At 37.7% G+C, this 72,089-nt stretch overlaps 1 protein-coding gene, 1 non-coding gene and 1 pseudogene across 3 annotated transcripts; all 3 read left to right on the forward strand.

Moving 5' to 3' along the window:
• The first annotated feature begins 8,847 nt into the window (after positions 1-8,847).
• Positions 8,848-8,929, forward strand: TRNAS-CGA (transfer RNA serine (anticodon CGA)). The gene has a single exon. It is a non-coding gene; the product is annotated as a tRNA-Ser (tRNA).
• Positions 8,930-26,933: 18,004 nt separating this feature from the next.
• LOC111801469 (Di-glucose binding protein with Leucine-rich repeat domain-containing protein) lies at positions 26,934-41,030 on the forward strand. 2 transcript variants are annotated; one of them, XM_023685483.2, is made up of 9 exons: positions 26,938-27,278; positions 27,370-28,419; positions 28,583-28,733; positions 28,806-28,877; positions 29,084-29,152; positions 29,601-29,669; positions 29,852-29,929; positions 38,157-38,365; positions 40,467-41,030. In XM_023685483.2, exons 1-9 carry the CDS (start codon positions 27,209-27,211, stop codon positions 40,571-40,573), a joined length of 1,875 nt encoding a protein of 624 aa, XP_023541251.2. In that variant the 5' UTR covers positions 26,938-27,208; the 3' UTR covers positions 40,574-41,030. The 2 variants fall into 2 exon arrangements, with proteins under 2 accessions (XP_023541258.2, XP_023541251.2); XM_023685490.2 differs by lacking the exons at positions 38,157-38,365; positions 40,467-41,030 and adding an exon at positions 33,764-33,789 and having other exon boundaries at positions 26,934-27,278.
• A 5,968-nt stretch (positions 41,031-46,998) lies between these two features.
• LOC111801486 (AP2/ERF and B3 domain-containing transcription factor RAV1 pseudogene) lies at positions 46,999-48,101 on the forward strand (annotated as a pseudogene).
• Positions 48,102-72,089: the final 23,988 nt, after the last annotated feature.

Raw genomic sequence — 72,089 nt, forward strand, 5'->3', positions numbered from 1 at the left:
CCTTAAGTCTAAAAAAATAAATACAACTATTTTATGCATGTGTCATGGTCTGGACTTGCAATGTCGTCATCATTCAAGGGTGTCTTGCCTTTACCTATAGAAGTAACACGTGACTTATTATTTTAAGGAATACTCAATAAGTTATTTCACTATTGGGGTTAGATACAAGCACATACAATCATGAGTGAGACCTATCGTATTAGTCTATATTTCCTTAGGCGGCTATCCTAAACGGGTTAATTAGATGTATATTTACTGTTTTACACATGGTTCACATGTTGGGGTATGGACCCACTAGTGAGTTCGCACACCTCCTAAACCCCTTCCCATGGTCAAACGAGCATTCTCTAGAGCTATTGATGTCGGATACCCATTAGGTATAGCGATCGTCATAGCATTACGATAAACATAATAATCGGTTTACCTCATAATGTATGCGCCAGTACCATCATAATAAGGGGATATTCCTTGATGCATGAACACACAATGATGAATGAGGACCCAACATTTTCATTCATTATCATGTAAAACGACCTTTTGTTTTTCTTCATATCATATCATTTTTCAACATAGCCTTTAAGGCATATATCGAGGTTGAATCTCGTATCAATCATATCATACATGGTCTTAGATAATATGATGCACATAACGTATCCTTCGACATATCATATCATATTATGCACGTATCCTATCATTAAACACGTCACAACATGTTTTGTATTGTCAAACGTGTTACACCATAACATATATCATATCATCAACACATCACATCATAACACATGTCATAACATTAACATAACATATTAGTGACATTTTATAGTCATATCCGATAAGGATCACGGTGTTCCAAATGTTCCAACAGGACCTATTATACAATCCAAGGCCAAGAAGATTTAACAAACATTTGTTTTTCATCTACAAAATTGGATAGACTCGGTTCAACCATTATTTTATTTCATGTGTTATAAGCTAATTCTTTGAGGAAGGAACATTTGGAGATTCATGAGTGAAAATTTGCACGATAAGCATGGAAAGAAGTTGCTATAAATAGCACTCCGTTGATAATTTGTTAAAGAAATTTATTTATTATTTTAATTTCACACTTTGTTGTAGAGGGCAAAAAGCTGGGAGCTTACTTGTCAAAGTGATCATTTTTTTTTTTTTTTTTTTTTTTTTTTTTTTTTTTTTTTTTTTTTTGAGATTTAAAGGCGGTATGAGTAAATCATGCCAACTTAGTGGGCATTTGAAGAGTTAGGAGTTTTTTTTTTGTGGAGAGACTATGAGTACACATATTACTATGTAAAAGGAGATTTTTTTGTCAATGAAATCGAGGAGGGGAGACTTTCACCCTTAGAATTTGAGCACTTTCCCATTTATAAGTTTCAAGCTATTCTACCAACCATTATTGTGGTAGATTGCATTTGAGCCATTCAATCAAGGTTTGAAGTTTAATTGTGGACTGACTCAATTTAGAATAAGGTTTCAAATCTTATTTCTAAATCTTTGATCGGTATTCTAATTCTAGCCTTATCTCATGGATCCGAATTTTGTACAAGGAGTGTTAATTTCATTTAAGGGTTCTTGCTTCAGCAAAAACTTGATATTTGGCTGAGGATTAGGGCTGCCTTATATTTCATAACATATCTTAGTCATATCATTTCATAAACATATCGTAATCATATTATAATCATATCATTTTATAAACATATCATAGTCATATCGTTTCATACTCATATCTGAGAATGTTTGCTTAATCCATCGCACCTAAATGATGTGAAAGTTATCTTATTTATGATCAAATAAATTAGAAAGATATGGAAAAAGTAATAAACTGAAATAACAATAAATGGATAGATACCTATGGTAATAAGGCAAGATATTTGCCTTATAATAAAATATCAAATATGATATATATGGTAAACTATAATTTATTACTAAATATCCTTAACACCCCACCGCAAGCTGAACGTTAGATTTGAACGAACATGAAGCTTGGATCTGAAAAATTCAAAAAGAGGTTGAGAAACACTTTTTGTGAAGATGTCAACAACCTGGTTCGGAGGAGGCGTAGAGAAACACTTTCTTGGCCATCGAAAACTGCAGAGGGATCGTCGCTCAACGACGATGTTGCCTTGGCTTCGGCGAGAATATGTCTAACCCATGAAGAGGGATCATCGCTTACCGATGATGCTGCCTTGGCTTTGGTGAGAATATGTCAACCCAAGAAGTAGAAGGGGAAACCTAGAGCAAGGGACAAAGACAATGTTGAAGCCGGAAGAGTCGCCACAGTGGGCGAAGGGACCAATTTTGGCTAGAAGGGCGACGACGACTTGGTTGGCAAAGACGCCAGTGCGGTGCGTAGATTCCAAAGGTAAATCTCTGCAGAAGGTTGATAGGTTTAGGTTAGGGTTTCTGTGAAGATGAAGGAAGATTGGGAAGAAAATGAAAGAGACTATGTTGGTTGAGGGAAAATCGATTGTGTTGGAAAGGTGATGTTGTATGTACAAAATATGGCGAAGGGTGATTGGAGGTCAAAAGGGTGGAGCCAAAGAGTAATCAATCGGCTCCGCTTGTGGCAGCCATGACGACTGCTCCTGCAGCGTCAAAGCTAGCTGTGGTGGTGGAGAAAAACAGTGGAAGATTCAAAAGCCATTGAAAAGAGAGGATCAGGGTTGTCAAACCGAGAAGGCTCTGATACCATGAGAATGTTTGCTTAATCCACCACACCTAAATGATGTGAAAGTTATCTTATATATAATCAAATAAATTACAAGGATATGGAAAAAGTAATAAACTGAAATAACAATAAATGGAAAGATACTTATGATAATAAGGCAAATATCTAGTATCGACAATAAGGTAAACTATAATTTATTACTAAATATCCTTAACAATATCATAGTCATATCATTTTATAAATATATCATAGTCATATCGTTTCATAAACATATCACACATATCAAGCATATGACATGTGCAGAACCATGGGACACACGTCATTATACAAAACACCAATTTCTAACCATACCAATAATAAGGTCACTTACTTGGTTAGCGTTAGCCAAAGTTCTATCTAGCTCCAAATTTTATTGCTTTTTTTTTTTCTTTTAATGGCTACAGATCTCTAACCTCATTTCTTGGAACTCATATAAAATTTTTGACATTTAATTTCTAACCCAAAACTAAATAATTGGAAAGAAATTAGAAAAGCTTACTATGATTTCTTAAAAACAAATTTAGGATAACAGAAAAGGAAGATGTAAGATATAACTTATTGATATAACTTATTGTACATCTCTTATTCAAGTAAATCTTGGACATATATCAATAAATCTAAAAGCCATTTTTGTTTTTCTCTCCAAGTACGTGTAACTTTTGTATGGGTAAATCTAAAGAGGGATTTGTTGGAGGGTGGGATTGAGGGAGATTAAAGTTTAATATCCATTAGTATATCAAAAAATTTCCATTTATCTGTGTTGTACTTATACGAACTTTCTTGATTATTTTCATAAATAGATGAATCTTTATTATCTTCATAATTAATGGATTTATATGATCAAAGATCATACATATATTTTTTTAGAATATTATCGTTTTTATTTGGTAATGAGTAGCGGGTTTCAAAATCATTTTGTTTTTTGTAATCAATTAATCTGTTTTGTTCATATGAATAACATTGCTTAAAATCTTTATTTTTTACTGGTTGTTACATCACATAGCTCTAAAAAGAACTTTTCTCCTCAATAGTATTTTAATCTTTGAATAACTCAGGTCCTTGACTATCTAGAGAGGTTATAAAGCTTACATCAAATCAGTAAGTATTTGCGAAGCATGGATATGTGACATATGTTATATACTGCAAAGAGTGACTGTAGTAGAGGTGATCCATATGTCACTAGTTCGATCCAATCTAACATCTTGAAAGGTCAGTTGAAGCATGGACTTAGCTTGTGTTTCATCCGAAACTTAGTATGTCGTTCATTGAGGCCACCCTCATGTTGGGTTTTATGTCCTAAAACTCATAGTTTGTAAACAAAAACATATTCTATTTTCAATAAAGTTATTATTGTTATTTATTCAGTAAAGATCGTTATTGAATAAAGTGAATTTTACGATCATTAATCTAAATCCAATAAACTAAGAACACTCTGGTTATAGTATGATTACTTGAACTATATGTAGAGACATAAGAGTGGATCAAGTTCAAGTATATAGTCAAAATGATCTATAGTATAAGGATAAGGCTGAGTACCTTATTCTCGGGACACTATGGATGCGGCCCACTTTTGTATATGATATAAACAATGTGATCACTAAATTGTACATGTGGAGACATGTGAGTGGGGGCGTCCTATGCAATGAGTATTGCATAAGATCGGACCATGAAGAAAACCACTCTCACTTTATAATGTTGTTTACTGTTGAGACTGATTTTCTTTTCATTCGATAACCTAGGTAACTCGGTTTTAATCCTGAGCTAACCATGAACTCCTATTTATTCAGAATTATCCTTAGATTTGCACGGGTGAGAGTGGCTCTAGTTCGCCGACTCAATAGGCCTCCCATTTCAGGGGTAAGACTGGGTAAATGGCTGGGGTCGTGGGGTGCAAGATGGAATTCACTCCTACCCACTTTTAGGGATAGAAGAGAGGTAGTTCCCTTAAGCACTGACTCTAGGTCTGGAACAAGGGGCCCCACCCTCTCATTGGCCTAAGAGGGATTCGGTTTACTGGTTGGACCACAAACCAATTGTTCATTATAGGATCAGTGAGACATAAGGAACAAGAAGTAACTTCAGGGGTAAAACGGTAAATTGATCCAGCTCTAGTTACGAACAACCTGTGAAGGATCGACTTATGGTTATATCAAATGGACATAAATATATCTATAGTGAAGGGAGTGCAACTACTAGGCTATAGTGGAGTGTCCTATTAGTTAACGAATGTTGGTTAACCCGGTTAATGAGTTTAACCGGTTAATCTTGGATCGTTGGAGCCCATGATCTATAGGTCCATTAGGTCCCTCTACTAGCTCATATCGGACTAAACCATAGAATAGTGTGACGAGTCAATTCGAAGTGTTCGAATTCAAATTAGGGAATATGCGTTACATATATACGATATATTTAACCACATTTTTGTTTTATTTACGAATTAAACAAAAATAGAGAATCTGAGATATTTAAATAAAATTTAAATATCTTAATCAATTATGTGTATTGTGATTGACCTTTGAATTAATATTAAATATTAATTAAATAGTTTAATTAATTATTTAATGTTACTTTAATTTGAAATTAATTATTCAAATTAATTGTTGAATTAAAATGAACGAAAGTCAAAATGTTGACTTGAAAAATCTATGTTAGTGGAATTTTGAGGTGCCAAAATTTGGTTTAACCAAACTTGCATGTATGCCAAATAAACCCCACAAATTTGAGTGAAATTTTGAGTGTCAAAATTCGGTTAACTCAAACATGCATGCTGCCACATAATCCCAAACATTTGAGTGGAATTTTAAGTGTCAAAATTTGGTGATCTCAAATTTGGATGAACATGCAAACATGACTCTTTAAATAGAGTGATCATGGTACATGGAAGGTCTTCTTCTTCTTGGTGAAAAACCGGATTCCAAGTTTAGTCACTCACCAACACTCTTCGTATGGTACATGGAAAAACCGGATTCCAAGTTTAGTAACTAGCATGGTACATGGAAGGTATTCTTCACAAACACTCTTCGTATATACAAAATCCCTCCCATGTTTAGTCACTCACCGGATTCCACAATCCCGTTCTAAGGCTAGAGGATAGTGGAGAAGACACTAGTGGTGGTTCAAAATCGGTTCGTGAGGAAAAAAGAGTTTGAACTATAAAAGGTTAGTATTCAAACTCATTAAGTTTTAATAGTTATGAACATGCTAGTTATTTATATAATTGATGTTCTAAAAGTGCCTAAGATCCAAATTGCTTCTGCATGTGTTATATTAACACCATCACCTCAAACATACCTTGATCAGTTCCTTATATTCAATAAATAGTCGTATGGCAGATCATTTCTCTTATCAAAGCTAATACACAATAAAAAAAATTGCTTAGGTGTCCAAACTGATGCTAGAAAACATTAAATACTTAATTCAATCTTAATTCTCAACTTTTCCACTTCCCTAAGGTGACTTGTTTCCTTCTTTTAACATTTTTTTTATAAGGTCGACCTCTTTTGGTACCTAGTTTTGTAGGGAGGACCTTGGTCTAGAGTTTGGAGTTGTTATCCTTCAACACTCCTCCTAAGAGACCTTTCGGGTCCTATAGTCAGTAAAAAACTCCTAATCTATGTCCGAGTTTTCATGCATTTCCTGCAACATGGTTTAACACTTGCATCCAAGACTTCATGTATTCCGTGCGATACAATCTGTATACCTATGTCCAAGGTTTCATGCGTTCCTTGCGACATAGTTTGAGTACCTACGTCCAAGGCTGCATGTGTTCCCTGCGATGTAGTTTGTGTCATAGGACCATGTTTTACTACTCATCAGGAGGTCTTTAAGATATCTCGGGTTATAGTTCTAAGAGTTATTTGTTATGACTTGAAGCACAACTAATAGAAAATTCTTAACAAGTACGCCATAGTCCATGGTCATATTCATTTCTTCGCAAGCATAAATCTTTTATAAGTATCTTGTCACCTTGTATTCATAAAAACCTTGATTTCTTACAAAGTGTCTTGAGAGATAGTTTCGTACTTTTCCTCTTGGTTCACATTCCAAAGTTGTCCTAATCCCCTTAAAATCTTGCATTCGTACCGTTGATATCATAAATGTATAATTATTTACCACCCCAAATCTTGGTTTAAATCCTCAAAATATTCCAATAGTTTTGTAACTTTGTATAATTATTTTAAACCATGACATAAGGCTCCTCATTAAATTTCATATCATTTAGAGGTCACTTTGGTCATAAGCCAACGATACATAATTATAGAGGTATTTTAGTCATTTTATAGCTACCCTTGATTTAGCCCTTTTACTAGTTGTTACACAATCGATTCCTTAAAGATATGACACTTCTACTTATTACTTGCTACTTGTGACTACGTATACTTGTGTATATTCTTGAGCATCAAATGGATTTTTTCTTTACTGCTACATAACTAAACACCAAGTACACACCACTTTTTATATGTGGTATCACTTTCATACGCACCCTACACTAAATGTTTTAATGCAAGTAGGAACTCTGAAAGAGATTGAAGGTAGAGAACACGAATATATCATATATAATAATTTTTTTGTTTCATTTAATACTTATACGAGTCACACACATAATGAAGTCTCACAAGTATGAAACATCAATCTTCGTACATTATGCAACATCATAAACACTTCTTCCATAAACATTTTCATCGTTCACGTGACTAGCATAAATATATCAGGTAGAGATATTTCTACCAATCACCTAAAGAATGAGGTTAGGATCGCACAATAATGCACACACAAGATCTAAATGAATACAAAAAATAGGAGAGAGAAAATGTAATGAATATTGGCTAAAGGTTTATATTAATGGTTTCACGTATGTACAAGAGAGAATACAAAAAGTACTTTCCGTGAGTATATATATGGTTTAGTTTGCCGTATATAGCTTTAACAACCGATATAACCACCTACTATATATAACTATCTATCATATATATCTCTATCAACTTTTTACTATAAATAGTCATTTACTATGTACACAATTATCCATATGCAACTTTATTATTATGTATAACAATCTATACATAAGCAGTAGACTCCATAACTCAACAATTCTCCATCGGAGACAGATCCAATCAACCAATAATTTCATTCTCAAACGACATCAGCATCTAATTTCATTCTTAAACGACATCAACATCTTCACTGTACCATACCAATTGAGGCTTTGCACAACCTCAAATTTCCATCATGAACTCATTTTGTTAACATATCTGCTAGATTCTTTGCACCCTCTATCTTCTTCAAACACATATCATCTTCTTCAACTAACCTGCGAGTGAAACGATATCATCTTATAATGTTTTTTGTCTTTAAATGATAGACGTGATTCCTCACCAATTGTATGGCACTCTGACTATCTGTATAAAGACTCTTCTCATGTTGCTTCTTGCCTAATTATTCTAGATAGTTTGTCATCCATATCATCTCCTTGTCAGCTTCAGCTATTGCCACGTACTCAACCTCAGTAGATGAAAGAGCAATGCATTTATGATGCCTATACATCCAACTCACTACTATTTCATCTATAGTCTAGATATATCCAAATGTGCTCTTGCTAGAGTCTGCATCTCCACTCAAATCAGCATCCACGGAACCTTGCAGAATTATTTTGTCATTGCCTTAGCAAAGTGAAATGTACCTCTCAGATGTCTCAGAAGCCACTTCACAACTTCCAAATGTTCTTTCCCTAGATTTGTCATGTACTTGCTAACAACTTCCATTGCATGTGTTATATCAAGTCTACTGCAGACAATAACATGCATCAAACTCCCAACTGCAATAAGCGTACGAAACGGATACCATGTGCTCACGTTCCTCAATGGTCTCGGGAGATTGCCCCTTTGAAAATTTAATGTGATTTGCCAAAGGGGGATTGTAGTCCTGAGTTTAGCAATATTCATCTTGAATTTGGACAACACATTCTCAATGTACTACTCTTGGGATAAATTTAATGTGCGAGCATATCTATCTAAAAAATTCCTCATCCCAAGAATCTGCTTCGTTGCACTCATCTTTCATCTTAAGTATTGAAGACATGCTTGCCTTCTATTTTGTATTTTCTTTTTCTGTTAATCAAAAAAATTAAACATAAAGTCAATATGTCCGAGTGGTTAAGGAGACAGACTCGAAATCTGTTGGGCTTTGCCTGCGCAGGTTCAAATCCTGCTGTTGACGATTTTATGATGAAAATGGTCTTCTTGTCGGCTAAAACTATGTTGTACAATTTTGTACTAAGTTGCTACAGCACAAAAGAGCCTCGAAAAGAGCTAGCTCGACCAGCAGGGCCAAAGAATGGTTTATCTCCCTCTTAATGGATCCAACAATCAGAAATTTTGCATACTAAGTTTGGCTATAGCACAAAAGAGCTAGCTCGACCAGCAGGGCCAAAAAGTGGTTTATCTCCCTCGTAATGGATCCAACAATCCGTTTCTCATCCACATATAGGAGTATAAATACATAAGAATCAGTGTATTTCTTGAGGTAACAACACTTATCATTTTCACTCTTGTGGAAACAATTCTTGCACATGAAGGAGTCATACTTTTTATATCATTGTCTCGATACTTGAGCAGTCCCAAAAGGTAGTTTATCTTCCTCATACTGGATCTAGCAATCGGTTTATCATCTACATATAGGAGTAGAAACACATAAGAATTAGTGTATTTCTTGAGGTAACAACACTGATCATTTTCACTCTTGTGGAAACAATTCTTGCACATGAAGGAGTCATACTTTTTATATCATTGTCTCGATACTTGAGCAGTCCCAAAAGGTAGTTTATCTTCCTCATACTGGATCTAGCAATCGGTTTATCATCTACATATAGGAGTAGAAACACATAAGAATTAGTGTAGTTTTTGAGGTAACAACACTAATACTTTTCGCTCCTGTGGAAACCACTCTTGCACATGAAGGAGTCAAACTTCTTATACCATTATCTTGATACTTGTTTTAATCCATACAAGTTTTTCTTGATCTTACACACCATGTGTTCCTTGCATAAAGCTGCAAACCCTTCTGGTTGTTACATATAGATCTCCTCATCTAGATTTCGATGTAAAAACATCCATTTGCTCAAGGTATAAATTCTCTAATACAACAATACTCAATAAAATTCGAATAGTAGTTAATTTCACAATAGGAGAGAAGATTTCAGCATAATCATGTCTTTCCATTGTGATTATCTTTTAACTACTAATTGAGCCTTGATTATGAACATCCGTTTGTTTAATAGAGCTCTCTTTCCTGTAGGTAACTTAGCCAGAACCCACATATTATTCTTTTAAAGTGAGCTCATCTCATCATCCTTGGCTTGCTCTCACTTGGTTGAATCTTCCACCTGTAGGGCCTCATCAAAGGACTCTTGTTCTCCTTCGTTAGTCAGCAACAAATAATGTAATGAAGGTGAATATCTATCTAGTGCTCTGATAGTTTTGGATGATCTCCTCAACACTTGCTCAGATGTAACTTGCTCCACGTCTAATTCTTCAACTACAGTCTCAAGAGTCTCTTGAAGTTCTGCTATAACATCACTAGGTAAGTTTTCTTGCAACTCAAGCTCAACATCCACTTGCTTTGTAGTCAAAAGTTTATCTTTTCTTTGTCCTTGTACAGGACATTTTCATCAATGGTCATGTCACAATGGCTTAGATTTTTCTATTCTTCTCATCCTAAAACCTGTACCGGAACATGTCAGAGCCATAGCCTATGAAGTAGTACTTCATAGCCTTAACATCAAGCTTGTCTCAATTCTCTAGATCAACGTGAACATATGCAGTACAGCCAAAAGTTCTCACGTGAGAGTACTTAAGTTCGTTTCCTATCCATACTTCTTTTGGCAATTTGAACTCCAAGGGTACTGATGACAGTCTATTGATCAAAAAGGTTGCTGTAGTCCAGAATGAATTTACATGTTTCTTGCTTGCTCATTCAATGTTCTGTTCATTCTTTCTACAACACCATTTTATCTTGCCTTACCGGGAATTGTCTTTATTAATCTAATTCTCTCAACGGCACAAAATTTTTTAAACTCTGACTTGTCGTACTCTTCTCCATTGTTAGACCTGAGACATTTGATCTTCAAGTTGGTCTATTTTTCAACTTTAGCTTTCCACTTCTTGAAGGTGGTAAACACATTTGACTTATGTTTCAAGAAATAAACTCATACTTTCCGACTGAAATCATCGATGAAGGTAACGTAGAACTTTGATCCACAAGTGATGAAACTAGAGATAGTCTCCAAACGTCTTTAAGGACCATTTTCAATCGCACATTCTTTGGTTCTCAGGTAGCCTTCATGAAGCTAACTTGTTTCTGTTTGCCCATAACGCAGCTCTCGCAAAGGCTTATATCAACAGATTTTAGGCCTTTTAATACTTCTTTCATAGCCACTATCTTCATTTCTTTGATGCTCATATGTCCAAGTCTATTGTGCCATAAAGTTGAATTGGAGACACTCTCAGCAGCCATGTTTATACACCCTTCACAACTATGTTGAATAACATGTGCTATCCAACTAACCAATAGAGATCAGGTTCTTCTTGAGACTAGGAATATATTGGAAAATCTTTAAATTATACTGATTTCCTATGGGAGTTTGTATGCTGGCATCCCCCTTCCCTTCAATTTTCAAGGTTTTGTTTTCGGCAAGATAGACTTTTCCAAAATTTCCTGATTTAAAATTTCATAACAATTCCTTACTTGGAGACGAGTGAAATGATGCACCTGAATCTAAGATCCAGGTTTCAGCCGGGCTGTCCGCACTAAGAAATAGAGCATTCTTAATGTTTTCTATTGAATTTAAAAAATCATCATCATCCCCAGATTTGTAATTTTGCTTCCTTTCTGGTTTTTCGTACATATTCGACAACAGCTTCAATAAATTTAATGTTGACTTCTCCTTGATGATGTTGAATGCCACATTTTTAGACAACGTCAATGAAATCAATGCTAAAACCTATCAATCTTTGAGCTTTCACTACTCCTTGGTCATGATATCCCGTTTCACCGTCGACAAGGGTTCGTGAAGATCTTTCTAGTATAGAAAATCTTCAATCTGCATCTTCAAATAAAAATCGAATTCATCAAACTTTTCAATTCCAATCTTTGAACTTTCCATCTTCATGAATCGTGGTGAATTTTGCCTAGCTTTGATACTAGTTGTTAGGATCGCACAACAACGCACACACTCGATCTAGATGAACACAAAGAATATGAGAGATAAAATGCAAGGAAAAATATTGGCTAAATGTTTATATGGATCACTTGTACAGTAAAGCGAGAATATAGAGAATGCAGAAAATAAGTTTTCAAAATACTGAGGGTATATATATGGTTCAGTTTACTATATATATATATATAGGGTTACCAGATATAATAATTTATATAACTATCCACTATATATGTCTACCCAATTTTTACTATAAATAGTCGTTTACTATACATGTTCATTATCCATATATAGTTTTACTAAGCAATATGCTCCATAACCCACACATGGAACATAGAATCTAAATATCACATTGGTCATTTGAGTTCTTAAGGCGGCTAAGTGGCTTAACACGAACTTTCAACTCTAGGGGATTCTGTTCTAACTTCTTGAGTCTTTCTTAGTCTGAGAGAACTAGGGTCTAGACCCTCTGATAGTTGCTCATGATCCTACGGGGCTCAGTCTAATAGAGGCGTCCTGAACTTGGTCATCGTCTAGTTGATCTAGCTCTAACAGCTTAATCTTATCTCTATGTAGATAAACTTGCTCTATAGGGAGGACACACACTCAATCACCTGGAGTCAAACCTACTTTTTCATGCAAACTCAATGGGGTGATAGTATCCATCAATCACCCAGAGCACTGATCACATTATATCATCCCCATTTCTAACATAACGGAAACCATATAAAACAACATACGCCTCAAAATCTCAATCTATGAGTATTTTCATAATTATCTACATCACGTATAGCTTACTCGACCAAATTACCCTACTTGAGTTCTATCATGCACATTCTCATCCTAGATTGACAGATAGCATAAAAGTTAGCACGCATTTTGTAATCTCATTCTAGGGGAATTTGAGTAAGTTTTCTTAACTTACATAACCTTATGGTCCAAATTTCTTCTCTAGAGACGTAAACATGAATATTCTAACTACCTAAGACAAGACATGTTCACATGCTAAGCACTTGACACAATCGCACTTTTGAAGGCAGCGGACTAGCGATTGTGCGTCACTCACTTTCTAACGACAAGTGAGCTAAGCCAATTTGTTCTTGCATCGCCTACGGCCAAGCGACGTATGATCGAGCCTCTAGCCTCAGTTTTAAAAGAAGGTTTTAGAAAACGAGGAGAGAGAGAAATTTTAGAAAGAGAGATTTTTGAAAGAGACATTATATAAGCAAGCAAGAGAGAGATAACAACGGCTTAACATATACATCCTAGCGATTACTATAAGTATTACTTAAAAAAGTTTGAGTAGCTACATACATAGATGACGCATGCCTTCCATAGCTAGTAGTTTTTTTTTGCATGTTAGGAACTTCAAAATTTCTAAAATTTGTCTGGTAGATCATAATTCAAGTCATATTAAGGTTAGTACTTAAATTAGAGTGAAAAATATTGGAATACAGGTCAAACGAGGTTACCCTAGCGCGTTCGAGGTTACCCTAGTGCGTAGTCCACGTGCGCGTACAGACGCACCTTAGGGGGAAATAGTTGTGCTTTCACTGTACTACATGTCGCTCAATGACTGGCGCTTCAATGTCAGGTCAAGCTACTTTACAAATCATGCGCGCCAACCAACCGTCGACACATGCCCTGTTGGAATTTATGCCCTAAAGCCTCGTAATTAAGTATTTAATCTTTATTATTTTATTTACAATTTAATATTATCCACTCTATGAAAATAAAAAGTTATTAATGTAACCTTAAATAGTATTTGGTTGACATTAGGAGGATAATGTTCAAGTGATAACCTAAAGAGTTTATAGTATATGGATAAGGTTGGGTGCCTTATCCAGGTAACACTAGTGATAAAGCCCACTTTGTAATCGTTACAAATAATTTGATCCAAATCGTTCATGTGGAGACATGTAAATAGGGGTATCCTATACAATGAGTTTTTATAAGACTGGACTAAAAAATATTTAATCTCTTATTATAAATCCATTAATTGAGAAGATTAATATTTCACGTGATAATCATGTGGCTTAATCTTAATTCTAAGTGGGTTATGAACTCGTGCCTGTGAGGGCTTGTTCTTCGATTTGCATGAGTGAAAATGGCTCTTATAACCGATTCAATATGTCTACCATTTTGGGAACTTGACCAATTAGGGAGTTGAGAACGTAATATCATGAGATAGAATTCACTTCTTTCCATGTAAGGAAAGTAGATGAGTTGTTAGCTTAAGTACTGATTTCGGGACGAACAATGGGTCCCACCCTCTCATTCACGTGAGAGCGACTTGGTTTATGATTGGATCATAAAAAAAATTGTTCATTGGAAAATCAGTGGTATTTAAGGTGAAAGATGTAATTATAGGGGTAAAACGAACTTTTGACCGAGCTGTAATTATGAACGACTCGTGAAATATGGACTTGATTGTAATGATTATATCAATGACATAACTTATTCTACCGTGTATAAGATTGCAACTCTAAGTCTATAGTGGAGTGACCTAGTTAAGGAATGGAAATCTATAGTAGGGTGACATATAGTTAAGGAATAGAAATTGATTAGTTAAAAAGTTTAATTAATTAAATAGGTAGGTTCCTAATTAATTTAATTGAATAGAAAATTTTAAGTGTTCACATTAATATTTAATATATTAGATATATTAAATATAAAAGAAAAAATATATTTAATTTGAAATAATTAAATTAATATTTAATATATTAAATTTATTAAATAAATAGAAAAAAATATATTTTAATTTGAAGTATTCATTAAATAGGTTAAGTATGAATGAAGAAAAAATATTAATTTAAATAATTAAAATTAATATTTAATATACTAGATATATTAAAAGAAAATAATATATATATGGTATTTGATATAATTAAATATTAAATTTATTCATGTAAATTGATACATTAAATAAAAATATATTTAAAATTCAAATGAGATTCAAATTAGTTAAATATATATTGTATTAGCCTAGTGTTCGAATCATAACATAGAAGATTGTGTAGAATATGAAGAAGGTTGGAATACGGTGACGGCTTAAGGTAGAGTTCTTACCCTTCTATTTATTGTTTGTTTTAATTCTTAAAAAAATCAAAACAAACAGCAACTAATGCTTCCGTAATATGGATGAAGAGTTCATTCCTTTCACGTCCACTACTTGGCCAAACGTGCAACATCCCCCACTGTTTGACATGTGTCTCACCGTTCACCTAATGTGCTCGCTTCCTCTCTATACGACACACATCCCTTTGCGGTTCGTCATCCTTGCATTTTCTGCATTTTTTTTTTTCCTCAAGATTTTTGTAAACTTTTCTAATTTATTTAAATTTTGTATACCTTCTAGTTAACTCACATTCAACTTCATTGTGAAAGTTGTAATCCAACTTTCCAACAAAATTATTTTCATTCCATTTTATTAACTAGGGAGAGAATCAATCATATTCAAAGTAAACTTGAAACACATAAATATATTGTTCTTGACATTTGTCGGAACTCCATTTAATTCAACTTTAGTTTTTAGGATTTTTTTCTAAAGCATTTGTTTCTTCAACCTCATTATCCTCTTTCATTTCAGCTTCTAAAACTCTCAATAAAATATCAGATAGTTGAACTTAAAAGAAAAAATTGAAAAATTTATTGTGGAATTTGAGTGCTATAAATTCTCGAACTCCTTAAGAACTTTCCTTCCAAAAAAATTGTTTATTCTTGGAAGAGCTCAAGGTAGGACTTCCTCATGTTCTTCCCGCGTTCCTAGCTCTCCTCATCATCTCGATGGGTTCTTCACAAAATCTTGACCAAGAGAAACCACCTTATTATGCAATTGTTTCTTGCTAGTATCCTAATAGGCTTATCTTTATAAGTCACCTTTCAAGGAGGGAGTGCCTCATGTTCCACAATTTATATAGGATCTAAGGTTGTAATACATAATTTAGGAACCCACTTTATAAAGTAAATATGACAACAGTACGAAGATGTCAAATGCATATTATGTTCATACTTTATGTTTTATGTTTATAGTAAAGAAGTTCATGTAAAATCCATCTGAAGGGTTTTATTTTGAGCTCAAAGTATAATTTTTATGATCCATTTACATTCAATCATAAAGGGAATATGGAAAAGTTCAATTCAATACATGTTATGTTCAAATTTGGAAAGTAGCCCTAAAAGGGTATTTTTGGGCAAGTAGCCCAAAAAGGGTAAATTTGGGAATTCAACCCACATGAGTTTCAAATTTGTAAAGCAAGTTTCCCTTAAAGTTGCAGTTTGCAGTTATAGCCCTTAAGTTGAAATTTTGCAAAAATGTCCCCAAAGAAAATTTTGCAAAATTAAACCTAACGGGAATTAAATTAGAAAATTAACCCACAAAACTTAAGAGAAATTTAGAAATGTAACCCACTTGGCCACTTGCATTAATTAATTAATTAAATAAAAAAAAATGTAATTTATGGAAAATTGGCCAAGTGTCAAAAACTTCTATTCGGTCTCTTTTGATTCAAATGAAGAAGAAGCTAGGCCAACTTTTATTTATTTATTTATTTTATTCTCCAAAAACTATTAAAAATAAATTTTAATTAATTTTAAAAAATACGAGGGATAAATATTAATTAAATGTTTGAAAATAAATATATAAATATTTTACCATCTAACATTTTACTTATATTATAAATAAAAATTTAAATAAATGACGGGAATAACACAATCTAACCAATTGAATTAGATATAAAAAATCGTACCCAAATCAACTTAAAAATCTCTAACCCATTTGAATAAAATTCAAATAATTTCAAGAAATTTATGTGGAAATGGAGAGGTTGAATAGGATCTTACACAGTTATTGAGCAATTGAAAATGAAATGAAAACTTGGGTTCATTTTAAAAATGGTAAAGAGTAGATTTGAAGTTATAAATTTAAAAAACGTATGACCCTTCACAACTCCAATTATGATCAAATTATTACACTGAATAAAGCAACCAAAAACTTAGTGCCTTGGAACTTTCACCTCAGCCCCACAGCCCATAATTACTATATTTTTATAAAACCTATTATGCTTTGTAACCATTTTTCTTCGTTTTTGAAAAATATTAATGGATAAACATGGTCTTTAAAAAAGTGGCACCCAAACCCTTTACGCCTCCATTTTAATGTAAACTTTTTTTTGTATGTATTTAACCATTTGAAGTTATGTAATAAATGTTCTATCTATTTCTCTCTATTTTTACCATTAAAACCTTAATAGGAATTCGAGATTTTATTTATAAAAACCTAAAAGAGGAGTTCGTAAATCAATGAAGGTTATAAAATTTTTGAGAAAGTTCACAGTTACATTTAACTTTGGATCAGTTTCATGTTAGGTGATGTTAAAGATATTTAACGTTGTATTACGGTTTACCATATATCATATTTGACTCTTTATTATTTAACCTTGAATTATGGTTTACCATGTGTATCATAATTAACCCATGATCATAAACTAATGTCGTGTACACTTTTGTAACGATCGCTCTCTGACACATCGAATCACGAGTCGCCATGTGAACTCAAGGGTGGAAGCCTTACAACACTTCTTTAGACGAACCAAAAGACACAAAAATTAAAAGTTTCCTAATATATATTTCAAAATCCAAAATACTTCAAAACAAATAATGAGAATCCGTGGAGTCACATCAAAAGAAGAGAATTACAAAATATCACGAGTTTTTCCAAAAACATCAAAATAATAACCAAAAGGACATGGAAGGAGAGGACTCAATCTAAGGTCCCCTTCTGTAGCCGCAGGCTCCCTACGTTTCCGCCAGCAACACCGGTCTACTTTTCACTTGAAAAAAAAAAAAAATAGAACACGAAATGAGTATAAAAATATTCAATAAGCAACCTACTTGTAGGCTCTGGTCAGACTTAATCCTATTCATGGAATCTGAAGCTATGTGCTCGAAATTGTGGCTAACAAAAAATCTACTGCAGTCTCGAGAGAAGACCCTATGATTATTCCTTGGTATGGATTCTCCATATCCAACTACCTGCTGAGCTCAAATCAGTGGACTCTTTCTAGTGGTGTTTGAAAACATCTACATGTTCTTAAGATCAGTAACTACTTGCCACTATGCCTTGCTAGGTTGGGTCAGTAACTACCTCTTACGCCATTGTCGAGCTCAGATCAGTAAAACTACCTGCTTAGGAATAGTAACTACCTACCACTACATCACTCGGGCTGGATCAGTGAAAAGACCATAGTTCGTCCCACTAGGCACCCCTGACGTGGTACTAGCGTAGTATACTATGGTTATCCACATCCCCTATGGGTGACAACTAAAAAAACGGTAAACCATAATCTATAAAATTCACATTTTGCATTAATTAGCACATAGCAAATGGTCCAACTCACAAATGGGCAATAACGAGCTATCCAAACCCCAAATCAGTGCATAACAAAGTATTAAGGCATACAACATGTTCACCATGCTAATCAAGTAATAACAATCTACCTCAACTGATGGTGTTAATATAACACATGCGGAAGCAATTTGGATCTTAGGCACTCTAAGGACATCAATTATAGTAAATTAGCTAGCATGTTCAAAAGCATTAAAATTCAATGAGTTTGAATACTAACCTTTTGTAGTTCAAATTCTTTTTTCCTCACGAATGATTTCGAACCACCACTAATGTCTTCTCTACTATTCTCCGACCTTAGAACGGGATTGTGGAATCTGGTGAGTGACTAAACTTGAAAAGGATTTAGTATATATAAAGAGAGAGTTTGTGAGAGTTTTTCTCAAGGTTTTTCAAAGAAGAAATTCCATGTACCTCGATCACTCTATTTATAGAGTCATATTTGCATGTTCATCCAAATTTGAGATCACCAAATTTTGACACTCAAAATTCTATTCAAAATTGTGGGATTATGCAGCAAACCTCCAAGTTTAGTTAAACCATATATTGACACTCAATATTCCACTAACTCAAACATGTATTTTTCCATTAGATGAAGTCAACATTTTAACTTTATTTATTTTAATTCAACAATTAATTTCAAATCAAAATAATATTAAATGATTAATTAAACAATTTAATTAATATTTAACATTAAATAAAATGTCAATCCATTCCATTCGGACAGATATTGACTATGAATCACTATTCATAATTAAAATATTTAAATCTTATTCATCTCCCATTCTCTCTTTTTGTTCAATTCATAATTAAAACAAAATAATTAAAATATTTAAATCTTATTTAAATATCTTCAATTCTCTCTTTTTGTTCAATTCATAATTAAAACAAAATGCGGTTAAATATATTGTATATATTTAGCGTGTATTCCCTGATTTGAATTCGAACACTTCGAACTCACTCGTCAAGCTGTTCTAAGGTTTAGTCCGATATGAGCCAGCAGAGGAACCTAATGGACCTACAGATCATGGGCTCCAACGATCCGAAATTAACTGGTTAAACTCATTAACCTTGTTAACCAACATTCGTCAACTACTAGGACACTCCACTATAGCCTAGTAGTTGCACTCCCCTCACTATAGATATATTAGTAAGTCGATCATTCACAGGTTGTTCGTAACTAGAGCTGGGTCAATTTACCGTTTTACCCCTAAAGTTACTTTTTGTTCCTTAAGTCCCACTGATCCTCTAATGAACAATTGGTTTGTGGTCCAACCACCAAATCGAATCCCTCTCGAGCCAATGAGAGGGTGGGGCTCCTTGTTCAAGACTTGAGTCAGTACTTAAGGGAACAACCTCTCTACTATCCCTAAAAGCGGGTAGGAGTTAATTCCATCTTACACCCTAGGTCCCCAGCTATTCATCCAGTCTTACCCCTGAAATGGGAGGCTTATTGAGTCGGCAAACTCGCTCACCCATGAAAATCTAAGGATAATTCCGAATAAATAGGAGTTCATAGTTAGCTTAGGATTAAGATTGAGTTACCTAGGTCATCGAATGAAAAAATCAGTCTCAACAGTAAATGACATTATAAAGTGAGAGTGGTTTTCTTCATGGTCCGATCTTATGCAATACTCATTGCATAGGACGCCCCTACTCACATGTCTCCACATGTACAATTTAGTGATCACATTGTTTATATCATATACAAAAGTGGGCCACATCCATAATATCCCCAGAATAAGGTACTCAGCCTTATCCCGGTACTATAGATCATTTTGACTATATACTTGAACTTGATCCACTCTTATGTCTCTACATATAGTTCAAGTAATCATACTATAGCCAGAGTGTTCTTAGTTTATTGGATTTAGATTAATGATCGTAACATTCACTTTATTCAATAACAATCTTTACTGAATGAACATCAATAATAACTTTATTGAATACAAAATTTGTTTTTGTCTACAAACTATGAGTTTTAGGACATAAAATCCAACATCAACATACTCGGAAGCACATAAATCCAAACACCTATCGAGATTTCACATTCATGCAAACGGAAGCTATATAACTATAACTATAATCAAGGTATAACCTAAATTTATCTAAGTATGGTACTAGATTGTTTGTCCATATTCCAAATCGACTCTTACAAGCATTTCTTTAAAATTTTCTCTATGTGGTTTATTACTTGACAGTAGATTTCCCAAAACTTTATGAGATCTGATCTTCAAGTATCCACTTGACTAAGCTACTTGGAATTTTTTCTATAAATGAGGCATTATGGAATTTGTGAGACAAGTATCCAAATTTGAATAAAGATGAGTCAAATTGTATAAAATGGAAGAAATTTTCGAATTTCGGATTTGTACATGCGGGTTAGGTCAGGTCAGACCATGCCCCACGATTTTCGGCCTCTTCCTTCCACCTTCTCGATTCTTCTTCCCTCTTAGCACCCTACATCTTCTTTTTCACGAAACTCATCAACCTCCCTAGACAACAACCTAGATACGAAAACGCAGTGAAATGTATTAGGGTTTTGGGGGGGAAAAAACAACGGAAATCACACCATTAGAAGCTTACCGTCGGAGTTCTTCCCTTCTCAGCCATTCGAGTCCCAACGTCGTCGCTCACGAGTGCCTCGAGTTTCATCGCTCTTCTCTCAAGTTCCGCCTTCTTCCTCTCTTTCAATCTCACTTTCTCTGTCAAACTCCCTCCCCTACCTTCTGCATTTTTCTGTTTTGAGGTCGTTACCGCTCTTACCACTTTATTGCTCTTTTCATTTCCTCTGTAAATGGTACAACTAGCTTTTCTCTCCTCATTTATGCTCTCTTCCAACTTTAGCTCTATTCATTTCGTTTGTAATTAATTTGATTTTGTAAATGATTTTAAATGGAGAACTTTTACCACAATTTAGGTCTCCTAGTTTTAGCAAATATTCTCATGGTATGAGAGCACCTTCAATTTAGCAACCCCGATCATTTCTTCTCCCTGGCTTTCGAATCTTATTCTCATCTTCTTCCTTTCAACACTCTAATCCATGTTGGGCTACATTGATGGAACTTTGGTTTCACCACCTCGCTTTGAACCAAAAACCTCCTCGACACTCAGCATCAAATATTTGGTGTGGAAAGTAGCCGAACAACGACTAGTCTGTCTCCTACTCTCCTCTCTTACTGAGGAAGTCATTGTTGTCGTCGTTGGTATCTTCACTGCATGTGATGTTTGGCTTGTGTTGGAGACTACATTCAGCCATCATTCGACAACCCATGAACTGAGACTCAAGGATGACTTGCAGCTATGAACGCGACACCAAACCTGTTGCTGAGTATGCCCATACCTTCAAAATAATATGTGACCAACTTCATGCAATTGACAGACCCGTCGAGTATATTGATAAAGTGCACTGGTTCCTTTGTGGACTCGGCACCGAGTTTTTAACTTTTTCTACTGCTCAGATGGCTCTCACACCACTTCCCTATTTTGTAGTTTTAGTCTTTAAAGTTGAAAGTTTTGAGTTTTTCCAACGCTTCCTTTAGTCTTCTAACTCCACTCCTACAACATTCACAACCACTAATCGTGGTTGCACCCATGGAAGTCACCCTGCTTCCTTTGGCAACTAGCGAGATCGTTCTCATTTCCACAGCAACAACTCGTCCAACCGAGGACGAACCAACTCAGTTCAGGGTCGGCAACCACCTCGCTACTAAATATGCTGCATGGAGGGCCATTAAGCTGACCGCTATAACCAACGATACGTTTCAAATAATTTTACTCATGCTCACCTTGCTGAAGCTTTCAACACGTCTAATTCTATGGCTGGAACCGAGAATACTCATTAATTTTTGGATTCTAAGGCTTCGGCCCATATGATTGCCGATTCATCTATTTTGGATTAGGCTAAAAATTACATGGGTAAGGACTCTGTGATCGTAGAAAATTGTGCGTCCCTACCCATTACCCAAATTGGTATTCTTCCTCTCATTCCAAATATTCACTTATAGTCCCTCATCTCACTCAAAATCTTATTTCAATTAGTAAATTAATTATTCTCTCTCTATTGCATTTACTAATAATCTTCTTCCTATCAAACAGGAAGGGTGGTCGCGACCCGTAGAAGGGATGGATGGCCTTATGTGCTGGAGCGCATAAATTCTACTTTTATTTCTATCCTTAAAAATAAATCTTTACGTACTTCATATGATTTATGGCATGCTCGCCTGGGTCATACAAATTATTGTGTTATTTCTTTTTTAAATTAAAAAAGAATATCTTTATTTTACATCTTTATTGCCTTTTCCATATCACTATGTAGTACCTATCAGTTTGTAAAAAAGTCATTGATTTTCTTATTCCCACAATGAACATAGATCGTCTCATGTGTTATTCGGGATCCTTCTCCCATCAAATCCAATTTGAATTTTCTTACTATATATGTTATTTTTATTGATCATTATTCATGATTCACTTGGGTTTACCCTTTAAAATTTAAATATGATTTTTTTTTTCAATTTCAAAAATTTGTGGAAAACAAACATTTTGCTCGTATTAAGGTTTTTCAAAGCGATGGAGGTGCCGAATTTCCTAGCACTTGCTTCGAAGCTCACTTACGAATCCATCATCAACTCTCTTACCCATGTACATTTGCTTAAAATGGTTGTGCTGAGAGAAAACATCGATGTGACTGAGAGTGACTTCACCCTCCTCTTCCACTCCTATCTTTCTCCTCATTTCTAGGTTGACACTTTCTTCACTGCAATTTATATCATCAATCGTTTGCCTACTCCACTTCTTGGAGGTAAGTCACTCTTTGAGTTCCTTTACGACTACTCTCTGCATTATGACAATTTTCATCCTTTTTGTTGTCGTGTTTATCCTTGCTTGCGTGCTTATATGCCGAATAAAATCTCTCCCCGAGCATTTCTTGCATTTTCTTGGGTTATAGTCCCTCACATAAAGTGTTTCGCTGTCTTGATTTACCACTAGGCTATACATCACCCACCACACTCAATTTGATGAAAATCACTTTCTTGTTGTCCCTAGCTCTCAGGCTCAAGCTCTTTCCTATCTTCATATTTCAAATTTCTTGGAACCTCATCTTTAGCATATTGATTCATCCCCCTACTATTTCTTCACCCCACATTCTTCGATTAAGCTCCTCTCTGCGTGATATTTGTTCTGACCTTGTACGTTGATACTTCTCTTGCATGTTCCTTTTTACCACCCTCGACTTCAAATCCACCCTCTATTTAACCTGCTGCTGATTTCTCTTCTTTGGGCTCTCATCCTATGATCACAGGAGCCAAAACTAGTATCTTCAAGACTCGCCATCCAGCAAATCTTTGTGTTTTGGGCTCATCTGAATTTCTGTATGCTCTTCTTGCATCTACTGAGCCAAGAGGATTCAAATCTGTTGCAAAGAATCCTGCTTGGCTTAATGCCATGGATGAAAAAAATTCAAGCTTTACAACAAAATGACACTTGAATTTTGATTCCGTGCCTTGCCAACACCAACGTTGTGGGTCCTAAATGGGCGTTTCACATTAAATATTTTTCTGATAGATCTGTCGAGCATTTTAAGGCTCATTTGTAGCCAAAGATTATATTCGGTTCCTAGTCTCGATTACTAAGACACTTTCAGTCTGGTTGTCAAAACTACTACTGTCCGTGTTGTGTTTTATTTTGTTGTCACAAATAAATGGCCTCTTCGGCAACTTGATGTCAAGAATACTGTCTTCCATGGAACTCTTATTGAACATGTTCATATAGAACAACTTTCTAGGTCCTGGATTTCTCACTCATGTCTGTCTATTACAGAAAGCTCTTTATGGCTTAAAGCAAGCTCCTTGCGCTCGATTTTTGCGTTTCGACTCATTCTTCTCAGAATTGGTTTTTCTTTCAATCGTGCTGACACGTCTCTTTTTTTCTTTCATCAACAATCTAACCTTATCTATTTGCTTCTTTATGTTGATGAAATTATTGTTACTAACAACAACCCATACGTTTTTTACAGCTTTACTCACAAGCTTAATTCTGAGTTTGCTACCAAGGATTTGGGCTCTCTCAGTTACTTTCTTGGTCTTGAAGCTTCACCTACTCCTGATGGTTTCTTTATTAGTCAGTTAAAATATGCTCGAGATACTCTTACTCATGCTCAATTGCTCGATAGCAAACCAGTCCACACCTCCATGGTTGTTGCTCAACACCTAAGTGTTGATGGATCTAGGTTTGGCATATGGAGGCACCAACCTCTCCTTGGGTCGAGATCTGGATTCAACCTATAACTAGTGGTCCTTGGTAATCTTCTATGTCCCCTGTGACATAGTCAAGCGATTATGAAATACCAAAGGAGATCCTAGGTGGTTTTGAGTGGCACCCAGCAGTATTCATGTCATTGTAGGCTTAAGACTTGGGTTGCGCATTCTTGAATGTCATCCATATGGTCCTTGAACCTAGAGTATTATTTTAAGTTCATGAGGTTTTAGGTGTTGACACTAAGGGTTCTTCTAAAACTTAAAGTACAACTAGAGCATGAGTCATGTTACAACATTCTTAAGCCTTAACATTTCATTGTTGGTCTTTTGTCATCATCGTACTTCTTGGACTTGAAAGATTCTCACAAGGGTATTCTTGGATCATGACTAAGGTAATATACTCTATTGTGCTAACCACATACTTATTTTGATTTTTTAGTTCCTTGTATCATGAGCCATGACGTGTAGCCAACATGATAGCTATTCCCATCATGTCCTATAACTACTCCCCGTGAAGACTTAAAGGTCACTTGATCGATGATCAACATGAAAATGACATCCTACAAGAAATGTGGTTGAGACATCCTAAAATTGGATAGGATAAGCATGCAAAATATGGGGTATGGTAAACCTGCAATATCAAGAAGTCTTGTAAAAACATGGTGCATCCCATTTAGGTGAGGGAATCATGGAACATTGCTAAAGTTGGCTTAGGACATCCTACCTAGATGAGAAAAATATGAACATCACTCTAAAGCTGGCACAGGACTTCCTATGCAGATGAGAAAACACATGGATATCATGATACACCTCATGGTGGAAGGCAAAGGGTCACCTTGAGCATGATTAGAGTATTACCTAGCATTCTTGGAGGTCATCATAATTTTAGGGCATGGTGTGTAATGTTCTTGACTTGTTCATGTCCATATGGTAGTAATCTTGACATAATATTATAGACTATCCCTAAAGTAATGCATACTTGTAATACACCCTAACTCCATGGTATGCTTAGAGTTCATGAGGCTAAAGTAAGCATATATGTTTTATTCATGTCAACATATCATTCTCACGAGTATAATATCATAGATGTCATAATATATTTTGTGGGGTTGATGGAATCTTCATGAATTCTTATAAGGGAACATTAGGGGTATTTTTTTTTTCTTTAATCATTAAGTAGGTTCATACCCCAAACATGTTTGGATCCTTTTAAGATGCATGAATTCCTTATAAATTTCATGTCTTTTATGTCCTTAAGTCTTAGTAGACTTAAAAGCATGTGTGGTGCTCTTTTATGGGTTCTTGTCCTTGGAGCATTTTCTTAGTTTCATTGAGTTAATTATGACATAAGTCTCAACATAAGTCTCAATTATGACATAAGTCTTAACATGAATTTTTAAGCACTAATACAAGCACATAAGGCATGAATATGGGAACTTGTCATAATAGCTTGCATAAGTCTTTACAAAGATCCTAACACATCCCGTAAGGTTCTTAAGCAAATCATGAATCCTTATTAGGAATGATCACATCCCGTAAGGTTCTTAAGCAAATCATGAATCCTTATTAGGAACCTTTAGGAGCAGCTTAATCATTTCTTATCCCAACATGTTTTAATGCACTTAAAGACTTGCATAACCATTTAGTAACATTTAGAGTTCATTTGATTCAAACACTTTGAAATTTTGGCTAAACTTTCATGTCCTTAACCCTACTTAAAATCTTAAGTCATTTTGGAGGTTGTTTGGACCATGAAATATCATAAGAAAATTATAGGGGCATTTAGGTCATTTTATCATTAATTCTTGATTTAGTTTGTTCAGGTACTCCAATGACTTTGAAACTTTTAACAACATCTTATATTCTTGAGAGTAGGCCATATATAGGATGTAAGTCATTTGGTCCATAAATTAACACTTCATGTACCGTGGGGGTATTTTGGTCATTTTGCACTTATCATTAGTTTATGTCTCAAACGAACTCATGTGACTACCAATCTTAATTAAAAAATATTTTATTTTAAAAATCAAACCCTTCCCTAAGTTTGTTGGGAGTTGAGGAGTAGAGAAGTAAGTTGAAAATGAAATATTGTTATGATGTATAGATATTTGTGTTTTAATTAACCCAACAGGTAGGGTGTTGACAGAAATGCGTTCTATAATGCACACTTAAATTCCATTATTGCTTTGATATTTAAGTGCAAAGTTTATACGAAACCACAGCAAGACAATGCGTCAACCGTCAACGACCCAAAAAGCCCTGACCCCACACCCCACCACCACTCATCTCAATATAATACAAGAATTTCACTATATTTCCTAAAAAAAAAAAAAAAAAAATCAAGAAGAGAGTGAAGTGAAGGGAGTGATGGTGATAAAAATTGAGAACCGAAGAGGTCCAATTTGGATTGGAATCTGAAAGCGAACCCATCTTCTTCTTCTTTCTTTATTTACATTTCATTTCAGCACTGAGTTGTTCCTCCTTTTCTTCCACCAATTTCGCCTCCATTACCCCAAATCAACCCCCTCTTCTCTCTCCTTTTACTTTCTTCTTTCTTCTTTCCCACTTTCCTCTCCTCCATCTCTGAATTCTCTCAACCTCCCAAGCTCCCACCGCTCAACATGCCTTCCTTTGTCCTCCTCTTCTTCTTCTTCCTCATCCCTTCTTCCATGCCTGCTCCTTATCCCTTCAGTAAGCTCCATTTCACTGCTTTTACTCTCTCTTTCACCTTCTTCTCCAACTTCCACTGACTCTGATTTACTTTCCCCTTTTTTGGTTTCAGGCATTTCTTACCATATTGACTGCGGTGGTCTAATCAACTCCACCGACCCATTTGGCACTACTTGGCTCTCCGACCGATTCTACACCGGCGGCACCACCGGAATAGTCTCTGAGCCCCTCATTTTCCATCACCCACAAGAAAAGAATCTCAGATTCTTCCCTCTTTCCTCCGGCAAGAAGAATTGCTACATTATACCCAATTTGCCCTCTGGTCGATACTACTTCCGCACATTCACCGTCTATGACAATTACGATGGAAGGTCTCACCCTCCTTCCTTTGATGCCTCCATTGAAGGCACTCTCGTCTTCAGTTGGCGTTCTCCTTGGAACGAGAACCTCGCCCGCCATGGCGCCTACTCCGATCTCTTCGCCTTCGTTACCGATGGTGAGGCTGATTTTTGCTTCTACAGCCTTTCTACCGATTCTCCGGTGATTGGGTCTTTTCAGCTCGTTCAGGTCGATCCCTTGTCATATAACTCAACCGCCATTGGAGAGAATTTCATTCTTGTTAACTACGGAAGGATTACTTGCGGTTCTGAGCAATGGGGCCCTGGGTTTAGCAATGATACCGACGTTTTCGGTCGCTCCTGGCAGTCTGATTCGGACTTCATAATCCCCACTCTGAAACAATCGGTTAGAGTTTTGTCGACTACAAATTCCGTAAGTGGGACCGATCAGCAGCCCAATTATTTTCCGATGAAATTGTATCAGAAGGCGGTCACTGGGGGAAGAGGGGTTCTTGAGTATGAATTGGGGGTGGACGCCAAATTGGACTACTTGATTTGGTTGCATTTTGCAGAGATTGATTCGAGTGTGAAGAAGGCCGGGCAGAGAGTGTTCGATGTGTTTATAAATGGCAATAATGCGACGAGGATCGATATCTTTGCAAAAGTGGGAAGTTTTGGAGCTTATTCATGGTCTTATACTGTGAAGAATTTGAGTAGCTTGACTTTGACTGTGAAGCTTGTGGGGGTGGTTGGCTCGCCGCTACTCAGTGGGCTTGAGAATTACGCTTTGGTTCCCAGAGATCTTTCCACCGCGCCGGAGCAAGGTATGTGCGTTTTATATCATCATTGGCTTGAATTTCGGGCTATTGCTCTCTGTTGTAATAAACTTGAATTTGGGCATGATGCATTTCGATTGTAAAGTATGTAGAATGGAACTTGAATATGTTAACAATTTTAGAGGCACCTTTATTTTTTGGATGATTGCAGTGTCTGCAATGAGAGCATTGAAAGAATCACTCCGTGTGCCGGGCAGAATGGGTTGGAATGGCGATCCTTGTGCTCCTACAAACTGGGATGCCTGGGAGGGAATAACATGTCGACCCAACAAGAACGCGACTGCCCTTGTTATATTTCAAATGTAAGCATCATAAAATATCTCTTCCTTTATTAGCAAGAGAGATTTACCTGTTTAAATCATTTGCCATTTCAGTGATCTTGGAAGTCAAGGTTTGAAAGGGTATATCAGTGACAAAATTATTCTTTTGACAAACTTAGTAAGCCTGTAAGTATCGTCTTAAAATTCTACTTTCCTATAATTGTCGTCTAAATGCTGTCAGTTGTGACATCTACTAGCTCGTTCTCATCTCACTTGCTCTTTACTGTCAAATCTGAAGAATCAGTTCTTGCATATTAAAATTTGACCTTCTCATGGTTCTTCAGAATCATAATAGTTTTTGTTTTGCTTTGTTCTTTTCGTCAAATGTACAGAAATCTTAGTTCTAACTCATTGGGGGGCACGATACCACCTGGGCTCGGTGAAAATTCTCTTACCCGGCTGTAAGTATGATTGTTTTCTTTTACTTGTTCAGTTGCAGTCATTTATCTATGCTTGAAAAATTAAAAGAAAAATCTTGTCTGAAGTTAATGAAAAATTTTGTTCGTTGAGGTTCGAATCTCTATTCCTACAAATGGTTAACGTAGGAAAAAGGGAAGACGAAAAGGGCAATAATCTTATCCGAAGTTAATGAAAAGTTGTGTTTGTTGTTAAAAAAGAAACCTTATATATTGTTGAATTCACATGGTTTGGAACCATCATTTTCAAATTTCTCTTTAGTGTTACATGTATTAAAAATATTGTGTTCTACAAATACATACCTGTGAAGTTATAGTTTTATTTTATGTGGGTATTATTTTGTATTACTTCTTTTCACGAAATGATTTGGTGTTCATAAATAGCAGCATCTTTCAGTGATTATGTATGCTAAAATTTATCTGACTTTTGTAGGGATTTGTCAAATAATGAGTTAACAGGATCTATTCCAGATAGTTTAGCATCTCCAAATCTGCAGCTTGTGTGAGTATTCTGCTCACCCTCTTTCCAATACCTTTTTTTTTTTTTAACTTTTTTGGTCTTCTTATTTTACTATGTGGTTTTAATACGCAGTATAAAAGCTTTAATTTTAGTTTTAAATTTTTAAATTTTAATTTCTCTGTGTTCTTAGTTTGGGTTATCACTTTTCTCTTCTATCTCATCAGGCTACTGAACGACAACTTACTGGATGGACGAGTGCCTGAAGAAATTTATTCAATTGGTGTGCATGGTGGAGCCATCGAGTATGTAAACTTCCATCTATATATTTTGAAGTGCTCATTCTATCTGTCACCACTCGATTTTTCACGAGATGCGGCTGGTTAAAAACTTTAAAACATGAAAAGACACGTAAAAATAGATGGTAAAATTTTTCGCATTTAAGATAAAACATAAATACATTTTATTTACAAATTCAAGTTTAAGTTTGAATACATAGGACCCGGTAATAAAACAACTTAAAAATATTAACTAGTTGAAAATGGTGTAGTTCTGTATGACACCTACTTGACCAGCTCCTTCTTTTCACCTGAAAAGAACTTAAATTAGTACATAGACTTAGTAAGTGGCCTATGGCTCTTAATCGTATTCTTGCTATGATAAGGTACTACACTACTTCTTAACTTGTTATGGTTCTTGTGGCAAGTACTTAGGCCCTTAGGTTCTATTCTTGAGTTATGAGTTCTTGTCATGATCTAACCTGAGGACCTTGGTTCTGAGGTTTCAACCTTGGTTCTGATTTAAAGACCTTAGTTCTAAGGTTCTGGGTTATTCTCTTCCGAACTTGGATCTTGATCCATGTTCTAGTTCTTGACCAATGTTTTGTTCTTGGTTATGCTTTTGTCCTGTTCTCATTTTGTTCCCCAAGACACTCTCCCTAGGACTTACGGTACAAGTCACGAACCTGACAACTTGTGTCTGAGGCTTAATACGTTCCAAGTGACACAGTCTTAACCTACGTCCAAGGCTTCATGCGTTTCGAACAACATCCTGAATCTGCATCCAGGGCTTCATACGTTCCAAGCAACATAGTCTAAATACTTACGCTCAAGGCTTCTTATGTTCCAAGGAGTGTAGTTTGAAAATCTACATCCAATGCTTCTTGCGTTCCAAGCGATGTCGCCTGAGTCATGAGCATGCTATACCGTAGGAGGTCTAGGGGTTTCTTGAGTTTCTGAGTCCGGGGACCTTGGTCCATTATCTTTGAGTGGTTAATTTTGATCTTACTTTACTTCCGGTCAAGCTCAACCTTCCTATGATATCCCCACCTCTTGATTGGAAGAGTGCGTGTCAGCCGAATCAATCTCCTAGATATCTCTCTGATCTATCAGGGGGGTACCTAAGTGCACCGACAGGTGAGATTTATGATCGTTACCGCTTATTAAGTTCTGTTACCCTAAATAACTTTTATATATATATAGGGAATTCTTCTTATAATAAGAATGATTACAAGTCTCTGTGTAAAGTCATGAATGCCCTCCAGCGTCAGCCCTTTACAATCAACCCTAGCATTTTGTTATCTTTATGGATGTAGGCTTGTGATGGTATTTCTCTTGGTTCTGGTTCATAAACCATTCAATAAATTCCAAGGCTTCATGAGTTTTGAGTGACGTAGTTTGAATCCACATCGAGGGTTCTTAATTTCTTGAGGCATAGGTCACATAACATACGTTATTAAGCTCTACTTAATTCTCTTGAATTGTGAACCCATCACGGTAACATGCACGAGTCATTGAAAATATCATAAAGTTATTCTGTATTCTTTCAAAAATTCTAGAAAAGTCTTGGATCTTAGGTAAGACTCATTTACTTCCATGGTGGGTAATGGTATTTGGATTCAAGGCTCTGCATGCTCTACGTTTGGAGGATTTGCGAATCCCTACTGCTTATATTAAAACTTTCCAAGGCCCGCCTCATGGTATCCAGGTTGAAAGAGATAAATTGAACAAGTATGGTCACCCTCTATTGGGATGTACTATTAAACCAAAATTGGGATTATCTGCTAAGAATTATGGTAGAGCAGTTTATGAATGTCTAGGCGGTGGACTTGATTTTACCAAAGATGATGAAAACGTGAATTCCCAACCATTTATGCATTGGAGAGACCGTTTTCTATTTTGTGCGGAAGGCATTTATAAATCACAAGCTGAAACAGGTGAAATCAAGGGACATTACTTGAATGCTACTGCGGGTACATGCAAAGATATAACTTAGTTTAGGTTTCCAATTTGCTCGGAGTAACTTGAGATCTTGAATATATTTTTATGTCCATACAAATAGGCCTTACCCAATAGTAACAAGTCATTTGGAGGATGTTTAGACCTTGAGATGTCTTAAAGGGTCCTATGGGCATTTTCGTCATTTTACCCTCTAATCTTTGATTTAGACTTTAACGGTCTTCCCGTGACTTTATTTTACAAAGTCACTAATCATCATGATATAAGACCTATTACAAACGTTTCATGCCATTGGGAGGGCATTTAGGTCCCAAACGGAAGGTAACTGTCATAGGGGCATTTTGGTCATGTGCATTATTTGTTGATTTACCACTTATCTTTATCCAAGGACCACTAAATTTCATGTATTCCCTTTCCATGTCAGGTTATTATCAGATTTAAAATTTCATAGATAGTTGAGTTTTAGTGGGTTATTTTGACCTTACTTGAATCTCCAGTAATTTGCTCGATTCAAGGCCTTAACTCATGGTTCTTGTTGTTTTTCTTTTTTATTCATTTCATTCATATTGGTTTAATGTCCATATTAAAATTCAAATGATTTCTACTAGTATTTCTTAATAAAAGCCTTATTTGACTACTTACCTCGGTGTTGACATTTAGGTCCTCGGTTCTCAAGCTTCTGCTATTCAAATTGCTCCAATTTTTTTTTTTATTAGATCCATCTTTTGAGTCAGTTTTAAGAACCATAAAGAAATTCATGAGAACCGGTTTAGGAGGGGTTTAAATTGATCAAAAAGTGGAGTAAGGTCAACATAGCTACCTACCTTTGACTTTTATTGGTTAAAGTTTGACCTTTTACTCTTGGTCTTCACTATTTTTCTCATCATATACCTCTGGTTTTTCCCTTGTACAACTCTATATAGATCTTAAATTGACTCGATTTCTTCACAAAACGTTTAGATTAAATTTTAAAGAAGTAGAGACCAATTTCATACTGTTTGATATGTAGCTTGAGTTATAACCTTCAAAAGTTCACCGAAAAACATGTTCTTCGTCGGAATAAATCCATTTTTTTTTTAATTGGCTAGAATGTTCTAGACTTTACCGGGCCCCAATCCTTCATGAAACTTGTTGGAAATCTCATATGGAACGTGTAGGAGTTGGTAGGAGGAAAAATAATTAACCATAGCCCTCGAATTTAGAAGAGACCGAGGAAGAAAACCCTATAATCTAAAAGCTTCAAACTTGAGTTTTAGGAATTCTCATCACTAGATTCTTGTCTTAAAACATTGCTCAAAATTTCAAAATTTCTTATTTATAGATGAAGCTTGCATCATTGATTGTTCCATAATCGTGCTGAATTTTCTCTTTTTATTTTGAACTTTTCTGGAATACTCGTTGGAAATATCTACTTTGATAAGGGTGCTGCCAACATTGGTTTTGAATTTCAACCTCTAGATCTAAAGAACTTCGAGTCTTCTTGAACATATTCAAATTTCAGCTCAATCCAACGGTTGGATGTGAAGATACGGATGATTTTATACTGCTAGACGATTCTAGAACCAAATCTGCTTGTAGATTTTCTTCGTGGCATTTTCATAATTAGGAGGAACTTCGGTCATTATTGTAATTTGTCACTTTTTATTATTTTTCTAAAGAATCCGAACCTTTTCTAAAAATTCTTTACCCTTTGTTGGTCATTTCCCCCTTCTTAATCACCTTGAAATTCCTTTCGGTTACCTTGAAATTCCTTTCCCCGAAAGTTCCTTGAAATTTGGAAAAATGATCTTTTTTTTTTCTTTTTTTTTGTCCTTTATGCTTCCATTTTCCTTTCTTAATCTTTTTCCAAAGGCTTTAAAACCTTATATTTATTTGTCAATGACATTGAAATTACTTGCTCAGGGCCCTCGTTCTTGCTTGAATCCCTTAGAATCCCTTGAGAGATGCTTCGTCTCGACCAAGTATGTACACCCTTCAAGCTTTAAGACAAGTATACCTTAGGATTCTAAGTGTTTATCTAACTTGTTACTGTACAAGCTAAGACTCAAGATAACTTTAAGAACCCTAAGGGACAAAAGGGACAAGTAGTAACCCTAAAAGCTCATGATACCAAGTGGAAAGAACTAAGGTTATAGACCCCCAAAAGAACTGCCTCAAGAAAGAAGAAAAAAAAAAAAGAAAAAAAGAAAAATCCTTACAAGGACTACGGGTAGTTACCAGGTTAAGGAAAATCTTGTAACACTAAGCAAGAAGGGTTTAAGCCCCTAATAGCCCACTGACAAGCCTTATATAAGAAGGAACCAGAGAAATCTTTCGATACAACCTTGGAGGAACAAGATTGATCATGTCAAGGCTCCTTGTATATAAGGAAAGAAGATAAGTCTTAAGATATAAACAAATGTGAGGAAGCTGGTCATCTCAACAAAAGACATTGGGAAGACAATCAAGAGAAACAAAATGCCGAAATAAGTACTTGGCCTCAAGATATGGCAAGATATAAGTTAAGGACTAAGGCCACAAGGACAATTATAAAGACGAGCTGGAGAAGGACAAAGTAGGAAAAGGACCCTCAAGCAACATGGAAGGATATGATTAAGAATAAGTACCTCCAAAAGACAAGTTAAAAGTAATGAAATTTCCGGACTGAAAGTAATAAAGAGGAGAAGAATTTGGAAGGATATGATTAAGAATAAGTACCTCCAAAAGACAAGTTAAAAGTAATGAAATTTCCGGACTGAAAGTAATAAAGAGGAGAAGAATTTGTAATACCCGAAGTAAGGTTAAAATAACTCAGGTAAGGCACCATGTAAGGTCTAAAGGATCTAAGGAAAGGAATCAAGGGATTCAAACAATTTCAAATGTCCTAAACAAGTAATTTCAATTTGTAACAAATGATTATATGAGATTTAAGGCTTTTGGGAAAAGATCTTAAAGAAATAAGCATAAAGGGCAAAAAAGTCATTTAAGAAACTTCTCCGATTTTTAATTCTTTGTACAAAACGAATTTCAAGGTGCTTAAGAAGGAAAAAATGACCAACGAGGGATAAAGGATTTTTAGAAAAGTTTGGATTTTTCAGAAAAATAATAATAAAATAATAAAAAATGGCAAATTACAAAAACGTCCCTGAAGTTCCTCCTAATTACGAAAATGCCACTGAAGAAAATTTGGAAGCAAATTTGGTTCTAGAGTCGTCCTCCTTCTATACAAAACTGTTTGTATCTCCACATCCAACCAACCCTTGGATTGAACTGAAATTTGAATATGTTCAATAAACTCTAAGTTCTGATCCAACGGTTGAAATTCAAGACGAATGTCGGCAAAACTCTCATCGGAGTAGATATTTCCGACAAGTATTCCACAAAAGTGAAAATTCACCATTGGAATAATTAATGAACGTGGAAGTTTCATCTAAAATAAGAAATTGTGGGCAATGTTTTAAGACAAGAATTCGAGAATTTCTAAAACTCAACTGTGAAGCTTTTAGTTTATGGGTTTTTGTTTCTCGGGTTTCTTCTACATCCGAGGGTTATGGTTAATCATTTTCCCTCCTACACATTCCATATGAGATTTCCAACTAGTTGCACGAAGGAATCAAGGTCTAGAACTTCCCGACCAATAAAAAGTTTTCTAGGTTTATTATGGTGAAGAACATGTTTTCCAGTGAACTTTGTAAGGTTATAACTCGATCTACAAACCACAACAGTATGAAATTGGTCTCTACTTCTTTGAAACTCCATCTAAACGTTTTGTTAAGAAATTGAGTTAATTCATAGTATGTATAGAGGTGTAGGGCAAAATGAGAGGTATATGATAAAAAAAAATAGTGATTTTCCAGCCAGGAAGAAGATGAAGCCTAGAGTCAAAAGGACCAATACAAAACCAAGGTAGCCCTTGCCTTTCTACACATTTCGATCAATTTGGACTCCTTCCAGACCGGTTCTCATGAATCTCTTTGGGCTTCTTAAAACTAGTCTAAAAATGGATCTAATGAAAAAAACTTAGATTAATTTGGATACCAGAAGCTTGAGAACTGAAGACCCGAATGTCAAGGTAAATAACTATGTTGGACTTTTATGAAGAAATACTCGTAGGAATCATTTGAATTTTAATATGGACCTTAAACCAAGTACGAATGAAAGGTCGTGAATCGAGCGAATTGCTCGGGATTCAAGTAAGGTCAAAATAACCAACTAGATAAGGATACATGAAATTTTAAATCTGAAAATAACGTGACATGTTAAAAGAATACATCAACTTTAGTGGTCATTAGATAAGGATAAGTGTCTAAATCAACAAAATGACTAAAATGCCTACATGACATGAATCTTTGTAATAGGTTTGTTTCATGATGATTGATGACTCTGTAAAATTTGAAAAATTTGACGGTCATTGGAACAGTTAGTCTTAAAGGATTAAAGGATAAAATGATCAAAATGCCCCTATATCTCAAAGTCTAAACATCCTTCAAATGACTTGCTACTTTTGTAACGCCTATTTCTAATGACAAAAATTTATATTCCAGATTTGAACACATTATGACTTCATGATATTTTCAATGACTCATTATCGGGTTCCTAATTCATAAGAATTAAGTAGAACTTAATGTATGACCTATGCCTCAAGAAATTAAGAACCTTGAAAATTTATAAAATGTTTTAAGAACAAGAACGAAGGGATATACCAACCCGAGAAATAACATATGCCTCAAGAAATTAAGAACCCTAGAAATTTATAGAATACTTTAAGAACGAGAACCAATAGAAATACCAACACAAGCCCTACATCTACAGAGATAAGCAGGATACTAGATACGGATAATGGACTAAGGTCCTCGCACTCAAAAACTCAAGAAACCCTAGACTTTCCATGGTATAACATCACTTGGAACGCAAGAAATCTTGGATGTAGGTTTTCAAACTAGGTGCTTAGAACGTAAAAAGCTTTGAGGGTAGGTATTTAGATTATGCCACTTGGAACGTATGAAGCCTTGGACATAGGTTTTCCAACCATATCGCAAGGAACGCATGAAACCCTGGATGCGGGTTCAGACTACGTCGTTCGAAACACATGACAACTTGGACATAGGTTAAGACTGTATTGCTTGGAACATATTAAGCCTCAGACACAGGTTGTCAAGTTCATGACTTGTACCGTAAATCCTAGGGGGAGTGTCTTAGGGAACAAAACAAGAACCAAACAAAAACATAACAACTTATGGGTTTTTCATGGACAGTACTGGGCGACATGGGTATGCCAATATTACACTCCAGCCCATGTGTCGAAGGTTGGATTATGCACCCACTATCCGTAAATGACATAACATGGGCACGGGAGGGCCAATGACTTGATTGAACTTGGATTGATGGATGTTCGAGATGTCCCAAGATTATGAACGACACATGGGCCCGTTCTCGATGGTTGACGACACCCTGTGACTTGGAATGGCATCAAAACATAAGGACCATGTTAATTGGGAACCAAAATGATGTTGGATGTAATGTTGCACATGAGAGACCTTGGCTTCGAGTAAAGGCAAGGTCGAGCCGAATAACTTGGCCTAGTATAAAGACAAGTTGGTTGTGTCGCAGATGATTGAACCCATAATATCTCCCGACCAGATTGAATATTCCAACTACAGAATTGAATGAATGAAGTTGATAGGTCCATGTAATGAAGGTGCCTCCAAGTTCATAGAGCATTTGGAATCGTTGTTTTCTCAGGGACAAAATGTCCCTAACATGCTTCCAGTTGAAATTTCCCTTTTAGATTACAGAACTCATGGACTTGACATCTGCTAATTTTAGATAAAGAAATCTGCATAAAAAAATAAAATAAAAATGTTAGAACAGAGTAATCCTTTCAAACAAGAACAAAGCTTTCTTTTGGAATTGTTAATTCCAATCCATCGCTTGCATCTCCATGGATAATAATCATGATTTTAGTTTATTGAATCAACATCTCTTTTAGCTTTCACTTGGTACAAATTTTATCCTCCTTTTTGTAATTATAGTTTATCTTCCCATTTTCATTAGATTTGGGTAAAAGTAAAACGGAAGGTAGAGAATAAAAGAAATTAAAGCTTAATGATAAAATAACTTACCAAACATCAAATGCCTTAAATGCAGTATGACACATTTTTTGTTTATATTTTACTTGAATAACAAAACTTACCACTACACACACGCACAAGCACAAGCACAAGCACACAATATATATTATACTTTTTTTTTTTTTTTTAATTTTAAAACAATCAACATTAATTTTGTGTGCTGTGTTTTGTTTTTTTTCCTTCAGTCTGTCTGGTAACAAGGGTTTATGCGGTGTGCCTTCCCTACCAACATGCCCTATATTCTGGGAAAATGGGCGGTTGTCTAAAAATGGTAAAATTGCAATAGGTGTATCATCCACCTTCCTTTTCTGTGCACTGCTGGCAGTGATCTACATATGCTGCATCAGAAGACGTAGAAATGATTATGATTTTGGGTTGCCGAGTGAATTAATTTGTAAGTATCATGTTCAAACACCTTTGATTTTCTCTCTTCTTTTTTGTTTACCCCCACCCTCAACTAATCTAAGATTTTGCATGAAACAAGCAATTCTTATTTAGATTTATAGATTCCTTTATGCTGTTTCTTCTTGTTACTTTATTGTTTTTCTTCAAATGTTACCAAACAGAAACTGAATCGAAAAAAATATTTGGTATTTACTAGTAAAAAGTTAAACATGAGCTTTTACTGGATTGAAAGGATCGATGTAAGGGTAGTTGATAGATCATCAGAACTTGTAGTGACAGAATCTATTATGCAACAGAGAACAGGAGGTGAGCTATCACTGTTATGTTTGGAGATGCTGATATCTGATGATGATAGTTTGGATGGTTGGTTTGAACTAAAGAAAACTTACTCTTGGCCTAGTATTAGTTGGAATAGGGAAGGAGAGCATTTTACAGTTGGCTGGGATGAGTTGGGAAGGCAACCTTAATCTATCTTTGGTTCTCCCCACAAAGGACTCTATTCGAGAAGTTTCTTGACTCGTTTTAGGTCGCCACAAACAAGGAATATTTCCATTCTAGGAAGCACAAATGCTTTATCCCAACATGGGCACATTGTTTTGGAGAAAGTGTTCTTGTTAGACACATGGTAGGCATGGATGTGTTCGAACATGCTTTGGGCACATGTTCGATACCCAAATAGAAGAAGTCATGCAAAGAGAGTGTTGGGACATGGAGTCTGATGCTTGTTTTTAGTAAAAGATCTGGTAGGATATATATAATAGAAGGATATATATATATAGTAGATATTTCGTAAAGATCTGGTAGAGATATATGTGATAGATATTTTTGAATCTGTTAAAGCTATATTTAGTAATCGAAAACTATATATATTAGTACTTTCAAAATGTACTCTCCCTCTTCTACATACCTGAAGTTATCAATAAAACTTTTAGCCAATTTTCATCCTCGAATTTTCTCTCATATTCTTTGTATTCATCTTGAGCGATCCTAATAGAGAGAGGAATCAAGGATTCAGAAATAGAAAAACTTACCAAACATGAACCCCAACGTGTTCATATCCTACATAATCAAACATTAATGTGTTGCCTTATCTATGTCATGTCGTCTTAAACCAGTTCAAATGATTATCATCTAACCCCTTAGAAAAGCAAGCCTTTTTCACAAGGAAAGACCTGGACCTTTTGAACCATTGAACTTCAAAAGGACTATTGGATTATTTCCTAGATGACGACCTAAATAATTAAGGGGAAAGGACCCAATCTCACAATCTGCTATGGAAGCCCATCTTTCAATCTTATCATCCCATCAATTAGTACCACATAGAGCTCTTATCCTTGTTAATATTCAAACACAAAATGATCTCAAACGTTGAAAGGATTGAATTAAAGATTCACTATATAGTCCTTGCTCGAATAAAAGATCATGCCTGAAATTTAGTTGTCAAAGTTGGTGAGTCCTAAAGATTCTCATGTGAGAAATTGTGGATGAATCTTCTGATGTAGGACAAAAAGTGGTGAACAATAAAGCTCTACTAGACATGCCAATCTAATGGAGGCTCAATGATCTTTGTTCAAGGAGAGGATTGTTAAGGGTCAGTGTCAAATATCCCACTCTGATTGAGTTTTATCATACAAGTAGCAAGCCTCAGAAAGAAAGATGGTATGACTTGGATATCAAACAAGTTTGAAAGTTGACAAGGAATAAGGATAAGATAGGCAAGGAAGTACACTTGGATATCAATGAGGTGGTGCGCTCTAGAAAAAGTAGACAATATCATACCATTATAGAATTATGAGGAGGTATATTGTCTTTAACGTCTAACCATGCATGAAAAATGTTTTTCTTAAATTGCAACCTCATGAGAAGTATGTACTTGCATTTCATGCGTCCGATTTGTATGCTGCTGTCTAGTCTCTATTATTCATAATCTGATTATCTAAGCCCGGACTGCGACTTTTTTTGTTTATGGTTATGATTTCTTGCTAAGAACTGTGTTTTAGTTTTAGCTTTTTTTTTCCTTTTACACAAGGGATGATTTTGGTTGAATTGTGTGCTAACACATGCAACTGCTTCTGATAACTATTCTCCAGCTCTTGCTGCCAAAAGGAACAGATATCAGAGGCAGAAATCCTTAATGCTCCTGGAAATGGAGAGTCAACACGCCAAGGGATTATCACCTTTCAGTCCTCTCAACTGAGTTATGTCGCAAAAAACAGGAAACAGAGAGACTTTTGAAACTGCAACCGACCTTTATAATGCTAACTAACTTAAACACGACCGCACAGGACGCCTAAACAGAATACAATCATCGGCTGTGGTGCTGAAATGAGACACAGAATAATGTGGAGAATCTGTAAGCAAGCATTGTATCAGAGAGAGCAATTACATCTTTTTTGATGAATTGAACAGTAAGAAGTTTGGTATGTAGCGCATTTGATATATGATTGGTGTCCATTTGGAAAGCACAGATCATTATTCTACGTAATGGGATGTCTCCATAACATAACATGTAAGTTCTGTACCAAAAATGTATATACACTATTTTTGGTGGATAGCAGTCAGTTTTCTCATGAACTGCTTGTTATAAGTTATTGAATTTCCACGAATCTGTTTTTCCACCATTCATTTCATTGTCTAAGGTTTATTTCATTTTCTCTCGGGATATTATTTAATGAGTTGATAACAATGCAATCATTCGATCTAGATAAACACAAAGAACAAGAGAAAATGCAATGAATATTATTGACTAAGAGTTTATATGGATGATTTCAAGTAGTTTATATGGATGATCTAGATATACATCTTTATTAGTTTTTTTTATTATTTTCCATATATAATTTTACTATTTACGGTAACTAACTAGTTAGTTTTTTATATATCATTTTCTATATATAGTTTTACTATCTATAACAATTGATTAAGTTATAAATTAGCATCAAACTATGAATCCACTATCCTCGATCCCAAATAAGCTTAAATGTACAAGATTTTTGTTGGCAATGGGATCAAAATAGAAACTAAAATCTCATTCTTGAACACAGGATTGATGTTTTTTGTAATAGTCAAAAGATGTCAGAATCCCAGTGGCTGCAATACTTATATGTTTGTGGATTGCTGAGAAGATGCCCAACCCTTTTACATTTCAATATATTATAGTAATTTATTGGCGTGACAAAATTGAAATTATTATTTAGTGAAGTTTATTAGAAACATGGCCCAGTCTTCTGCTGCAACTTGTGTGTCTTCATTCTCTGCTGTTTCCTCCGACTCTGCCTTCATTCATATTTCAAGGTTTCCCATTACAAAGAAAAAAAAAAAAAAAAAAAACGTTACCATTTCACAACAAACAACAACACATATTACCATCCAGTCAATGTGGGACTCACTCCCAATAATCCTTAACAACATACCAACCGGTTGATTCCTCACCCACTCCTTTAAGCTTATTATTAACACACAAACACCATTTGGTTTGGATTTGGATTGAACCAAATCAAAAGCCAAAAAAACAAACAAACTATGTATGAAAAGTCAGTGAGAGAGAATGTAAGCAATGTGATTGGATGGGTGAGGGAGTTGAAAATTCTCCAATCCAATTTTTTCAAACACAACTTTTAAAAAAGGAAAAAGAAAAAGAAAAAGAAAAGTTATAAGCTTTTGCATGAAATTAAATGGTTTGTAAATGCCCACATCTGATGTTTACAAAAGGCGAGGAATTGGTCAGTGTGAAGTTTGCTGTTAAAAACAAATTAAAAGAAAAGAAAAAAGTGTCTGTTTCTTTTGACTTTTGAGGCCAAACCCATCTGTCCATGCAACCCTACCAGTTGACTTCACTCCACACTTCATTCCATTCCATGTGTTCTTCAACTAAACCTATTCTCTTCTTTGCTTACCATTACAAACCATTCTCGCCTAACTTGGTCAAAAACTCACCACGTAACTATCTATCGAGTATTATTGGAACCGCAAGTTGGTTACCTAAAACAAAAGAGGTTTACATTCGTTTTTAGACTAACGCTCCATTCGATCGTATTTGGAACGAAAATAAAATTGTATTTCATGTTGTATATCATATTTATAGGTTGATGGTATTGATAGAATATTTGTTGAACATTAAATATTATTTCATGTTTTTTTTTTTTTTTTTTGTTTATTTATTTATTTTTTTTTTTTTGAAGCTTTTGAGGGTTTGAGGAGACATAATTTGACCATATAAACAATGATTCGTAGAAGCCATCACATGTAACAAGTTGGATATAAGATTATAAATTGAGTTAAGAAATGTTTTATTTAAAAAAAGAAAAAAATAATAAAGTTTGTGATGAAATTTCAAACTCACATGTTTGTTGGAATGGAAAAGGCCATAAATGTCTTCAAGCACACCACCCAAATATTTGACTTTATCTAAGATTACCAATTATTTCCATCATAACCCAAATACCTTTTGTTTACCAATTTTATGCAAATAATAATTAAATGCAACTAATATTATGATGCCTTTCATTTCTGGTTAAATATAATCCTTCTCTTGTGGGTTTTGTTGACCTTTTAAGTAGACCTGGTGGGAATTTATTACCTAATTTATTACAATAAAAAAAATTTGGGAAATCAATGGTATTTGCAAGTGGGCAGCCATTGGTTCGCCAAGTGGCCAGCTTTTATTTGACTTCTGTGTAATGACTTAAATTTTACTCAACTTGGCCTATTTCTAAATCTTTCTTTCTTTTTCTTTTTTTAATATTATTATTATTATTATTATTATTATTATTATTATTATTATTATTGAGAGATTTGAGGCTACACGGTATTAAAACAAAAATAAATAAATATATATATATATATATATATATATAAAGAAAGAATTTAATTAAAATATTATATAAAATTAACACCGTCAGCATCCAAGAGATTGGCAAAGGGAGGAATCAAATGGGAGAGTTGTCGTAACTAAGCATCTGTGGGCACCGTAGAATTGCTTAAAATCTGTGTCGTGAGATTTAAGGAATGGCGGGGCCCACTTGATGACTATTGGTGGTCAACCATCATTAGTCAATGAATTTTTGTACACAGTTGTGTGGTCCATGCTCTACCTTATCCTTTTCCCCCTTGCTATGTTGTTTCCTTTTAACCTTTTTTTTTTTCTTTTCTTCTCTTTTGGCTCCCTAACCCAAACTTAATTATTTATATTAATTGTACTTCAATTTTAATGAATTTCAATATCAATATATTAAAATTGAACTTAATTTGTACAATTAATATTTAATAATAATGAATTTTAATTATTCTACAAATAACATAAAATTTTAATAATTAAAATTAATATAAATACTTGTACAAACTGGGAAATTGGGCTAAATATTTAAAAGTAATGTAAAAAAAAAAAAAAAAATTAATATAATAAAAATAATATTATTTCGTAATCATAATTGTTGTTATCATGTTAGTCCTTTTCAAAAGAAAAAGATATGCTTCCTTTTATACTAGTCTAAATATTTAAATATTTTTGTGATAGCATTATTTTCACATTAAAAAAAAAAAAAAAAGCTTCTGAATAATAATAATAATAATAAAAAATTAATAAATAGTTTTAAAAATTATAATGAATTTGTTGAGAATAACGAAACTAACTAAAATTAACTAATCCCAGGTTGGAGTAAATATTCAAACACCAATATATTTTAATACGAAAGCTAATGGCTTACTACATCAGCTCTTTTTATTTTTTTTAATCTATAGTTTGTCTTTTTTTATTTTTTTATAGACTCGAATAGAGAAACTAGGTGTCAATTATAATTTGGTCTGTTGTTTCCTAATTTTTTTTGTTCGAGTTTTTTTCTTTTCGATCCAATTTTATTGGCTAAAAGAAATTTGAAAAGTCTACAAATTTATTTTAGAAAAGACTTTTTTTTTTTTTGGTTTTGGCTTGTTTAACATTGACTTGGACCAATGATGAATCCGTTGAAAGCGTGTCATATTTTTGTGTGTGGAAAATTGGCGAGAAGTTAGTTAAGGTTTTAAAGGAGCAGAGGTTGAAGTATAATAAAAATTGAAGGACCATAAAATAGAAATTTATTTTATAGGTTTAAGCAATAATAATATTATTGGTAGTGGGATGTAATAGAAAAAGCAATTTGATGACGTGTGATTTAAGCCCAAAATGGGGTGAACCAAACCAATGAAATGATTCATTATCTTTGTTGAATTTATTTAAATTGGGTGGCCAAGTGGAACACACCCCACCAAACTATCTTCCTCAACCACCCTGTGATATGATGGTATTCAAACACGTTCTGTTTTATTATATATTTTAATTTTGAAATTAGAAGATAAGTGAAATAATTGAGTAAAGGGAAGGTGATGAAGCATATCTAGAAACCAATAAAAGCAACCCAATACCATTCATTGTAGGAATTAAAATATTGGTTCAGGAAGCTGCAATCAGTTTTATAGAAAGAAAAAAGCAGTCTAAAATTGGGTTATAAAAGGCATGCCCAAATAAAAATACATTTTATTCCTTTTCAACTTTTTAAGATTTCAGTTTCCTTTTGATAAAAAGAAGAAAAAAAAAAGAAAAAAAAGAAAAAAGGAAATATATATATATATATATATATCTTAATAATGGAGCCCACAATTTTTGACTGTTCAACCTTATCATCACTCTCAGATTACAATGCGATAATGATCTCAATTAATTATTATTATTATTTTTTTGTTAACATTTTTGCCTTTTTCATCGTCTTTCTTATTCCTTGATTGGATTTTAAAATTAAAATTATATCTTGAATGAAATAATAGAATGAGTAAGTTTTAAAAATATTTAAAAAGTGAGAAATATGAGATTTGTAATTGGTGGGAGATGAGGTGGCAGTTGTGGGAGAGGACAAACGATGAGGTGTCGGAGCAATCTGAATTGATATAAAAAAAATTAAAAAAAAATGTGAAATCCAAACACACTTGCCTGAGAGTGCCGACATCTTCTCCTTCTCATTATTTACATGAACATATCTGTTTTCTTTTTTGTTTATAAAAAAAGAAAAAGAAAAAAAGGTAATGTGAAAATGAGCATTCGGTATCTAAAATGGAGATAGTGATAGAGATTTGATGAATACATGTGTGGGGGCATCAAAACAGATAAGCCATATCAATTTCAATTTTTATCTTTTATTATATTATATTATATATATATATATCGAAAGAGAGAGAGAATGTGACAAAATTATCTCACCAAAACAAACAAAGATTTTGGATTTTGGGTTTTGCTCAATATCCTTTTTCATTGCCTAAATCATAACTTCTAACTACATTTTTAGAATCTATACTTACTTTTTAACCTTTTTTTTTTTTAATCATTCTTATAGTTGGATCTGATCCACTTTTTAGTTTCATGATTTACTTGAAAGACTGAGTCTTGTGCTCTTGATATGCTTGGAAGATTGATTAAAATTTTGAAGTCATGTATGCTTCCAATGTTTTTATGTTGGGTTCAAAAATATCTTATTTATAGGTTGAAATCTTCAAATTATTTAGGTTTTGAAGTTTTCTAATGTTCAAGTTGTCATTGATTTTCTTGAAGATTGGAGCGATTATTATTTAGGTTGAAGCCTTAATCCATGATTAGGATTGAGAATAATCATTGATTTTTAAAGAGTGATTTGCCAACAATTATCAATAAATTCTTTTAATGTAGGATAAAAGATATTTGAATTTTTGAAATGGAAGAGAGGTGTTTGACACGAGTTAGAGTAGGATGAATTTTGTGAAAAGGCATTCATGAATTTGGATTTGAATTTTATTTAATTTTGAGAATAAATTTATATGTCCCAAAATTTGACGAAATTAAGTTTAATTATTTGGCCAAAATGATGGTAATGAAAATATGTGGCCGTTTTGAAATCAAAGAATTTAATTGTAAAAAAAAAAAAAAAAAAAAAAAAAAAAAAAAAAAAAGAAGGGGAAATTGTGGGTGTGGCGTAGGGTTTAGGGAGAAACCACGCGGGTTGAAATTTAAAAATAATTAGGGAGAGGAAAAGTGAATTGGATTGGAAAATTGGAATCTCACACGGACTTGGCCCCACCCATAAAACTACTATTTTCTCACCTCTCCCCATTTTGCCCCTCCCACTCCCACTCCCACTCCCACTCCCACTCCGAGTTAATATTCCCCAACGCTCCCTTACTCTACTCCCCACCATCTCCACCCTCCATTTCCATCACTTCTTTGGGACATTAAACTCAGAGTGGAATCCAAATTATGGGTCATTTATGGGTCTCCCATATTTTCATTTTAAACCCCCATTGCTTTCTATTTGAGGGGGGGATGAACTTGTAAAACTCACACAAATGCCCCAACTCAATTCAGGTCCACACTCATGTGATGTTCACATAAAACTGGGCCCCTACTTCATCCCTCTCTCTCTCTCTCTCTCTCTCTCTCTCTCTCTTCAACTTCTCCCACATACCCATATCATATATCTCCCACACCTATAATATTTGGATTCCATCCCTCCCCCTTTCTTTATTTTATCATTTCATTATTTTATTCATTCAAAATCAAATAAATAATAAAACCCCCTCTATATCTATATATCTATATCATATATATATATATATATATACATATATTCCACCCCCACCCTGATACCCTCAATTTCCATTTATTTCTCTAATTCAAACTCAGATGGACACAACAAGCTCTTTAGACGACAGCGCCGCCGCCAGTGACTCCACCTCCGTCTCTCCCGTCACCCCATTACTCTTCCACTCCTCCTCCTCCTCCTCCTCCTCCCCCCCCGGAGTACCCTACGACGCCGAATCCCGGAAGCTTCCATCTTCCCGTTTCAAAGGTGTCGTCCCTCAGCCCAACGGCCGATGGGGGGCTCAGATTTACGAGAAGCACCAAAGGGTCTGGTTGGGCACATTCAACCACGAACACCAGGCCGCCAAAGCCTACGACATCGCCGCCCTTCGCTTCCGCGGCCGCGACGCTGTCACCAATTTCAAGCCCGGCGCCTTCTCTTCCGTCGACGCCGCCTTCGAGGCTGACTTTCTCAACTCCCACTCCAAGCTCGAGATCGTCGACATGCTCCGCAAACACACCTACAATGACGAGCTCCAGCAAAGCAAGCGATACGGTGGAGGAACGACGACGACGACGACGACGACAGCGGCGGCGCACTCTCTCCAGAACGCGGCGTCGGAGTCGGACCGGGAGGTGCTGTTTGAGAAAACCGTGACGCCGAGCGACGTGGGGAAGTTGAACCGGCTGGTGATTCCGAAGCAGCACGCGGAGAAGAATTTTCCATTGGGGGAAGGGATGGGTTCGACCAAAGGAATACTCCTGAATTTCGAGGATATGGGAGGGAAGCTGTGGCGGTTCCGGTACTCGTATTGGAACAGCAGCCAGAGCTATGTGTTGACCAAGGGATGGAGCCGGTTCGTAAAGGAGAAAACCCTCAGAGCCGGGGACGTGGTCCGGTTCCTACGCTCGACCGGCCCGGATAAGAAGCTTTACATCGATGGCAAAGCAGGCGGAGTGAAGGCGGTTCAAGTGGTAAAGCTGTTTGGAGTGAATATTTTGGAAGTGCCGGTGGGGTGGTGCGGGAAGAGAGACAGAGAAGGCCTGTCGGAATTAGAAAGGACGAAGAAGCAAAGAATAGTCAAAGCATTGTAACACGTAATTAATTACATTTTCTTTTTTTTTTTTTTTTTTTTTTTTTTTGCTAATTAATTAAAATTGTAATTTTTGAAGAAGATGAAGAAGAACAACAACAAGTATTCAAACGTTGGAAGCTATGTTAATTATTTGGTCCTGCGTCTTGTTTGAAACAAATATGTCTCTCTGTCTCTATTTCATTGTCGGGATAAAAATTTGTTTTTTTTTCCTCCATATTTGTTGGGATAAAAATTATGCTTTGTTTTTCTTTGTTTTGACTTATTATTTAAAAAAAATATATGTATTTTTGAGAAAGCAAAAAATAAATGTGATTATGAAATGTTTTGAGAATAAGAATGAAAAGAAAAGTATAATAATCGTAAAAGGAGAAATTATTCAATAAAGAATATAATCTTATTTTTCACTTTTCTTCATTAGATATACATCAAAATTTATTCCTCAATTCATAGCAAATAACATAATATCATGCAAATAAAATGTTGTATAACACATATCCTAACCTAAATGGAAAAAAAAATATTAAACATGGTTCGAATATTTACAAAAATCGAGTGAATGACCCAACTTTTGAGATCTAAAAATGCAATTAGATGTCACATGGTTTGTGGTGTTACTTCCTTTTGTGACTATTTCTTGGGTTGGATACATAGTACTTATTTATACATAATTCATACATGCAGACATGAACTCACTAGATAGGCTTGTATATGTACACTCTAGACTTGACTACGGGTTAGCGAACGGTCATGTTGTCAGAAAACCAACAAAAAGGAAAGAAGTGTGTATCATTTCATGGTGTACATGTTCGTACAAAATATACTAAAGAAACATCCCATGTTCGTGATATATAACATGTATGAGGTTGAACATTTTTAAATCATGGTACATTGCTATGATTCAAATCATACTTTCGTACTTTTCATGACATAACCTTCCCATAAGACATACATATGTGTGCATGACATATCATTCATACCTGACTCATCCAATATTTCATAGGACATAACATGAATATAGTATCATATCATACCTACGTCAACCTACTAAAAGTACATAGCGTCCCACATAACACAATACAAAAAAGTAAAAAAAGTAAAAAAAAAGTAAAAAAAAAAAAAAAAAAAAAAAAAATTGTAGATAAACATACCACATAATACATGTTATTATAACATACCATTCATCTAACTTAACACAAAAGCGTTCCAACAGTAAGCTCACTTATCTTGTTGTCCTAAGTCGAAATCACTAAATTTGAGTCGATAGGGGTTCATATGGTTTGGGTCACCCCAACCAATAAAGAGTTGAAATGGGTTTGGTCTGGCAAGAAAAATGACTTCCAGAAATATTCTGACTATGAATATTCCATGCTATCATGTAGTTCAAACCTTAAGACTACATGTACCTAATGAACTCCAATGGGTTTGAACTACATGACCCTTATGGTAATTTTCTCAACTTAAAAGCTTATGAGAATGACGCAAACATGTCTTAGGCTTACTTTAGGGTCACAAACTTTACATTAAACTCCCTGAAAAGAGTGTTACAAGCCTTTATATTATACCATAGAGTTAGCCCATAGAGTTAAGTAGCATCCGAACTAAAACAAGTTCCCCACACACTCACGCCTTAACAATGTCTATAAGCTATTCCAAGGCCTAAATGAACACGAAAGGAGTTAAGATTTTATATTAAGATTTTACCTAAGGCCTAATTTTAAGTTAATTTTAAGGTTATAAAGGATATGGGAAACTTCAAAACAATTGGAGCTGGTTTATGACCCAAATCAAGATTTGGGTAGTAAATGACCAAAATACCCTAATATAACATTATGACGTTTTCAAGAACTAATTAGAGTCTAAATATTATGAAACTTTACCCGATAACCATTTATGACCTTATGGATGATAATGTAAGATTTCAAGGATATTGGAACATGTTTAGGGTATAAACCAAGACTTAGAAAGAAGACGACTCCCCTTTATAACAATTCATTGATTAACATGATGTAGGATTATTATTGATGATTTTATGAAAGACTTATGAATTATGCCTTGCTTGTGCTTCAAGTCTTAAGAAATAATTCTTAAAGCTTGAACTCAAAAACGTAAGAACCTAATATGATGCTCTAAGAATAAGAACCATGTAAAGATGGCAAAACCCAAGCCTTAAGCTTGCCAGGACACAAAGGATGCTAGGTTCTAGTGTACCTAGACCCACCACACGCCTTAAGCTAAAGATGTCAAATCTAAATCTTAACTTAAGGACATGTCGGGGCAATTATAGGTCAAATTTGGATCCCAATCCAATGAGATGTTGGAGCCACCATGATGCTAAATCTGGATCCTAATCCAAGGAGACATCGAGCCACCATGGGTTGAATCCGAAATTTGAACACTAGTTTGAATTAATTTGGATCCCAAGAAAGTTAGCATTCAAGAATTCACCACTCGGGCTCTAATCCCACCACGACACTTAAGATTTGTAAGTGTTATTTTAATCCATGTCTTAAGTGACCCTTAACCTCCCACCACCAACTCCATCATGATTTCATGTTTTCCTCATCTAAATTAGATGCTCTATATCACGATCATGTTTGTTCAGAGCGTGTTGTCCATGGTCGCATGTCGTTGCATGCTGTACCCTTTATGTTGTAATGCTTCATCACTTTCATTTACTGCTTTCATGATGTATAACTTTCTCTTTATAGTTTTTAGGAGTATGACGTTTTGGTAAATCCATGTCTATGCTTGGTAAACTTAAAATGCCTCAAAATATACTATATAAGTAGATGCAACTAGACATCAATTCTTCCTACTTGGAGTTATAAGCTATTTAAGTCGTTGCATTGACTTTCATCTAGTCTATAACATTACTTTCAACATTGCTTCCTAACTCTCTTTCGAAAATCTCAATGCCCCCATTTTCTAAAAATTTATTCTCAAACGGGGTTAGAGGTTTGTGTATACAATGTCAAGCTAGATGTGACACAAATTTGAATTGGCTGAATCCCTTGGTGATAAGAGTGAGTGTAGCATAATCGCTTGTAAATGTCACAAAAAAAGTGTGATTGTGGCACTCAGTGCCATGTTTTTCTTGGCAAGATGTCATGTTCATATTTCCATATTTTTCTTATCTAGATGAAATGCCCTCCATCATGTTATTTCAGGATGTATGCCATGTTTTATCAAGTTACCCTGCCCCATGTTATTTTAGGCTTGTCCTACTCATATTTTAGGATGTCCTGGCCACGTTTTTCACACGATGACATGTTCACGTTCATGATGTTCACTTGACATCTGACCTTTTAAATTTTTCATCGGGAGTAGCCTAGGGACATATCAGGGACAACTACCAAATAGACCATGTGCCATGACTCATGACTACAAGCCAAGAAACCATGCCAATTTCTTAATTAGAATAAAGGAGTACTCTACCTAAACATCCACCATAGATATGATTAAGAGCGTACAAGTAGGCTACTTGTTGAGTCTTATACTCACTTTATGTACTCCATAAGGTAACTAAGAGCTGATTAATGATAGTAGCCGATTTGGAGTTGGAGCCATGGAGATCCGAATGTAGGGAACCAGAACCTCCATTATTATTATGATGTTAATCATTGTTATTTTTGTTGACCGACATGTTTAAATTAAACTTTATTTTAGACTTCGCGAGTATAATCTATTTGTGCTTTTATGTTTTAAATTTTTCTTTGTTAAATTTTATCACCTTTATCATTGTTGATTTAGCCCCAGTCATGGTTCATACTTTGAGAACCTTCGAAAGTTGGATCGTGACAAATTGGTATCAGAGCAACATTGTTCTAGGTTATGTAGATTGAGTCATCTCATCTTTATGGTCCAACTCGAGAAACACACTACCGTGACCGCGTAAGTAAACCTCTAAGGCTCCAAATATGTTTGGAAGCAAATTCAAGTATGCATTAAGTTTTATAAGCTATGGTTGTAGGGTTGCTTATTTAAGATAGACCTACAATGACACACCTAGTGCTTATGGACAAGAATGTTAGATAAAAGCTATGGTTTAATGTTTGGAAGCAAATTTCGTTAGTTGTTTTGACTTTTAAATGTCTGAATTAACTCTCCCCGTTTAATGGAAGAGCTAATTTTTGCACTTTGGCCTGGCGGAAGGTTTGTGACACTACTGCTAAATGTAGAATAGGTTTGCTATTTAAATACGTGAAACTTAATCAAATAACAATCCTGAGTCTTCAAGCAAATATTCTCTCTCCTTTGTTTTTCGTTATTTTTTTTCTTCGAAGAAGTTTTCCTGGGTCGATTTTTCTCTGTCGACATTTTTCTCTCAATCGCCAGAAGTCGACAAGTGGTATCAGAGCCTGGTTTAATCCATCAGTGGTATATCATTGCGGAGGAGCCAACTTTGGTTAGAGTGTCGACCTAACAACACGCAAGTCTCAGGTTCAAGTAGAAGAAAATGCAAAGCACGAAAATACACACATCATAGGGTCCGTTGGCCATGGAAGTCTCGCGGTCTCACGGGCGCACGCGCGGGAAAGACAACCTTCAAGAGAAAGGAGTCCCCACTGATGGCGGGGTCGGCCATGGAAGTCTCGCGGTCTCACCGACGCATGCACGAGAAAGACGACCTTCAAGAGAAAGGAGTCCACTGATGGTGGGTCGATCCAGTGCTCGAATTGTGGGAAGAGGAATTAAGGAGAAGGTCGAGAAGGCCCATGTCATGTGGCTCAATTCGAGGATATGAGCCAATTCAACTGAAGGAGGAGCGATTGTTCCCTCAGATCGGCGAGAGGGACGAGCAGCAAGAGCACCCGACGATATTCTCATTCTCGACACAGGGGCAACAAACCTCAGAGGGACGAGCAGCAAGAGCACCCGACGATATTCTCATTCTCGACACACAGGGGCAACAAACCATATTCTCATTCTCTGAGATCGATTTGGGGATTCGCGAGTCGGTGAAATTTGGGCGACGATTTTGTCGTCGAGATCAAAGGGCGCGGTGTCACGGTCATGCTCGTCCAAGGCGTGTTGCCCACGGCCACAAGCCCAACCCTTTATGTCTTTTCATAAGGAAGTATGACGTTTCAGAAATATCATGTTTAGGCCTGTCAGACATGAAATGCCTCAGAATGTACTATAGGGGGATACGACTAGTTGAGTTGTCAACTTCTCCCTACCCAAGGTTATATAATGTGAGCCGTTGTTATTTCTCTTTTGCTTGCTTATATAACGTCTCTTTAAAAAATCTCTCTTTCGAAAATCTCTCTCTGTCCTCGTTTTCTAAAACCTTCTCTTAAAACCGAGGCCAGAGGCTCGAGCATATGTTGCTTGGCCGTAGGCGACGCAAGAACGAATTGGCTTAGTTCACTTGTCGATGGAAAGTGAGTGCCGCACAATCGCAAGTCTGCTGCCATCAAAAGTGCGATTGTGACTAGTGGTATTAGAGCTACTATAGGTGATCCTTCCTAGGATTGGCAAACTACTATAGGCGGTTCGTCGAAGGGTTTTCATAGCGAGCCGCCCTATTAACAGAGCTCCTGAAGAAAGACCACCCTTGGTCGTTGTCAAATAAATGTCAAATGGCCTTTGAAGATCTGAAGGCAACCATGACGATGGGTCCTGTCCTCGGGTTAGTAGATGTTACAAAGCCATTTGAAATAGAGACAGATGCTTCCGACTTTGCCCTAGGCGGTGTCCTTATTCAAGAAGGCCATCCCATCGCTTATGAAAGTCGAAAGCTTAACGATGCTGAATGGAGATACACCGTCTCCGAAAAAGAAATGCTGGCTGTGGTCCATTGCCTACGAGTCTGGAGACAGTACCTCTTGGGTTCACAGTTCATAGTGAAGACGGAGAACAACACCATTTGCCACTTCTTCGATCAACCAAAATTGATGGCAAAACAAGCCCGGTGGCAGGAGTCATTGGCAGAATTCGACTTCAAATTCGAACACAAGGCAGGAAAGAGTAATCAAGCAGCCGATGCGCTGAGTCGGAAGGGCGAACATGCGGCCCTGTGCATGTTAGCCCATATTCATTCAAGTAAGATCGATGGATCGATGTGCGACATCATCAAAGAACATTTACATAAAGACCCATCTACCAAATCCGTTGTCGAACTAGCTAAAGCTGGAAAGACACGACAATTTTGGGTCGAGGGATACCTTCTAATGACTAAAGAAAATAGATTATACGTCCCAAGAACGGGAGAACTGAGGATGAAGCTCATTCAGGAATGTCATGATACCTTATGGGCAAGACACCCTGGGTGGCAAAGAACATATGTCCTAATAAAAAAGGGGTACTTCTGTCCGAATATGCGGAACGATATCATGCAGTACACCAAGACGTGCCTCATCTGCCAACAGGACAAAGTCGAGAAAGCCAAAGTCTCCGGACTCTTGGAACCTCTACTAGTGCCAACAAGGCCTTGGGAAAGTGTCTTTGGACTTCATAACACACCTCCCAAAAGTCGGAGAATATGACGCCATCTTGGTTATCGTAGATCGGTTCTCGAAATATGCGACGTTTGTCCCCACTCCCAAATTATGCTTGGTTGAACTAACAGCCCTACTATTTTTCAAACATGTTGTCAAGTTATGGGGCATTTCGTCGAGCATCATCAGTGATAGGGATGGTAGATTCATTGGCACATTCTGGACCGAATTATTCGCCTTCTTGGGAACGACTTTAAACATCTCTTCGAACTATCATCCTCAAACCGATGGATAGATGGAACAGTTCAACTGCTTGCTCGAAGAATACTTACGTCACTTCGTCGACGCTCGCCAGAAGAACTGGATACAACTGCTAGATGTTGCCCAATTCTGTTTCAATTGTCAAACGAGCTTGTCTACGAGGAAGAGTCCCTTCGAAATTGTAAGTAGACGACAACCGACCTTACCACATATTATTGATCATTCTTATGCAGGGAAAAACCCTCAAGCTTAAAACTTCACAAGAGAATGGAAGCAGACAACAGATATAGCCCAGACATATTTAGAGAAAGCTTCCAAGCATATGAAGAAGTGGGCGGACAAGAAGCGTCGCCCCCTCCAATTCCGAGCAGGAGATCATGTCCTCATCAAGTTGAGACTAGAACAGATCAGATTTCGTAGCCAAAAAGACCAGCGACTAGTTCAAAAATATGAAGGCCCGATTGAAGTCCTTAAAAATATCGGGGCTACCTCCTACAGAGTTGCGCTACCCACATGGATGAAAATCCACCCAGTAATTCATGTGAGCAACTTGAAGCCTTATCACCCTGACCCGGACGACGACCAGCAAAATGTAATTACGAGACCGAGCATCGATCTGAAACAAAGAGACAACAAAAAAATAGAGGAGATCCTAGCCGACAGGGTTAGGAAGATAGGAAGACCTATACGGACGATTCGTGAATTCCTTGTCAAATGGAAGAATCTCCCTACGGAGGAAACCAGCTGGGAACGTGCCGAAGATTTGGACTCCGCCACCACCCACATCGCCAGGTTTGAAAGTAGTCGGTTGATAGAGACGTCCACCAATTAGGTGGGGGAGGGTGTCACGGTCATGCTCGTCCAAGGCGTGTTGCCCATGGCCGCATGCCCATGACAAGCCCAACCCTTTATGTCTTATCATATTCTAGTGTTTTACTTTTGTATTTCTAGGAAGTATGACATTTTAAAAATATCATGTCTAGGTCCATGAGACATGAAATTCCTCAGAATGTACTATAGGGGGATACGACTAGTTGTCAACTTCTCCCTACCCAAGGTTATATACTGTGAAATGTTGTTATTTCTCTCTTGTTTGCTATATAACGTCTCTTTAAAAAATCTCTCTTTCGAAAATCTCTCTCTGTCCTCGTTTCCTAAAACCTTCTCTTAAAATCAAGATCAGAGGCTCGAGCATACGTAGCTTGGCCGTAGGCGACGCAAGAACGAATTGGCTTAGCTCACTTGTCGTTGGAAAGTGAGTGCCGCACAATCGCAAGTCCGTTGCCATCAAAAGTGCAATTGTGACACGCGGCACCATCCTATTCGTCGGTAAGGGAGGCGAGCACCGCAAGTTGACTGGCGTCTACTTCATCCCGGGCTCAAGGCTAACCTTGTGAGCCTGGGTCAACTCGATGAGGCCGGTTGACACATTTTCATTGAGCGTGGACTACTCAAGGTCTACGATGGTCAACGACGGCTACTCAAGAAAGTTCGGCGCACGACAAACCGCCTTTACATCCTGGAGTTGGAGATAGAACAACCAGTCAGCCTCTAGGTCAGGACCGAAGAAGTATCTTGGAGGTGGCATTCACGGTATGGGCATGTATGGGCACCTAAACTTTCCTACTCTAGAAAAACTACAGAAGGAGGAGATGGTGCATGGTTTGCCAACAATCAAAGGCGTGAACAAGCTATGCGACGGGTGCCTCATCGGCAAACAGAGGCGCATTCCCTTTCCGTCTCGACATTTTCATCGAGCGTGGGCTACTCAAGGTCTGCGATGATCGATGATGGTTGCTCACGCAAGTTCAGTGCACGGCAAACCGCCTTTACATCCTGGAGTTGGAGATAGAACAACCGGTCAGCCTCTCGATCAAGACCGAAGAAGTATCTTGGAGGTGGCATGCAAGGTATAGGCACGTTTTGGCACCTAAACTTTTCTGCTCTAGAAAAACTACAGAAGGAGGAGATGGTGCACGGTTTGTCAGCAATCAAAGGCGTAAACAAGTTGTGCGACGGGTGCCTCATCGGCAAACAAAGGCGCACCCCCTTTCTGTCTCGGACATCCTATCGCGCCGGTGAGCCGTTGGAGCTTGTACACGACGATATCTATGAGCCCATCAAGCCGGCGACCCCAGGCGGCAAGACCCTCTTCCTCCTGTTGGTCGATGACAAAAGGCGCTTCATGGGGCTAATCCTGCTGCAAGCGAAAAGTGAGGAGGCAGAGGCGATTAAGCGCATCTAGGCGTGAGCGGAGGCCAAATGCGTGAAGAAGATGCGAATGCTGTGCACGGATCGAGGTGGAGAATTCACCTCAGCGAGCTTCGGTAAGTACTGCGACAAGCTCGACATGCAGCGGCAACTAACGGCACCCTACTCCCCCCAGCAGAACGGGGTGGTGGAACGCCAAAATCAGACCATGGTCCGGACAGCAAGATCTTTGCTGATGACGGTCGGGATGCCTGGGAGATTCTAGGGAGAGGCAGTAATGCTGGCTGTCTATCTCCTCAATTGGTCGCCAACACGAAGCCTCGATGGGAAGACACCATATAAGGCCTGGTACAATAAAAAGCCAACGGTACATCATTTCTGAGTGTTCGGCTGCGTCGCATACATGAAGGTAGCGCGTCCCCAACGACTATGAACCTAGGAGCAAGGCGTACAAACTCTATGATCCTACAGAGGGGCGAGCTCACGTGTCTCGCGATGTCATCTTCGACGAAAGCACCTTCTAGCAGTGGAACAATGTGACCAAGGTAGACCGGAACCCAAATCAATTCACGGTAGAGTACCTTGTCACCGAGCAAGGAGAAGGAGGAATGCAGCATCGGGAACCGTCATTGCCGCCAGAAGCTGCAACCCCTAAACCAGTGGAGTTTGCAACACCACGGACTGCGGATTCGACTCTGGATGCCAATCACGATGATGATCTGGTGGCCAGGTACCGGAGGATGGAAGACCTAGTGGGAGGAGGTGAACCACCTGGACTGGCAGCATGCGAGCTCTAAGAAGTGGCCGAACTGCATGCCATAAGCACAGATGAATCGAACACCTTCACCAAGGCAGAAAGGAGCCCATGCTGGTTGAAGGCAATGTAGGAAGAGATGACATCCATCACTGAGAACCAGACGTGGAGTCTGGAGGACATGCCACCGGGACACCGAGCCATAGGGCTCAAATGGGTCTTCAAACTGAAGCGTAATGAAAAGGGAGAAGTTGTGAAACACAAGGCCCGTCTAGTGGTGAAGGACTTTGTCCAGAAGCAAGGAGTGGATTTCGAGGAGTTATTTGCACTGGTGGCAAGGCTGGAACCTGTCCGCCTATTGCTGACAATCGCGACACATCATTCCTGGGAGGTCCACCACATCGACGTGAAATCCGCGTTCCTGAATGGAGAGCTGAAAGAGACCGTATATGTCCGACAACCATCGGGCTTCTTGGACAACGACAACCCTAACAAGGTATTGTGCCCGCACAAGGCACTCTATGGGCTTCGGCAAGCACCACGAGCTTGGAACGCGAAGCTCGACAGTACGCTACTGTCGCTGAAGTTGAAGCATTGTGCCTCTGAGCATGGCATGTACACGCACAGCCACGACGAGTAGCAACTGATCGTGGGAGTGTACGTCGACGACCTCATAACATTGAAGGCGACATGGAAGTCGTCGAAAGATTCTAGAGGGAGATGTCAAAGAACTTCAAGATGAGCGATCTCGGTGTGCTTAGCTACTACCTCGGCATCGAAGTGCAACAGAGTACTACCAGCACCACTATCTGCCAAAGTGCGTACGCGAAGAAGCTGCTGGACATAATTGAACTTCTAAACAGTAACCCTACAAGGATGCCAATGGAGGCCCGGCTCCAACTAAGGAAGGCCAGCACTACGACGACAGTCAACGCCACAAAGCTACGATCTCCCTGATCAAAAATCCAGTTTTGCACGACCGGAGCAAGCACATAGAAATCAGATTCCACTACATCCGAGAATGTGCAGATCGAGCGCTCATCAAGATTGATTTCATCCAAACAGAGGTATAGCTTGGAGACATTTTCACCAAGTCCCTGGTGCGGGTAAAATTGGAAGAACTACGCTCAAAGATCGGAGTTCGAATAATAAGGTAGATATACCAATACTTTTAGAAAGAGATTGTTAGATAAAAGCTATGGTTTCCTTAAATTTCGTTAGTTGTTTTTTACTTTTGAAATATATGAATTAACTCTCCCCGTTTAATGGAAGAGCGTAATTTTTGTTGGCCATTTTGGCCAACTTTGGGCACAAGATTTGTGCCACTATTGCTAAATTTAGGATATGTTTGTTATTTAAATATGTGAAACTAAATCAAATAACAATCATCGAGTCTGCAGGCAAATATTCTCTCTCCGTTGTTTTCCATTATTTTTTTTTTTGGAAGAAGTTTTCCTTTGGCCGGTTTTTCTTTGTCGACGTTTTCCTCTCAATCACCAGAAGTCAAGAAAGAAGTAACCCTAAAAGTTCTTTTAAATCATGGCACTAAAAGGAAGACCTAGGACTAATGGATCCCAAGGAGAAAGAGGTAGAGGAAAAGCAAGAGTTTTTAACGCTATAAAAAAAGAAAAAGAAAAAAAAGTCGCCCCTCAGGCCATTATAGGGGTCTTGAGGATTTTCTATAGAGCACTTGCAAAAGAGAAAAGTGTGAGAGAGAAAGTTGAGAGAAAAACTTGAGAGGGAAAAGTAAACTGCCAGAGTTCTTGTCGGAGAACCATTGTCAAAGTTCACTCTCGACCAAGACTTACCCACTGGAACGTCTTCTTGAAGAAAAGGAGGACTCGTGTAGTTGAGATTCCATCTTTCGTCAAGATCTGAGAGAAATCCGCAAGGTAAGATCTCAAACGTTCCACTTTAGATATGAGATCTTCCTTTGGAAATAGAGTGCTAAAGTTTGTTATCTTCATCTAGGGAAGATCTGCCGTTGATTTCGTGTAGAAAATCGGATGGAACGTTGAGGTCTGAGAAGTTTTCCAAGAACGGTAAGGATGTTAACGGACCTCCTTCCGACGCTTAGAACTCGTCATATGGTTAAGCAAAAATCAAGAAAAAAATACTAGCACATAGTTTGTAGAATGATCTAAACCTTTGATGAAGAAATCATTTCAGTTTGGATTAGAAATCGGGAGATAAAACATGACAAGAACGTCGGAAAACTAATCAGAAACCCACTTTTCTGTTAGGAGGACAGAAAAGGTGATGGCGTGCTATTTGTCAACCGGCGAGAGGTCTCCCGTGCGCTGATAACCACCAGACACGCATCGAATGCCGCCTGGAGCGACGTGGTTCCAGCCTTTTAGTGACGCGTCCGCGGTAGCGTCAACCCGACCAGTGTCCTCAGCCAACCCAACACCCGCAGTCCACCCGAACTGAACCGACGACCTGCAGCTGTAGAATAGTGCGCGCGCGTGGTACTTGCGTGTGGAACCTGTGATTGAGCTTGTCCCGGCGTGTTGCTAGCATGTGTAAGCTCATTTTCATCCCGTTCGACTCCTGTTTTCCCTATTTTCCTTCCGATTCCAATTCTAACGCTACTTTTATATGAAATAGGATCTAATTGGGGAAATCAGTATTTTTGGACACGCTATTTATGTCGAAACGCTAACGTAAGGACAAGCGTCATCCAAGTAAGTTGCCACATGGAACTTTAGGAAGAAATACTTGTAGGAGTCGCTTGGTTATGCATGCATGCTAGTTTAGTTACCTTAGGTGGTAGCTTTCTATAATTGAATGTAGGTAATTTGATTGTTAAGAGTATGGATGTATTATTTAAAATATTTTGAGAAAAGCTTCCGCTTTATATGTATATGTTTAATTCATGGTGAAAGGTGGAAGGGAACTTGTGAAATCTACGCTCTGGGAGCTTGATGGTTATATCGCCCCGTTGTGCATGTTTGTTTATTGTTGCATGAATGTTGTATGATGATGCTAGATATAATGGGCATACTCAGTTAGCTTTCATGATTCAGTTTAACGATAAGTCTAGGGTTTTGTGGTTAGAGTGACAAGTTCCTAAGTGAAGACCTAACCCTCTCCAAGGAGCCTAAGAAACTACCACGTCATACAAACTACCTCTAGAGTAACCTTAGGTTACTTGCGTGTTATTGGTGTTATAACTTCGTGGGAGACCAACGGGTTCCTGATCAGGACTCGACTTTTCTATAGTCGTTTTAGCTTGGGGAACGGGAGACCCACGTTGTAACTGACCATTTAGCTGGATGGGATAGGGGGAGGTAGGCCTCCCCAAGATAGGGGGATTACCATGGGACTAGGGGGTTGATGCTCACTTCCTAGGTAAGACACCAGGTAGTCTCATAGCCATGCAAAGGTAGCTACTTGCAGGGAACATCAAACACATGTTGGCATAAGGGAACTCTTAGGGTTAAATGAAGGGACAAAGAACCGAAGAAGCCACAGGTGGCAAGCCCTAAGGAGCTAAGAGCAGAACTAGATGTTCTAGATCCAAAGAAAAGACCGTGGAAGTCTGTTAAGATTAGGATGCGATAAAAGCCTACAAGTAGGTGGCTTACTGAGTATAATTTTATACTCACTGAGGGATGTTGATTGTCACAGAGGAAAGCATATCCTGGGGCGTCAGTTCGGTCTTACCTATTTGTACATTTTGTCCTTCATGTCTTCTTCCATTGTCAAAATAAAACTAGTCATATATGGATTCTTTGAGTTTGTAATGCTTTTCTTATGAAATATATGATTGATTTTTGAAATTATCTTTTCCTTTGAATTTCATGCATACACAATACACGACATAGTCATTTTGAGTCACGACTTGTGGTTAAATATTGGGTCGTGACAAATCCCCTGCAAAAGAAAAAGAGAGTTAGAGAGAAATTTGAGAGGAGTCAGCCGTGAAGTTTAACGGACCACCGTCAGAATCCACCTTCAGACGAGACTTGTACAAGGATTGAGAGGTTATCGAGGCCAACGCTCCGTCAAGACCCAAGAACATTTCGCGAGGTAAGGTTCTGAACGACATTTCTCATATCTGAGTTTTTCCTATGTGAATCGAGTCCTAAAATGTTGAAATATTCACCTAGGAACAACTCTACGCACGATCTGTGAATAAGTTTGGCCAAGACCTCAACCCGAAGGCGGAGATCCAAGAATCGTCCGAGAACGGTGAGATAACTTCCAACGCTTTTAACTCGTCCGGTAGTCAAGCAAAAATTACAAAAAAATTCTAGGACTTAGCCTGTAACACGATCTAGAACTTTGCCAAAGAAATCATATCGATCCGATCTACGGATCGAAAGATATGAAAATCGAAAAAGGGGACTGTGTTACGGATTTCAAAGGACAGAGAAGAAAAAAGAAAAAAAAAAGAGGTTGGCCGGCGACCGCCGGAGGGCGGCGTAATAGGCGCCGGACACGCATCGACCGTCGTTTGCCCGATTTTTGTCCCAGTTCCAGTTCTAATACTGTTTTTACGTGAATAGGGACCTAATATAAAGAAGTTAGTATTTTTGGACACCTCACGGGCAAAGAAACGGTAGCAAAAAGGCACGCGTCAACCAGGTAAGTCACCACCCGGTATTTAGGAAGAAATACTTGTAGGATTCGCTTGGATTTCATGCATGCTAGTAATTTTGTTTTAGATTAGCTTTCCATGTAAAATATTAGCCAGATTGTTTTCTATGAGTGTATTGGGTGAATTATCTGAGTGTTGCTTGTATGCTTCAAGCTTCCGCCGTATGTATGCATGCGTTTAATTTATGTTGGAATTGTGTATGTCCTGTTCTGGGAGCTTGATGGACGAATTCGCCCCATTGAGCCCGAACTTTGTGCTCTGGGTGCTTGATGGAGGTCATCGCCCCGTTGAGCTGGTATGACTAGTTTGCATGAATTACATGTTAGGATGTTAGAAGACATTTGCATGCACACTCTGTTAATTGCTAGGGCTCATTTCTATGATAAGCTTACGGGATTACTGTTAGGAGCGATATGTCGCTCTAGTCAGACTTAATTTTCCCCTAGGAACTTAGCGGTTTACCACGGCAACAAGGTACCTCAGGAGTGTTCATTGCTAGCGTGAGAACAGTATCTATAGCTTCGTGGGAGGACCAAGGGTCCCTGATCAGTCCTTACTGCTCTTAGCCATTTCGCATGGGAAATGTGTCCCCACGTCGTACAACCCATTAGTTGCATGGGAACGGGTTGGGTCGCACCCCCCCATAGGGGGACTATATGGGCGTAGGGGTATTCAGCACACCCCTAGGCTAGATACCATGTAGTCCCAGATAGCCATGTAGAGGTAGCACCTCATAGAGAGATACCGACCATATTAGCTTGACGTAAGGAACCTCTAGGCATTTAATGAAAGGATGACAAACCGGTGAAACCCAAGGGGCAAGCTCCAAGGGACTAAGATTAGAACCAGATGTCCTAGAACCGAATTAGGAAACCGTGGGGGCCTGTTAAATTAAGATACGAAGAGAGCCTACAAGTAGGTGGCTTACTGAGTATAATTTTTATACTCATCCTTGCTATGTTTTCCTTTTTTCAAGAGCACGTGGCGTCGGTCAAGGGCGGGCGTGATGGAGATGGGGATTGACACAGAGGAACGGGTTGTCCCGGGGCGTCAGTCCAGTCTTTATTTTGTGTTTGCATACTTTCAAAATTTATTTTCAAACTATCATGTGTTTTGTTGTTGTCGTCCAAAAACTTTATTGGAATTTAAGGATTTTCTTTATTTCATATTTAAATAACTTGTGAATTTTTGTCTTGTCATTAGTAACGGTCCGTAGTAAAATATTGGGTCGTGACAAATTTGGTATCAGAGCCAGGTTATAGGTCCTGTAGACATTTAGGATAGAGAGTCGTGTCCTCTATGACCTCGCTCGTCAAACACATGCCGCTCACGACAAGACATTCTCACGCGACGGAAACATAGAGACAAAGGTTAAGCTAGTATTTGTAGAGTATACCATGACCGACTATGGCATTATAATCGCACATTACCTAGGAGATGTGCTAAGAATGAATTGTAACCATAGTTCCTTTTTCTATTGTGGTAGATAATGGCACCAAAGAGACTTGAACCATATGTAGTGCCCGGACCCAGAAAGGGAAGAAGAGAGAAAGTTCAGGACACCTCGGTTCCAACACCTGAAGAGGAACAACCTGAATTTGAGGAGGAGGTTGGGGATACGCCCCAAACTAGCGAGGGGACAGTACCACAGTCATCAAGAACAAAAAGACGCCGAAGGAAGGCCAAGGCCCGAAGGCTGCTTGATACACCCCCTACTGCTCCCTTCTCCGAGGAGGTCCCATCGGGTCCAACCCCGTGTACAGTAGTCCCGCTGAACCAGCCGTTAGCCATGCCCACAGCAGAGATGTTTCAGACGTTCATGATGACCTCGATAGAAAATCAGGCTCTGACGAACCAGATGATACAAACCATGATGGCTAATCATCAATAGGGCAAGGGGGCAAGGATTCAGGGACTATGACTTTGGAGTCCCGCGACTTAAGAGATTTTTAGAGGCACAAACTGCCTTCCTTTGACGGAGGCAAGGTGGATCCCATTGCCGCTGAGAACTGGTTAGAGGCCATAGAAACGGCCTTTCATTTTATAAACTGCCCGCCAAAGTATGAAGTCCATTGTGGGACGTATATGCTAAAAGGAGAGGCGTACTTCTGGTGAAAGGGTGCTCAGAAGACCATTATACCACAATGAGAGTTTATTACATGGTGTCAGTTTAAAGATGCGTACCTCCACAAATACTACCCAATCACTGCCAGAGTGAAAATGCAAACAACATTTCTCGCATTGAAACAGGGAGACAGATCAGTAGAGGAATATGACTTAGAGTTCAATAGGCTGGCGAGGTTTTCTCCAGCCTATGTTAGTTCTGAGGAGTTGAAGGGCGAACGATTTATCGCTGGCCTGAGAGAGGAACTAAGAGGGAATGTGTCATCCCAGGCATCCTACGTCTATGCGAAAGTCCTTCAAGTGGCGACCCTACTCGACGCGTCCTGCACCGACAAGCTGCAGTTGGGAATAGCACAATCATCCCACACTGCAGCCCAGGGAAAGGTGACAAACTCTAGCCACCCCAGAACTGGTAGATCGCCCCGTGGCCGCACTGATAAACGAAGAAGGGCCCCGGTACGGAACATGACCCTTTGTCCTAACTGTTGGCGCCCTCACTCGGGGGAATGTAGAGCAGGAACAGGCGCCTGCTACAGATGCAGCTAGGTAGGGCACTTTGCCGTGGATTGCCCTCAGAGGAACGATCAGCGTGTCAATTCGCCTGCAGTACAGCATTAGAGGGGCCAAGCTGCTCAACATCAGCAGGGGCGAGTTGTAGCCCATGCAACAACAGTCAGGCAAGCTGATCAGCCTGACGTAGTTGTCACAGGTAAGCTACCCGTATTTGGCCATCTTGCTTTAGTATTGTTTGATTCGGGTTCGACGCATTCATTCGTATTTGAGGAGTTTGTAGAGCTAGCACACCTAGAGAAAGAACTTTTAGAGATTACCCTATCAGTGTCCACCCCTGCTCATGAACTGTTGCTAGCTACCCATAGGGTTAAGGGAGGTGGTGTAACAATATCAGGGCATGTCATCAAAGCTACACTGACAGTGTTTAACATGCAAGACTTCAATGTCATCTTGGGTATGGACTGGCTAGGCGAGAATCGCATTTTGATAGATTGCGAGACTCGAATAGTGACTCTCAGGCTCCCGTCAAGGGACAACTTTACCTACAAAGGAGCCACTTCCAAAGGTGCCCCAAGCGTCATAACATCGCTAAGGGCTAAGAAGCTGATTCGTAGTGGCACAAGTGCATTTCTAGCCAGCGTGACCTTAGACAATAGTAACAAACAAATAACCTATCGGTACACAACGTCAAGGAGTTCGTAGATGTCTTTTCAGAGGATCTGCCAGGTTTGCCCCTAGCTAGGGAAGTCGATTTTGGAATCGATTTAGAATCAGGAACTGTGCTGATCTCCAAGGCACCTTACAGGATGGCACCTGCAGAACTTAGGGAATTGAAGGGAGCTATTGGATAAGGGTTTCATCTGACCTAGTGTATCACCCTAGGGAGCCCCTGTTCTGTTTGTCAAGAAGAAGAACAGGTTCATGCGGTTGTGTATTGATTACAGAAAATTAAACAAGGTCACTATAAAGAATAAGTACCCTCTCCTGAGAATTGACAACCTGTTTGACGAGCTACAGGGAGCAACAGTCTTCTCTAAAATTGACCTAAGGTCGGGGTATCATCAGCTGAGGGTCAGAGAAGGGAATATACCCAAGACAGCTTTCAGAAGTCGTTATGGACATCACGAGTTTCTCGTTATGTCCTTTGGCCTTACCAATGCACCAGCAGTTTTCATGGAACTAATGAACCGGGTGTTTAAGGAATTCTTAGACACCTTTGTCATAGTGTTCATCGACGACATTCTGGTATACTCTAAGTCAGAGGCAGATCATGAAGAACACCTAAGAAAAGTCTTGACAATATTGAGAGCCCAGCAGTTGTATGCCAAGTTCTCTAAGTGCGAGTTTTGGTTGTCTGAATTAGCATTTCTGGGTCACGTGGTGTCAAGCAAGGGGATTACAGTGGACCCAGCTAAGATAGAAGCAGTTATGAGGTGTCCTAAGTCGACTACAGTCACAAAGGTGAGGAGTTTTCTGGGGCTAGCTGGATATTACAGAAGATTTGTCCAGAATTTCTCCAAAATTTCCTCAGCGCTAACTCAGCTAACCAAGAAGGGCAAGCCCTTTGCTTGGACTCTAGCTTGCGAATAGAGTTTCCAGGAACTCAAGAAGAGGTTGGTAACCGCACCAGTCCTTATAGTTCCAGACGGGTCAGGTAATCTCGTGGTGTACAGTGATGCATCAGGGAAAGGTTTGGGGTGTGTGCTCATGTAGAAGGGTAAGGTGATAGTGTATGTTTCTCGACAACTGAAGGAATATGAACAAAACTACCCAACGCATGACCTCGAGTTAGCAGCGGTAGTGTTTGCTCTAAAAAAGTGGTAGCATTACCTGTATGGGGAAAAAGTACAAGTTTTTACCGATCATAAGAGCCTCAAGTACTTGTTCACGCAGAAGGAGCTCAATATGAGACAAAGGCGATGGTTGGAACTGGTAAAAGATTATGACATAGAGATCCTGTACCATCCAGGGAAGGCCAACGTTGTAGCAGATGCATTGAGCAAGAAGGCTGTGCATACTTCTGCGATGATCACCACACAGGAAAGACTACAAGATGAGATGAAGAGGGTTGGGATAGACGTGGTGGTTAAAGGTGGTACTGTGCAGATGGCACAGTTAACCATATAGCCCACCCTACGAAAGAAAATTATGGACGCTCAGAGGTTTGATGAACACCTCAGTAAAGTGTGGAGTCAAACTGAGACAGAGAGGCCAGCAGGGTATTCTATCTCCTCAGACGGGGGTCTGCTATGGCAAAACCGCCTGTGCGTTCCCCGAAATGAGGGAATCTTAAAAGATACGAAACCCATGATACATCTTATATGTTCCACCCTGAAAGTACGAAGATATATCAGGATCTGAAAAGATATTATTGGTGGTCCGGAATGAAGAGAGACATAGCAGATTTCGTAAGCCGTTGCTTGACCTACCAGCAGGTGAAGGCCCCGAGGCAGCGCCCAGCAGTTTTGCTACAGCCGCTGAACGTTCCTCAGTGGAAATGGGAAGCAGTCTGTATGGATTTAGTCTCGGGTTTGCCAAAGACAAAGTAGGGTTTCAACGTCATCTGAGTTGTTGTGGACAGACTGACCAAGACGGCACACTTCATTCCAGGAAAGTCCACATATCGAGTGGATTTGTGGGCTCAGTTATATATCAAGGAGACAGTACGCCTGCACGGGATATCAGTGTCCATAGTATCAGACCGGGACACCAGGTTCACCTCTCAGTTTTGGGAAAGTCTCTAGAAAGCACTAAGAACTCAGTTGAGGTTCAGTACAACGTTCCATTCTCAAACAGATGGACAGATTGAAAGGCTAAACCAGATTTTAGAGGATATGTTGTGAGCCTGTTCCTTAGATTTATCTGGGTGCTGGGACGAACATCTACCTTTAATGAAGTTTGCCTACAATAATAGTTATCAAGCGACCATTCAGATGGCCCCCTTTGAGGCACTATATGTGAGGTTGCATGCACACTCTGTTAATTGCTAGGGCCCATTTCTATGATAAGCTTACGGGATTACTGTTAGGAGCGATATGTCGCTCTAGTCAGACTTAATTTTTCCCTAGGAACTTAGCGGTTTACCACGGCAACAAGGTACCTCAGAAGTGTTCATAGATTGCTAGCGTGAGAACGGTATCTATAGCTTCATGGGAGGACCAAGGGTCCCTGATCAGTCCTTACTGCTCTTAGCCATTTCGCATGGGAAATGTGTCCCCACGTCGTACAACTCATTAGCTGCATGTGAACGGGTTGGGTCGCGCCCCCCCATAGGGGGACTATATGGGCGTAGGGGTATTCAGCACACCCCTAGGCTAGATACCATGTAGTCCCAGATAGCCATGTAGAGGTAGCACCTCATAGAGAGATACCGACCATATTAGCTTGACGTAAGGAACCTCTAGGCATTTAATGAAAGGATGACAAACCGGTGAAACCCAAGGGGCAAGCTCCAAGGGACTAAGATTAGAACCAGATGTCCTAGAACCGAATTAGGAAACCGTGGGGGCCTGTTAAATATAGATACGAAGAGAACCTACAAGTAGGTGACTTACTGAGTATAATTTTTATACTCATCCTTGCTATGTTTTCCTTTTTTCAGGAGCGCGATGCGTCGGTCAAGGGCGGGCGTGATGGAGACGGGGATTGTCATAGAGGAACGGGTTGTCCCGGGGCGTCAGTCCAGTCTTTATTTTGTGTTTGCATACTTTTGAAATTTATTTTCAAATTGTCATGTGTTTTGTTGTTTGTCGTCCAAAAACTTTATTGGAATTTAAGGATTTTCTTTATTTCATATTTAAATCACTTGTGCATTTTTGTCTTGTCATTAGTCACGGTCCGCAGTAAAATATTGGGTCGTGACACCATCCTATCAGTATCCACCCCTGCTCCCGAGTTATTGATGGCTACTCATAGGGTTAAGGGAGGTTGTGTGACTGTGTCGGGATATGTCATAGAAGCTACTTTAATAGTGTTAAGTATGCAAGACTTTGATGTCAGTTTGGGTATGGATTGGCTAGGCGAGAATCATGCTCTAATAGATTGTGAAACTCGAATAGTTACTCTCAGGCTCCTGTCAGGGGATAGTTTTACATATAAGGAGCTACTTCCAAAAAAAACTCAAGCGTCATAACAGCACTAAAGGCTAGGAAGATGATCCGCAGTGGTGCAAGCACATTTTTAACGAGTGTGATCCTAGACAGTAGTAATGAATAGATAGTCTTGTCAGTACACATTGCCAGGGAGTTCGTTGATGTTTTCCATAGGATTTGCCAAGTTTGTCTTCCGTTAGGGAAGTTGACTTCGGGATCGACTTAGAACTAGGAACTACACCGATCACCAAGGCACCCTACAGAATGGCACCTGTAGAACTTAGGGAATTGAAGGAACAATTACAAGAGGTGTTGCATAAGGGTTTCATATGGCCCAGTGTATCGCCCTGGGGAGCCCATGTTCTTTTTGTCAAGAAGAAGGGTGGATCCCTGCGTCTGTGTATAGACTATAGAGAGTTGAACAAGGTCACAATAAAGAATAAGTATCCCCTCTCGAGAATTGATGACTTGTTTGATCAACTTCAGGGAGCAACAATTTTCTCTAAAATTGACTTGAGGTGAGGGTACCATCAATTGAGAATAAGAGAAAAAGATATACCCAAAACGACTTTCAGAAGTCGCTATGGACATTACGAGTTTCTCGTCATGTCCTTTGGCCTTACCAATGCACTAGCCGTCTTCATGGAACTAATGAACAGGGTGTTTAAGGAATTCTTAGACACTTTTATTATAGTGTTTATTAACGACATTTTGGTGTACGGTGTACTCTAAGTCGGAGGCAGGACACGAAGAGCATTTAAGAAAAGTTCTGATTGTACTAAGAACCTAGCGATTGTACGCCAAGTTTTCCAAGTGCGAGTTTTGGCTATCTGAGGTAGCGTTTTTAGGTCATGTGGTGTCAAGCAGAGGAATCAAAGTAGACCTAGCTAATATAGAGGCAGTGATGAAGTAGCCAAGGTCGACCACAGTCACTGAAGTACGGAGTTTTCTGGGACTAGCTGAATATTACAGAAGGTTTGTCCAGGATTTCTCCAAAATATCTTCGACACTAACTCAGTTAACCGAGAAGGAAAAGCCCTTTGTGTGGACATCAACTTGTGAACAGAGTTTCCAGGAACTCAAAGAGAGGTTGGTGACGAGACTAGTCCTTACAGTTCCAGATGGATCAGGGAATCCAGTGGTGTACAGTGACACATCAAGACATAGGTCTCAGGGTGCATTCTCATGTAAAAAGTTTGACTATATATGGCACTTGCTCCATATTTGTGTCCATCCTTGACCAACTCCTTGTCGCCTAGAAGGCATGAGAAAACTTAAATTAGTACAAAGATTTAGTAAGTAACCTACTTCTATTCTCTTAATTGTGTCCTTAATGGGTGTTAGGGTGCCCACTCTTTCTTGTAAGTTCTTTTTCTTGTTCTGAGAACTTGGATCATGATTCTGGTTCTCATTTTTATCCTTGGTTCTTAGTTCTTGATCTTATTTATTGTCCTTGTCTTTAATCCTTGTTCTTGGATCTTAAGTGGGACATCCTTGTTCTTGGTTCTTGAGTGGGACATAGCAGTCTTAATCTCTTAGAGGACTTGGCACTTATATAGTGCTACTTTATGACATAGGTGTATAGTAAACTTACTTGTAACGGCCCAGATCCACCGCTAGCAAATATTGTTCTCTTTGGGCTTTCCCTTTCAGGCTTCCCCTCAAGGCTTTAAAACGCGTCTGCCAGGGGAAAGTTTCCACACCCTTATAAATGGTGGTTTGTTCTCCTCCCCAACCAATGTGGGACATCACATTACTTGTCTTGAGTCATAACCTTAAAGCATTGATTACTTAAAATTCAAAGGCTACATAAAGCTTATGAGAACATATTGATTACTTAAAAATCAAATGCTACTTAAAGTTTATTGAGAAGTAGCATCTTGAATACTTAAAAATCAAGTGCTAACTTTGAGCTCATCTTGGGATAGAGTAGTGTCCTGGTTACTTAAAATCTTAGGACTATCCTAAAGCTTATCATAGGTAGCTTCCTAATTGTTTAAAAATTAAGGATGAACCTAGAGCTCGTCTTGACTTCAGGTAGCCTCCTTATTGCTTCAAAACCAAGGACTAACCTAAAATTTATATGAGGTAGCATCTTGGTTGCTTAAAAATCAAGGATGAACCTAGAGCATATCTTTGACTCAAGGTAGTCTCCTGGTTGTTTAAAAACCAAGGACTAATCCCAAACCGCATATCTTTGACTCAAGGTAGTCTCTTGGTCCAAACCTTATTATGAGATAGCACCCTGATTACATGTAAAACTACTGCTAACTTTGAGCTAGCAGGGTAATCTCTTGATTGCTTAAAGATCAGTGGTCATCCTAAAACTTATCATGAGATAGTATCCTAATTACTTAAAAATCAAGGGCTATTTTTAAGGTCGTCTTGAGTTAGGGTAGCCTTCTGGTTGCTTAAAAATCAAGGATTATCTTAAAATTTATCATGAGGCAGCATCTAAATTTTTTTAAAATTAAGGATGAACGTAGAGCTCATCTTAGTTTAGAGAAACTCTTGGTTGTTTAAAAACCAAGGACAAACTCTAAATGTGACATGAAGCTTATAACACACCTTAATCATGATTCCTCAAGTGAGCACAAGTTACATTAAATTTTTAAATCCTTTGGATTCATTTGCATCCATAGATGAGAGGCATTTTAGTTAAGCCTTAACTTATACCCCTAATTTTGATTTCACAGTAACATGCATACTTATCCAAAGTATCATAAGGTCATAACATATTTATGAGACATTCTAAAAACATCATGAATCTAGGTTAGGGAGTCATTAGGGATAGGTTAGGGAGTCATTAGGGATAGTCATGTCATAAGGTCGTTTATTTTGAGTTTCAGCTGTTCTAAACATCTCGGTATTTAAAATAGCTTTTGTTTCGCTCGGTTTTAACATATATAAGTTGTTTTCTAGTTTTGCAGAACAAATATGAATACCTCTTTTGAAAATGAACACTTCATTGATTTCAAAAGATACTTTATACAATTTTTCTAATAAACAAGAGATAGATATTAGATTCCTTTTCATTTCAG

Source organism: Cucurbita pepo, chromosome 1 (genome assembly GCF_057944985.1).
Source record: "Cucurbita pepo subsp. pepo isolate OVF chromosome 1, ASM5794498v1, whole genome shotgun sequence".
Classification (NCBI taxonomy): domain Eukaryota; kingdom Viridiplantae; phylum Streptophyta; class Magnoliopsida; order Cucurbitales; family Cucurbitaceae; genus Cucurbita; species Cucurbita pepo.

Bases quoted from the DNA above. Each gene is read 5' to 3' on its own strand.
- LOC111801469 (XM_023685483.2), top strand. From the start codon at position 27,209: ATGCCTTCCTTTGTCCTCCTCTTCTTCTTCTTCCTCATCCCTTCTTCC. The intron at 28,420-28,582 runs GTATGTGCGTTT...GGATGATTGCAG, and splicing joins TTCCACCGCGCCGGAGCAAG to TGTCTGCAATGAGAGCATTG. The intron at 28,734-28,805 runs GTAAGCATCATA...TTGCCATTTCAG, and splicing joins GCCCTTGTTATATTTCAAAT to TGATCTTGGAAGTCAAGGTT.